Source organism: Papaver somniferum, unplaced genomic scaffold (genome assembly GCF_003573695.1).
Source record: "Papaver somniferum cultivar HN1 unplaced genomic scaffold, ASM357369v1 unplaced-scaffold_133, whole genome shotgun sequence".
In the NCBI taxonomy this organism is placed as follows: Eukaryota; Viridiplantae; Streptophyta; class Magnoliopsida; order Ranunculales; family Papaveraceae; genus Papaver; species Papaver somniferum.
In genome coordinates this window covers 17,460,335-17,532,423 of record NW_020622492.1, presented here as the reverse complement: position 1 = coordinate 17,532,423, position 72,089 = coordinate 17,460,335, and the positions used below count along the sequence as shown (strand labels likewise).

At 36.9% G+C, this 72,089-nt stretch overlaps 5 long non-coding RNA genes across 6 annotated transcripts in view; 2 read left to right on the top strand and 3 right to left on the bottom strand.

Moving 5' to 3' along the window:
• Positions 1–31,887: 31,887 nt before the first annotated feature.
• Positions 31,888–35,349, bottom strand: LOC113333729. Its single transcript, XR_003352277.1, has 3 exons — positions 34,661–35,349; positions 33,791–33,909; positions 31,888–32,378 (listed from the first exon to the last, which is right to left on the bottom strand). It is a non-coding gene; the product is annotated as an uncharacterized LOC113333729 (long non-coding RNA).
• Positions 35,350–36,122: 773 nt separating this feature from the next.
• Positions 36,123–37,983, top strand: LOC113333464. Its single transcript, XR_003352019.1, has 4 exons — positions 36,123–36,402; positions 37,228–37,424; positions 37,605–37,771; positions 37,866–37,983. It is a non-coding gene; the product is annotated as an uncharacterized LOC113333464 (long non-coding RNA).
• Positions 37,984–37,998: 15 nt separating this feature from the next.
• Positions 37,999–40,334, top strand: LOC113333463. Of its 2 annotated transcripts, none has more exons than XR_003352017.1 (5): positions 37,999–38,751; positions 39,054–39,154; positions 39,286–39,397; positions 39,524–39,818; positions 40,058–40,334. It is a non-coding gene; the product is annotated as an uncharacterized LOC113333463 (long non-coding RNA). The 2 variants fall into 2 exon arrangements; XR_003352018.1 differs by having other exon boundaries at positions 39,286–39,447.
• A 12,962-nt stretch (positions 40,335–53,296) lies between these two features.
• Positions 53,297–54,719, bottom strand: LOC113333516. Its single transcript, XR_003352098.1, has 2 exons — positions 54,273–54,719; positions 53,297–53,609 (listed from the first exon to the last, which is right to left on the bottom strand). It is a non-coding gene; the product is annotated as an uncharacterized LOC113333516 (long non-coding RNA).
• Positions 54,720–69,755: 15,036 nt separating this feature from the next.
• LOC113333781 overlaps positions 69,756–72,089 on the bottom strand; it is a 2,847-nt gene continuing 513 nt past the window's right edge. The window contains exons 1-3 of the long non-coding RNA XR_003352357.1: positions 71,566–72,089; positions 70,266–71,128; positions 69,756–70,137 (exon numbers count right to left, since the gene is read on the bottom strand). The exon at positions 71,566–72,089 is cut by the window's right edge and continues 513 nt beyond it. This is a non-coding gene — a long non-coding RNA (uncharacterized LOC113333781). The remainder of the gene's footprint in view (positions 70,138–70,265; positions 71,129–71,565) is intronic.

The following is a 72,089-nucleotide window of genomic DNA, read 5'->3' as shown; positions in this document are numbered from 1 at the left end:
TTATCCTGAGCATATTTTCTCGTGGAAGATGTGATTCTGCTGCATTCGCTGGTAAGGTGGTGACTGCGTTTAAGCTTCGAAATACGAAGGAGGCTTCAGTCCCCAGGTGTGGTTTACATGCTTATATCCGGTATGGTCGGTGAGTTTACCATGACAAGGATATCACCATCTTGCATCCGTAGTGGTGACTCTATTACTTCTTCCATGTGAAACTAAAACATGGAGAAGTACGGATTACCCTTGTACCAATTGTTGTTATGGTGAAGTTCTGGCTGGTATCGAAAAATGAGCAGTAACAGTTCTTGGCAACAGATGTGATCAGAAGATACTACACCACGTGGGAACCAAAATAGGTCAGCTGGAATTGTATGGGTGTCCATGGAAGCAAAGGGATCGGCTGTATGAGTAAGCGAGTAAATTGTCCATGACCACGAGGTTTGGCGAGATGGATCAAAACGCGGTTATAACTGCGATCCTTGGCTGGCTGTGATCATGATCCTTGACAGTGAGGAGTGTGGTGGCTACATGAACGAACTTTGGAAGGAAGGAGTGTGGCGTTGAAGCGGCTTCGGCTCTTGGAGAGGACGTTGAAGCTTATAGAGCAAAACGCCGAAGCTTCGGCTTCGGATCCTGGAGCAGTTTATGGAGAGGATGTTGAAGCGGAGCGACTTCTGGCTCTTGAAGCGGAGTGGATTCCCAAGAGAATGTTGAAGCGGTTTCCAGAGCGAAACATTGAAGCGGAGCGGCTTCTGGCTCTGGAAGCGGAGGCGGCTTCCCGAGAGAATATTGAAGCGGCTCCTGTAGAAAACTCCAGTGAGGGTGTCATTAACCCTTGACTTCGAGAAAACGAATTGATACGATATGGCATGGGAAGACGTCACAAATGGTGTTGGTCCGCAAGTAGCGTTTTTCTCCTTATGGGAAAGAATGCGCTTCTTCTGTTCGATTCTTCCTTGCACCTCTCAGAGCCTTGACGGCTACAATGTTGAAGTCGAAGGCCACGTCAATCAGCGTGCTATCAAACTCGACATCTTTCAAGTGAACAGTGGTTAGGAGTCTCCAATATCGTCTATCAATCGTGCTTCCTAGGAGAGGTTGGGGTTCGGGAATGGCTTTCCTGGCTGGAAACAGCCGCTTTCCTGATGCAGTGCGGTTGAGGGCTGCGAGTATGTCTTGACGATGCGCCTTGTAGAAATACAAAATCTCACAAAAATGGTTTATCATGGACTGCATGATTTGGATGGAGTCCCAAGAAATTATGCATCTACTGATGGGAAGAGGGTCTCTGTGACCCCAAGAGGGTTGCTGATTTTCTTTGCCTCGATTTTGGAGAAGTCGTTCCTGATCTCTACGTGTGATAAAATTGGATTGTTGATTTTTCTACTGGGCGTTTAGGAGCAACGCAAGCCTCTTCATATATAAAGGCACGTCCTGCTGAAGTGCTTGCGCCAGATGTTAAAAGTATTCTTTGTCGGTTCCATCTGGGGTTGACATGACTCTTGTGGTAACCGTTCCGCTAGTGTCTTGAGGAAACTAGGTATCTCTTTCTAAGTTGTAGCCATGTCTGTCTGAGCCTTACGAGAACCTTTTTTCTTTCCATCAAATCAACAGTGGTAAGAGGAGATGGGCTTCTGCTGTCTCCTCCAGTCTTCCGTCCTGATGGTGGAGTAGCAGCAGTTCTGGTGACGGTTGGAGTTGTCACACTTGGAGAAACGTTGGGAGTGGCAGCAGCGACATTGGTTCTGATGATCGGCGGCGTAACACCTGAAGGAACGTTTTCCGCGCCGCTGGTGTTGGAAGGTGGCGTATTAACCCTACTGGAAGGAACGTTAACACCGGGAATAATTTCAGTGCCAGTGTTCTCAGGGTTTGTTGTTGATCCGGACCATTTCCGAGGATGTAATCTCGAGTTGGGAGTTCCACCGGGACATTTACATAAACTTTGAGTTCAACGCTCCCTGGTTCGTTGAGGGTTTCAACGAGATACAAAAGTTGCAAATTGAGGCGACCGAAGGCTCCTCCGTGGAAGTCATCAATCAAAATGAAGCGGATATCGGAAGGTTTCCCAAAAAGTTGAAGCTGAAACAGGCGGCTCTCAAAAGTGCGAAGGAGGTCTTCTCTAAGAAGATCAAGCCATTGATGAATGATTTTCTTTGAACATCTTCTGTCTTCTGGACCTCTTTTGCTTAGTTTTTTTTTTTTTTTGAAAGGCAAACGAAATGCCTAGTTTATGGTTTGGTTTTCTAGTTTTTGGATTGGTAGATGATTGTTATCTATGAGGGTTTTGGCTTATTCTTTGGAATGAATTTTTGGAATAATGCCGTTTTGATTATGAATGTTAGTAGCATTAATATTCTAGGAGAGTCATGGAACCGTGAATGTTGTATGACGGTAGAAAGTATGGGATGAGTTTTTTGGGGATAACATGGCTGTCGGTTTCCAATGTGAAACCCTGAAGTAGTAGATTGTGTACTCTGTCTAATAAGACTTACTCTCTTTTAGAGTCTCCCAAAAAATGGATCTTCCGGGCGTATGTCTGAGCTTCATGAGAGACATCGTTGTGTCCGTGTTAAGTCCCTAGTCATTCCTCATTGTGCGATAACTGACAACTGAGCCATTGAACCCCACGCGATCGTTTGCTTCTACCATCTTGATGTCTGGGTTGAAGAATGAAACTTGGAATTGGAAATTGATATTATAACCGAGAGATTAATCTCCCACTGTGGTGGCCAATTGATTGTGGGTGAAAACCGTTTCTGCTGATTTCGGTAATTTCGTGCGAGTGCGGATGAGAAACAAATTTAAACCCTAAACAATGTACTGCACGGGAGTACTTTTGATTCGAGAGATCAATCTGTACAATCCTGGCCTAAACCAAGAAATGGCCGTTCCAGGCTTGCTTCCTCACAAAGTGAAGGATAAGGGTTGGTCTTAGGGAGGGAAGCGAAGAAAGTGTTGAGGCCAGAATAGTTGATTCTGAAAGCGTGGGTGTTTTGCGAATTGTATCCGAAAGTTGAACTAGCGAGCTGAATGGAAAGCTACCAGGTGATTTGTGGATGTGTATTGTTCTCCTGACCAAAATTATTTTTTGGTGGAAATAGGTGAAACCTATTTATACAAGTCGTAATGAAACGTACCCTGGACTCGTAAAAAGTGGAAACGGTTGAGTAATGGAAGAAAGTGGTAACGGGTAACACCTGGAATTGATGTTTCCATAATGAAGAAAACGTTTCACCATTATTTCTTATATTTACTAACCGCCTCACTCTTATGACACTTTCTTGTAACGGGTGTATTGCACGGCGCACGTTGTAAACCGCCAGACCAATACCCTGATGAGTATCCCCCAGTTTGTGACATGTTTTGATTTCTCGAGTGTTTTCTTGGAAAACGTATAGAAGGTTTCTACGTGTGGCATGGTGTCATGCCAGTAGCCGCGACATAGCGACATGCTAGCAGCTGTGGCATGGTGGCATGCCAGTAGTCGTGGCATAGCGACGTGCTAGCAGCTGTGGCATGGTGGCATGCCAGTAGACGTGGCATTGCGACGTGCTAGCAGCTGTGGCATGGTGGCGTGCCAATAGCTGTGACATAGCGACGTGCTAGAAACTGTGGCATGGTGGCGTGTCACGTGCCAGTAGCCGTGGCATAGCGACGTGCTAGCAGCTGTGGCATGGTTGCGTGCCAGTAGCCGTGGCATAACGACGTGCTAGCATCTGTGGCATGGTGGTGTTCCAGTAGTCGTGGCATAACGACGTGCTAGCAACTGTGGCATGGTGGCGTCCATTAGCCGTGGCATAGCGACGTGCTAGCAGTTGTGGCATGGTGGCGTGCCAGTAGCCGTGGCATAGCGACGTGCTAGCATCTGTGGCATGGTGGCTTGCAAGTAGGCGTGGCATAGCGACGTGCTAGCAGTTGTGGCATGGTGTCGTGCTAATAGTTGTGACATAGCGACGTGCTAGCAGTTGTGGCATGATGGCATGTCACGTGCCAGTAGACATGGCAGAGCGACGTGCTAGCAGCTGTGGCATGGTGGCGTCCCAGTAGCCGTGGCATAACGACGTACTAACATCTGTGGCATGGTGGCGTTCCAGTAGCCGTTGCATAACGACGTGCTAGCAACTGTGGCATGGTGGCATCCAGTAGCCGTGGCATAGCGACATGCTAGCAGCTGTGGCATGGTGGCATGCCAGTAGCCGTGGCATAGCGACGTGATAGCAACTGTGGCATGGTGGCGTGTCCGTAGTCGTGGCATCGCGACGTGCTAGCAGCTGTGGTATGGTGCCGTGGCATAGCGACGTGCTGGCAGCTGCGGCATGGTGGCGTGTCAGTAGCCGTGGCATAGCGACGTGCTAGCAGCTGTGGCATATTGGCATGCCAGTAGCCGTGGCATAGCGGCGTGTTAACAGCTGTGGCATAGCGGCGTGCTAGCAGCTGTGGAATGGTGGCATGCCAGTAGCCTGGCATAGCGACGTGCTAGCAGCTGTGGCATGGTGGCATGCCAGTAGCCTGATAGACACATTTTTGTGTCAGATTTGTCTCGATTCTATATATTGTTAGGGCTCATTTTTGTACTTATTATGGTTTTTTATTTATTTGTAGGTATTTTTGGCTAATAAAAATTTTTGGAAAAAATTGGCTCGAAAAGTTGTCGGAAAGCACCCGGAGGACATTTGCTATTCGGACTCTCACTTTGGATAAGGGGTAACCTAATTACTAAGGGGCATCCCATTTCCAGGCATCTGCTAATCGCACCCCTACTCTGGATAAGTGGCAACCATCTTCAACATTCAAAAACCAGAAAATTGGCGGGAAAATAGTGCAGTTAAAGAACAGTTTTGGTGATCGTGATTTGGAGGAGTTTGAGGTCGATTAAACCTCTGATTTTCATAGGATAGACTCCTTATGGGTCTAGGAATCTGATATGGGTGTTTAAATCGATTAGAATGGGCTCAAACGACGGATTTTTCTCACAAAAAAAAATATGGAAAGTCACGTGTGTGACCTGTTTTAGGGAATTTTAGAGTGATTAAAACGCTGTAAACCTTCCCAAAGATTTGTATCTATCTAAGGAAGAGTTTAGAATAAAAAGGAAAGCTCAGAAACGCGTAGAGATCCTAAAATAAGAAATTATCGCAACTTGGCCTGAAGATAAGGAAAGAGATTTTGGGAGATTTGGGAGAGATTTAATCGGTATTTTTGATATAAATAGATGTCTTGGGTCATATAAAAGGGGTGTCGAGTGTTTGGGAACCTAAGGAGAGCCAGAGAAGAAGAAATCAGAGATTTACCAAACTCTGTTTCTGCTGCTGCTGTTGTTGAAGAAGAAGAACAGCTGAAGAACATTGACCCTCGGTAGACAGTCGCAGAAAAGTGTCGTTGTTTAACAGCTGAAGACATTAAGTTTTTCAGGGTAGTCTTAAATCAGCGACAAAGCAACAGTTTTTCTGTAACAGTTCCATTGTAACAGTTGTTTTGCAACACCAATACACTGTTGCAAGTAGTCTGTGTTATTACTTTTCACTCTTTTAATCATCTTTTGAGCAACAAACACATATTTTGAGATCATGATTAATATGAGGAGCTAAACCCCATTGCTGAGGCGATAGAGGAAGCTATTTTTCCAACAAAAAGTGGTATATTCTATTTTATCTTTTTATTTGCAATAATTATATGATTATTTTCCTTGAAATATTATTGAATATGATTTTTATTTGAGTGATTGTGATCTATTTTGATGGAGTATGCTCAGTTTTAAGACTTTTGACGCTTCATACTTGGTATTTACAATTATTACTTTTGAAAATCTACTTGTTGCAATATTTTAGAATCAAATTAAACAAGAAAATTGCATAAATATAAGTATTGGTTTAATCACTTTGAAATTGGAAAATAGTGGAATCTTAGCCTCAATGTTTCTTTTAGTATTGATATCATCTTTGATTGAGTTTGCTATAATTTTTAGTGAGTTTTCTATTTAATATTAGGATTTAAGTCTAATTAATATCCTTCACAAGTCTGAGAATCGAACCACTTTTACCACTATCTACAAATCATATCAATTTTTGGCGCCGCCACTTGTTTTTAGGGTTTTAGATTTTATTATTATTATTATTTTTTTTTATTTTTGTCTTTTTTATGTTTTTGGGTATTTATCTTGTGTCTACAGGTTCTGGATCATAAAGAAAATTGAGCCAAGGAGTTTGGTGATTTCATAAAGACTTGGAGCTAAAGATTAAAGCAAAAAGAACAGAAAAGAAGACAATTTTATTTAATTTTATTTTTTTAAACAGTTTTAGTTTAGGGTTTGTTTGTTTTATTTAAAAAAAAAAACTGTATTGGGGTTTATTATTTTTGTAATTTTTCTTTATTTTTTTGGACTTTTGGACTTTTGGACTTTGGGACATTATTTTTTTTTATAACCCTACGGAAGGGTACTTTAAATATAAACTGTTTGCAGAGAAGGAGGACAATTACGATATTGTATCTGCACCTTGGGTTCGTACACTAGACATCGGAGTGAGTGGCCCGAGTCGACTACAACCGATTCATCCCCCGTCTGGAACGGGAGGTAAGATTCTAAACACTCGTGAGTCCCCTGTCAGCGAGTTACTGGACTCCTTCGTATGCATATATGTTGAGGACTGAATACGGACATTTATTTTTCTAGTAAAGGGCAAGGCCTGGCCATACAAGATAAGGGTTCGGATTTCATCACCGTTCTCTTCTTGCCCGCATTAGGAACACGTAACCTACGCGAACCTAAGCCTAAAATTTTGACTAGAATGAGACCGATAGGGTAACGAGCTTAACAGGAAAGTCATTCAAAAAATATTGGTTACTCTTTTAAGCATACTTCGAAGTTCGTGACGGTTTCTGTAAGTTGAATGCGTGACTGCGCCGCCTTGTAATACCGGTGAGGCCTTGGGTATCAAAGCTCCACCGATCTTTCCTCACCTCTATTCAACTTACGTTAACTCGGATTGAGTCCAGAGGGGTTTGCTTAAATTGTAACGAATTCCCGTTCGAAGGAATAGAAGATGGTCTAGAAACAATCTAAGTGGAGCCATCATGCTTTTTGTTTGCTAGAAATCAATAGGTTTAATTTGGTTGAGTCGTCCTTGATCTGTGTTTGCTTACCCTTCCAATTTAGAAAATTCTATTGTATGCTTGAACGTAAAAGAGACGCACTAGGTAGATTTGTTAAAGAGAAACCTAGTAGTTCGAAGCTCTCGATTACCTTAATCTAGAAAGTACGGCTTTTGAAGAGTCCGTTTTTGAACGTTATTTGACTGAGGGGAGAATCCATGTTGCTCCGATAGCGCCAGAAATGGAAACTTTGAAAGCTTTGTTGAATCCAACTAGGACTACCCGTCCTTCGTGTATTAAGTTAGCTGAAACGGAGGCACCCTATGAACTGAAACCTGGGACCTTACAGATGTTCCCAATCTTTTTAGGGAAAGAAAATGAAAACCCTTATTACCATGTTAGGGATTTTGAGGAAATTTGTAGTACCCTAAGAATTAGAGGCTTAGATGATGATGCTTTGAAACTTAGGTTATCCCATTTTTCCTGAAAGATAAGGCCAAGTCGTGGCTGTATAGTTTGGACTCCGAGTCGATTGAGACATATGAACAACTTACATCTGCCTTTTTCAATAAGTTTTTCACAACAAGAGGGAGAATCTTTATATAGGTATTTGGAAAGGTTCAATGATTTATTATCCCAGTGTCCTCATCATGGTTTAGAAAAGGTTAGGCTAGTTCATATCCTTTATGAGGGTTTAGATTATTCTACAACGACCATGGTTGAGTCTCTATGCACTGGTGGATTTGAAAACCAAACTGTTGATGCGGCGATGGAATTTTTTAATGAAATCGCCGAAAAAACCCAGCAATAGGAAAATAGTAGGGCAACCCAGAAAACCATTCTTTTAAGTAGAGAAAACGTTAATAGGGTAGAAGGAGGCTATGAATCAGATGCCAAAATTGCTGCTATAGCAAAAAGGTTAGAAGCCTTAGAAGTGGGCCAGACTAGTGGTAGAGTGAAGCCTTTTTGGGAAGGCCAGAATATTGAAGAGAAGGCCAATTCTCTTTATAATAACACTAGATTTGATAACCGTCAAAATATTGACCCATATTCAGAAACCTATAATCCTGGTTGGAGAAACCATCCGAACCTTTCATGGTCTAAGGGCCAAAATCAAGGTCAGTTTAGTAATTCTAATGCTCCCCCAGGTTTCGGTTATACTAAGAGTCCTTCAGGACTAGCTCAGTTTCAGAATCATTCAAATAAGAAAATCCTAAGTTTAGAGGAATCTCTCGCCTTGTTAACTCAGCAAACTGCAAAATTCCTGTTATCCGTAGAACAGAGTCTACAAGCTAGTAACATGATAGGACAAGAAAATAGTCAGGCTATTTCCGAGTCAAAAACCCAGGTTGGTCTGATAAGTGATTCATTGAGAGAAAAAGGTAAGTTTCCTAGTCAAACACAATCCAACCCTAGAGGAGTTCATGAATTAGGTGCAAAACCATCGAATCAATTGAATGCTGTTAGAACCCTTAGAAGTGGTAGAGTTGTAGACAATAAGGTAACCATGCTCGATAGTGAACATACTGTAGTTCACCCCTCAGGATCTCACCTCTCAGGACCAGTAGCTGAAGAGACTGATAAAGTTTCTAATGATGTGAATTCGGTTCCTGAAAGGTCTGAGTTTAGACCTAGAGCCCCATTTCCTCAGCTATTAGTACCAACAAAGAAGGAATCGAACTTTAATGACATAGTGGAGGTTTTTAAGCAAGTTACCATAAACCTTCCCTTATTAGATGCAATCAGGAAAATTCCTGCTTATGCCAAGTTCCTTAAGGATATGTGTACGCGAAAGCGAAAACTTAGCGTCCATAAGAAAGCCTTTTTAGCTAGTCACGTAAGTTCAATCATTCAGAACACCACAACTCCAAAGTACAAAGACCCAGGTTCTCCTACCATTGCTTGCACAATAGGTAACTTCCGGGTAGAAAAAGCTTTACTTGACTTAGGAGCCAGTGTGAACTTACTGCCATTCCATGTATACTTACAGCTAGGACTTGGTGAAATGAAACCTACTCAGATGACACTGCAGTTAGCTGATAGGTCTGTTAAAATCCCTCGAGGTGTTATCGAGGATGTTCTTATTGAGGTCGACAAGTTTATTTATCCAGTGGATTTCGTGGTCCTAGATACCCAACCTGTCCCTGACCCAGAGAACCAGATACCTGTGATTTTAGGTCGCCCATTTTTAGCTACGTCTAATGCGATCATTAACTGTCGAAATGGTGTGATGAGTTTATCTTTTGGTAATATGACTATGGAGATGAACATTTTTAATGTCAGTAAGCAACCTCATGAGCTAGATGACACATGTGTTGAGGAGGTGAACATGATAGAAGCCTTAGTTCAGGAGTCATTACCAAACATCTTGTCTGAAGACCCATTAGAAAGTTGTCTATCCCATTTTGGTTTAGATTTTGACGACGATAGCACTATTGAACAGGTGAATGCTCTATTAGATTCTACCCCTGTGTTAGACACTGATAGATGGAAAGCTAGGTTCGAACCGTTACCAGTTTCTGAGACTACCCTAATTCCTTCTTTAGAAGAGCCCCCAAAGTTGGACCTTAAACCACTACCCGATACTCTAAAGTATGTGTTTTTAGGCCCATCTGAGACTTTACCTGTGATTGTAGCTTCCAATTTGGATAGTGATCAGGAAAGTAGGCTAGTAAATGTACTTCAAGACAATAAGGAAGCTTTAGGGTGGACTATAGCAGACATTAAGGGTATAAGTCCTACTGTGTGTATGCATCAGATTCATTTAGAGGAAGACTCCAAACCTTCTAGGGAGATGCAACGTCGACTGAACCCTAACATGAAAGAGGTAGTTCGAAAAGAGGTGCTTAAGTTGTTAGATGCGGGTATTATTTACCCAATTTCAGACAGTAAGTGGGTCAGCCCTGTTCAGGTTGTCCCCAAGAAATCAGGTATCACTGTAGTCCAGAATGATAATAATGAATTAATCCCAACCCGAGTGACCAAGGGATGGCGTGTGTGTATTGACTATAGGAAATTGAACAAGGTCACAAGGAAGGATCACTTTCCCCTTCCTTTTATCGACCAATGCTAGAGAGATTAGCTGGACATAGTCACTATGCTTCTTAGATGGCTACTCCGGTTATAATCAGATCGTTATTTCCCCAGAAGACCAAGAGAAAACCACTTTACCTGTCCCTTTGGTACCTTTGCGTATAGACGCATGCCTTTCGGGCTATGTAATGCCCCTGCAACTTTTCAGCGTTGTATGATGAGCATATTTTCTGATATGGTAGAACGGTTCTTAGAGGTCTTTATGGATGATTTTTCAGTGTTTGGTTCATCTTTCGATGAGTGCTTGCATCATTTGACATTAGTGTTGACTAGGTGTAAGGAAAAAAATTTAGTGCTTAATTGGGAAAAATGCCATTTCATGGTTAAATCAGGAATTGTATTAGGGCACATCGTCTCTTCAAAGGGTATAGAGGTAGACAAAGCCAAAGTTGACCTTATTAAGACTTTACAGGTCCCAAAAACCGTAAAAGATATTAGGTCATTCCTAGGGCATGCAGGTTTTTACCGTCGATTCATTAAGGATTTTAGCTTGATTTCTAGACCTCTTTGCAATTTGCTTGCAAAAGATGTTAAGTTTGTCTTTGATGATGCTTGTTTAGAGGCTTTTGAGAAGCTTAAAACTTTACTCACTACTCCGCCCCGATAGTCCAGGCACCTAACTGGAACCTACCCTTTGAGATTATGTGTGATTCTTCAGATTATGCTATAGGCGTCGTTTTAGGACAACGAGAAAACAAATTACTTCATGTGATTTATTATGCTAGCAAAACTCTGAATGATGCCCAAATGAACTACACAACTACCGAGAAGGAACTTTTAGCCATCGTGTTTGCCTTGGATAAGTTTAGGTCCTACCTATTAGGTTCTAAGATCATAATCTATACAGATCATGCTGCTTTGAAATACCTTTTATCTAAGAAGGATACCAAACCTAGATTGATTAGATGGATCCTATTGTTACAGGAATTTTCCCCAGACATTAGAGACAAAAAGGGTGCAGAAAATGTAGTAGCAGATCACTTGTCTAGGCTAGTTGTTAGTTCCCCTAGTGATTCCCTTCCTATAAGGGATAGCTTTCCTGATGAACAATTGTTCTCTGTTTCCCAATCACCTTGGTATGCAAATATAGTGAATTATCTTGTTACTACTGGTCGAACCCCTCAACATTGGGGTAAGCAAGATCGTTCTAGGTTTTTAGCCGAGGTTAAGCATTTCTTTTGGGACGATCCTTATCTGTTTAAGTATTGTCCGGACCAGATTATTAGGATGTGTATCTGAGAGTGACCAGTCTAGTATTATCTCCTTTTTCATGAACATGCATGTGGGGGTCATTTTAGTGCTAAGAAGACTGCTGCTAAGATTTTGCAGTGTGGATTTTACTGGCCTTCGTTGTTTAAAGATTCCCATAGTCATTGTGTTTCTTGTGAGCGTTGCCAGAAGTTAGGAACCATTTCCCGTAGAAATATGATGCCTTTGAACCCTATTTTAGTGATTGAGGTCTTTGATGTGTGGGGCATTGATTTTATGGGTCCATTTCCTATTTCGTTTGGTTATCTTTACATACTTGTTGCTGTAGACTATGTGTCTAAGTGGGTTGAGGCGGTTCCGTGTAGAACGAATGACCACAGGGTCGTAGTCCAGTTTTTGAAAGAGAATATACTTACACGTTTTGGTACGCCGCGAGCTATAATTAGTGATGGAGGTTCACACTTTTGTAATAGACCGTTTTCTCTTTTAATGAAACAATACGGTATTACCCATAAAGTAGCAACCCCATATCACCCTCAGACTAGTGGTCAGGTAGAGGTTTCCAATAGGGAAATTAAACGTATTCTAGAGAAAACAGTTAATCCAAATAGGAAAGACTGGTCGTCGAGGCTTACTGATGCCTTATGGGCTTACCGTACTGCGTTTAAGACACCCATTGGAATGTCACCTTATCGTTTAGTGTTTGGAAGGCATGTCACCTGCCTGTTGAGTTAGAGCATCGAGCCTATTGGGCTATTAAGAACTTAAACTTTTCACTTGACAAGGCAGGAGCTCAAAGAAAGCTCCAGCTCAATGAGTTGGACGAGATTCGTAGAGATGCATACGATAGTGCTAAGGAGTATAAGAACAAAATGAAACTTGTGCATGATAGGAATATTTTACGAAAGTCATTTTCTCCAGGTCAAAAAGTTCTTCTGTATGACACTCGTTTGCATCTATTCCCCGGGAAGTTGCGCTCTCGGTGGACCGGTCCTTTTGTGGTCCGTACTGTTTTTCCTCATGGCGCTGTTGAGATTGAGACACCAGATGGTAGTAGTTCTTCGAAGGTTAACGGTCAGCGATTGAAGCCCTTTTTAGAGCCTTTTCCTACAGGTGATGTTGAGGAGGTCCCTCTGGAGGACCCTGTTTACCTTGATTGACCATCGAGGCGATTTTGTATGTTGTATAATATTTTTGTAGGTTTTTGGTTACACTTCACCCAGGTACTATCTTTCCGACTTCTCTCTTTACTATTTCCTCATGTTACTTATATTTTTGGTACTGTTCTTTGATTAGAAACATTGAGGACAATGTTAGATTTAAGTTTGGGGGTGGGGTAGAACTTTTTGTTACCTTTTCGTTGCAATAATAAACTCCAGAGCCTAGAAATTTATCCCTATTAAGGATGGCACTAACCAATCTAAGTGGATGGAAGCATTTTGGTTGTAGGAGTTGAGGAACCAATCTGACTAGATGGCAACATCTAAAGAGTCTATTCATAAAAGCACAGAGCTCAGGTGTTAGAAATAACATGATAGTTTCACCATATCTCGTTGAGTCCTTTTCACTTCTGTTTTTATTTTTTTTGTTTTTAAACTATGTTTCTCTAAGTGATTAGGTGGGGCTCACGATTCAAGTTGTTACCAATGCTAGGGTGAATTAGAGTGATTGAGATACAAAAAAAAAAAAAAAAAAAAAGAGAGACCAGACCATCTGGAATAAATTCAATAAAGTCGACCACTGGAACCCTTGTATATGCCAGTTGTGTTGACCTAGAGTTAGGATTATCAATCAGTGGTTCCCTTGTATATGCCAGTGTGTTGATATTAGTCAGACTAGTATCTCAGTCCATTAGGATAGGTTCATTTTGGCGGAGGCCTTCAGACAGATATGAGAAACACCGTTCACCTAGTAAACATCAAAACCATCTATGTTTTTCTATATCCATCTTCTTGATCTATCCATGTGATTAGTTTCTACTCCGGATATTGATGTCCATAGTGCGACTATCTGAGTAGAGCTCTGTCACTTCATATGAATTTTAGTATGCTTGAGTGCAAACTCGTGTACAACAATTGGAATTTCGCATCAGGGTACTTCCTCCTGTAGTCAATAAGTATGCCAACCAAGGAGATTCTTTAGTGCCTTCCAAGGTTCTGTGTAGATAGCTAGGGTCTGGAGTAAAAGGTTTTGTGGGTATACCTCTGGTAAGCCCTCCGGAGACAACACTCACGCCACTAGGGACACCTAGGGGTTTAAAGGCTTATTGCATACGCTAAATGCAATCGACGATGCCTGCGACAGTGAGTTAGGATTTTATTTCTATTTTTTTTGCTCGAGGACTAGCAAATAATAGGTTTGGGGGTATTTGATAGACACATTTTTGTGTCCGATTTGTCTCGATTCTATATATTGTTAGGGCTCATTTTTGTACTTATTATGGTGTTTTATTTATTTGTAGGTATTTTTGGCTAATAAACATTTTTGGAAAAAATTGGCTCGAAAAGTTGTCGGAAAGCACCCGGAGGACATTTGCTATTCGGACTCTCACTTTGGATAAGGGGTAACCTAATTACTAAGGGGCATCCCATTTCCAGGCATTGCTAATCGCACCCCTACTCTGGATAAGGGGCAACCATCTTCAACATTCAAAAACCAGGTTTTGGCGGGAAAAGTGCAGTTAAAGAACAGTTTTGGCAATCGTGATTTGGAGGAGTTTGAGGTCGATTAAACCTCTGATTTTCATAGGATAGACTCCTTATGGGTCTAGGAATCTGATATGGGTGTTTAAATCGATTAGAATGGGCTCAATCGACGGATTTTTCTCACAACAAAAATATGGAAAGTCACGTGTGTGACCTGTTTTAGGGAATTTTAGAGAGATTAAAACGCTGTAAACCTTCCCAAAGATTTGTATCTATCTAAGGAAGAGTTTAGAATAAAAAGGAAAGCTCAGAAACGCGTAGAAATCCTAAAAAAGAAATTGTCGCAACTTGGCCGTGAAGAGAAGGAAAGAGATTTTGGAAGATTTGGGAGAGATTTAATCGGTATTTTGATATAAATAGATGTCTTGGGTCATATAGAAGGGGTGTCGAGATGTTTGGAACCTAAGGAGAGCCAGAGAAGAAGAAATCAGATCTTTACCAAACTCTGTTTTTGTTGCTGCTGCTGTTGAAGAAGAAGAACAGCTGAAGAACATTGACCATCGGTAGACAGTCGCAGAAAAGTGTCGATGTTTAACAACTGAAGACATTAAGCTGTTCAGGGCAGTCTTAAATCAGCGACAAAGCAACAGTTTTTCCGTAACAGTTCCATTGTAACAGCTGTTTTGCAACACCAATACACTGTTGCAAACAGTCTGTGTTATTACTTTTCACTCTCTTAATCATCTTTTGAGCAACAAACACATATTTTGAGATCATGATTAATATGAGGAGCTAAACCCCATTGCTGAGGCGATAGAGGAAGTTATTTTTCCAACAAAAAGTGGTATATTCTATTTTATCTTTTTATTTGCAATAATTATATGATTATTTGCCTTGAAATATTATTGAATATGATTTTTATTTGAGTGATTGTGATCTATTTTGATGGAGTATGTTCAGTTTTAAGACTTTTGATGCTTCATACTTGGTATTTACAATTATTACTTTTGAAAATCTAGTTGTTGCAATATTTTAGAATCAAATTAAACAAGAAAAATGCATAAATATAAGTATTGGTTTAATCACTTTGAACTTGGAAAATAGTGGAATCTTAGCCTCAGTGTTTCTTTTAGTATTGATATCATCTTTGATTGAGTTTGCTATAATTTTTAGTGAGTTTTCTATTTTAATATTAGGATTTAAGTCTAATTAATATCCTTCACAAGTCTGAGAATCGAACTACTTTTACCACTATCTGCAAATCACATCATAGTCGTGGCATAGCAACGTGCTAGTAGGTGTGGCATGGTGGTATGCAAGTAGCCGTGGCATAGCGACGTGCTAGTAGGTGTGGCATGGTGGTATGCCAGTAGCCGTGGCATAGCGACGTGCTAGTAGGTGTGGCATGGTGGTATGTCAGTAGACGTGGCATAGCGATGTGCTAGTAGATGTGGCATAGCGATATGCTAGCAGCTGTGGTGTGACGAACCGAAAAATTACGCCTTTGGCGCGTTACCCCGCAGGCCGTAATCTCCCCGCTGCGCCATGATGAAGCCACGATCCAGGCCTCCAAGCTAGGCAAATACACGTTCAATTTCCCTTGCAAGCATGCTCGCGGAGCATGATGCAGCTAAATTAGCTTCCACACAGTTACGAAACTTACCCTTTGTCCGTTAAAAGGTTTAAGGCCATACGGCCAATGTTGATGCATATTGCGTGCATCACTGGCTTTGCCTCAACGTAGGGAAATCATCACTGAATTTCATATCTAGCTGACCAACTGTCATATCGTCGAGTCTTGTCCAGGCATAAGCCTTGAACTTTGGCATAGGCCGCACCAAGCCCTTGTCATTCCCTACGTTACCTCACTTACCAACTCTTTATGACTTGATAGGAAGTATGAGCATCCACTTTCTGGCATGCAACTAGCCTCATCAAGTCTGGCCACAATCATCTCTTGCATCGAGCTACCGAGATTAGATGATATGAGGGGACAACGTGCTGGACCGGCAATGCTACAACTCATTCCGGATGCCTACGTACCCTTCCCTACTCTAAAGGGATCAAGCACAGACCGTAGTTCATCCACGAAGGGACATAAGCTTAACCAACTCGTTTGCAAGGCTGTAGCCTAGCATAAATTGTAATAGCCTGGTCCGTAGGCCATTCTGTTAAGATGAACAATTGTTATGCATCATCGGGTCAGCGACATGTCATGGTGATGCTTAAGCATCAAATGCCCTCTTCGCAAGGCTACGCAACTATAAATGAGCCTTAGGCATCATTTATACTCTTCCGGCTAAGCTATGAAGCTTACTTGGTGCATAGTCCGCATATGCACCTTCAACCAAGTACCCCTATATATGTCTTAATGGAATTTATACAAGTATGTTTATGGGAACAAAATGACATGCCTGCTTCACTGTTCATCGTAATGATTGCGTTACTTTGCAATGATTGCGTTACTTCGCAATGATTGCGCACAATGATTGAGCAACACTCCTTTGGCCAGCCCTCTCTGGCTGATGCACAATGATTGTGCACTACTCGTTCTACCAGCCCTCTATGTCCTGATGCACAATGATTGTGCGATATTGGCTCTAGGCCAATAACTTTCGTAATGCGCAATGAGTACGATGCAAGTTCAAGGCCACCTAACCAACTGGCCTAATGCATCATGATGATGCAACATTGACCCTTGGCCATATGCCAAACATAATGCGCCATTTTGGCGCGACATTTGCCTTAAGCCAATATACCGCGTACCACGCAACAGAAGCTTTAGATGAAGCTTCATCTCAGGCCGTGGTGCATCTTTTAGCATGCGCCATGCTAAAAATACGGGGTGTTACACTCTTCACCCCTTCAAAGAATTTCGTCCCCGAAATTCAAAACCAAAAACTATTGTGGACAATCTCTTCGGTTTGGATTTCCTGAGAAAAAGTCTGATACCAGATGCTCAGAAATAACAGGTTTCTTCAAGTTGTCATGAACAACAATTTATACCTTCTGAGCACATGTCCCATACCATCTTCCCAGGAATCCAAAAGTGCCCACAACAATACCATGGATCGCAATTGGCCAGTATCAAGAGGATATCTCGACCAGGTATCCTAGATGGCATCCCATAATACCACCCAGGAATTCATAAGGTTCACAAGTTTAAAGATGTCGTCGAAATGACAATATTTTAGCACAGTACTGTGTGGAACAGTTTACAGTTGCCTACCGTCCCTGACGGTCATCAAGGTTGCCGCTTGTAAGTGGGATGCTAGCCGGGCCTGACAACGCACATCGTTGGACAGTTTCCAACGTGTGGGGATGATCAGTCACATTGTATACCCACCGTCCCAGACGGTCTTCCAGATTTCCACTCGTAAGTGGGGTGCCACTTAGGCTAGGAAAACTCATAGCACTCATCCAAGCTCAACTCGAATTGCAAAGTAACTGGCAGTTCCAGTCACAAATTCTTTCCGCGCAAAAGTTGGCCTACTCTCCAACTTCAAATTTCCATTAAATAAAAATACTCACCAATGAGTCCAGTCCACACAAGTCCCTAGAGTTTTCTCGGAACTTGCTCTGATGCCAACTGTGACGGACCGGAAAATTATGCCTTTGGCGCATTGCCCCGTAGGCCATAATATCCCTGATGCGCCATGATGAAGACACGATCTGGGCCTCAAAGCTAGGAAAATGCATATTCAATTTCCCTTGCAAGCATACTCGTGGAGCATGATGCATCTAACTTAGCTTCCACACCGTTCCCAAACTTACCCTTTGTCCGTCAAAGGGTTTAAGGCCATAAGGACAATGTTGATGCATATTGCGCGCATCACTGGCTTTGCCTCAACGTAGGGAAATCATCACTGGATTTCCTATCTAGCTGACCAACCGTCATATCGTCGAGTCTTGTCCAGGCATAAGCCTTGAACTTTGCCGTAGGCCGCACCAAGCGCTTGCCATTCCCTATGTTACCACACTTACCAACTCTTTATGACTTGATAGGAAGTATGAGCATCCACTTTCTGGCATGCAACTAGCCTCATCAAGTATGGCCACAATCATCTCTTGCGTCGAGCTACCGAGCTTAGATGATATGAGGGGCCAACGTGCTGGACCGGGAATGCTACAACTTATTGCGGCTGACTACGTACCCTTCCCTACTCTAAAGGGATCAAGTACAGACCGTATTTCATCCACGAAGGGACAGAATCTTAACCAACTCGTTTGCAAGGCCGTATCCTAGAAAAAAATGGTAATATCCTGATCTGTAGGCCATTCCGTCAAGATGCACAATTGTTATGCATCATCGGGTCAGGGACATGGCATGATGATGCCTAAGAATCAAATGCCCTCTTCGCTAGGCTACGCCGCTATAAATGAGCCTTAGGCATCATTTATACTCTTCCGCATAAGTTATGAAGCTTAATTGATGCATAGTCCGCATATGCACCTTCAACCAAGTACCCCTCCCTATATATGTCTTAATGGAATTTCTATAAGTATGTTTAGGGGACCAAAATGACATGCCTGCTTCACTTACTATGTACCCTTCCCTACTCTAAAGGGATCAAGTACAGACTGTATTTCATCCACGAAGGGACAAAATCTTAACCAACTCGTTTGCAAGGTCGTAGCCTAGAAAAAATGGTAATATCCTGGTCCGTAGGCCATTCCGTCAAGATGTACAATTGTTATGCATCAACGGGTCAGGGACATGGCATGGTGATGCCTAAGCATCAAATGCCCTCTTCGCTAGGATACGCCGCTATAAATGAGCCTTAGGCATCATTTATACTCTTCCGGATAAGTTATGAAGCTTAATTGGTGCATAGTCCGCATATGCACCTTCAACCAAGTACCCCTCCCTATATATGTCTTAATGGAATTTCTACAAGTATGTTTAGGGGACCAAAATGACATGCCTGCTTCACTGTTCATCGCAATGATTGTATTACTTCGCAATGATTTCGCGCAATAATTGAGCAACACTCCTTTGGCCATCCCTCTCTGGCTGATGCACAATGATTGTGCGCTACTCGTTCTGCCAGCCCTTTATGTCCTGATGCACAATGATTGTGCGATATTGGCTCCAGGCTAATAAATTTCTTAATGCGCAATGATTACGCTGCAAGCTCAAAGTCACCTACCCAACTGGCCTAATGCATCACGATGATGCAACATTGACCCTTGGCCAAATGCTAAACATAATGCGTCATTTTAGCGCAACATTTGTCGTAAGCCAATCTACCGTGTACCACGCAACAGAAGCTTTAGATGAAGCTTCATCTCAGGACATGGTGCATCTTTTAGCATGCACCATGCTAAAAACACAGGGTGTTACATGTGGCATAGCGACGTGCTAGCAGTTGTGTCATGGTGGCATGGCCAACATGCTCGCGCATATTTTAGGCGCGGCCAAATTATGGGTTTTGGCATTGCGACCGGAGTTGCCACAAGTTTGGTGGAAAACTTGTACGGCTGAGATTTGCATCTTAGGAGGAAGGGCGGTCGTTGATCGTGGATACCTTTCACTGGTGGTCGGAGGTGTGGTAGCGTGACTGGCATGGCTTGCGCATGCTTTTGGAACGATGACCAAAGAATTCGGCGTCGTAGCGAGTTTAGGGTTTGGCGTAACAAACCAAGGGACCAACGGACTTGGCGTTGTGGCCAAAAGTCGCCACAACTATTGCGGTTTGGTGGCGAGTTTGTACGAATGAGATTTGCATCTCAAATGGAAAGATGGCCATTGGTCATGGCCGCATCTTGTTTGCATAGCGGTATTGGCAACGTGCTGGTGGTATGCCAGTAGCCGCGCTATAGCAATATGCCAGTTGCGGCGTGTCCAAAGTTAGCATCGTGGAAGGATTTGGTTGCGTCTTGCCTGGATTAGTGTTTGGGTGTGTTGAAACCCTAATTAGTGCGTGCGGCGTGTTTTAGGAAGCTAGTACGTTTTTGGAAGATAGATTAGTATTAGCGACCTCTTTTGAGACCGTGGTAAGTTTGGAGCAACCTGATTGGTGGATGGAAAGGGGGCCGACAAGAAACATGGGGCCTTCCTTCCATGGAATGCGCGTGGAAAATTTAGGGCGACCTTATTGGTCGATGGTAAGTGGGGCCGGAAATCTAGGGCGCGGTCACACTTCCAGCGCGTTGTGGCGGATTTAAAGCAACCTGATTGGTCGATAGAAAGGGGGAGGCAAGCAACATGGGGACGGCCTTGTTTGGAATACGCGTGGCGCATTTAGGGAGACCTGATTGGTCGATGGGAAGTGGGGTCGGCAAGCTAGGGCGCGGCCACACTTCCAGCGCACTGCGGCTGATCTAAAGCGACCTGATTGGTTGATGGAAAGGGGGCCGGCAAACAATATGGGGCCGGACTTGTTTGGAATGCATGTGGCACATTTAGGGAGACCTGATTGGTCGATGGGAAGTTAGGCCGGCAAGCTAAGGCGCGACCACACTTTCAGCGCGTTGTGGCGGATTTAAAGCGACCTGATTGGTCGATAGAAAGGGGGTCGGAAAGCAACATGGGGTCGGCCTTGTTTGGAATGTGCGTGGCGCATTTAGGGAGACCTGATTGGTCGGTGGGAAGTGGGCCGGTCAAGCTAGGGCGCGCCACACTTCCAGCGCGCTGTGGCGAATTTGGTTTCCTAGCTTGGCTAGGCGTGGTTTCGACCAACGGGGTCTAGTATATGGCGCGAGGCGCAAAACTCTAATTTGCAATTTAGTTGGGTTTATGAGTTCTTTGCAAGTTATCACAATGATTAGATGGATTTTCGTATGTTTTCACAAAAATCTTTACCTACAGAATGCAGTATGCTTTCTGTCTGAGCCTTTCGTGCAATGGCCTTAATTTTGGTACTTGGAGGTTTCATGCTACTCAGCTGCGAGTGAACATAAATCCGTCATGCCATACCGATTTAAGGGTTCTGCTGAGAAACATAGCACAGGAAAGTACTCAGCGAGTCTAGTATTGGCGAGGCGCCAGAAAAGGTATATTGAGCGGCTCAATAAATGTGTCGGTGGAGAGGTTAGTACTCGCAACACCGTTTCTTTGCAGATTGACATCACATCTGATGCAAGGTTTTACCATTTTAACCCTAAGCTAAAAACCACCATCAACAGTATGATCCACGGACAGCCTTCGTAATTGTCTTTGGCTGTTGAGAATGTGTATAAATACATTCGAACCAAAGATAAGCTTCAGCTTTGCCCCTGTATACTCGTACTTAAATATGTACGAGCCAAGGGCAGCCTTTGTTATTGTCTTTGGTTGTTGAGAATATATATGTATACATTCGAGCCAAAGATAAGCTTCGTATTTGCCCTTGGATGTTCGTACTTAGGTATGTACGAGCCAAAGGCAGCCTTCATAATTGTCTTTGGTTGTTGACAATGTGTATAAATACATTCGACCCAAAGATAAGCTCAATCTTTGCCCCTATATACTCGTACTTATATATGTACGATCCAAAGGCAGCCTTCGTTATTGTCTTTGGCTGTTGAGAATGTATATGTATACATTCGATCCAAAGATAAGCTTCGTATTTGCCCTTGGATGTTTGTACTTAGGTATGTACGATCCAAAGGCAGCCTACGTAATTGTCTTTGGCTATTGACAATGTGTATAAATACATTCAAGCCAAAGATAAGCTCCATCTTTGCCCATGTATACTCGTACTTAGATATGTACGAGCCAAGGGAAACCTTCGTTATTGTCTTTGGATGTGGAGAATGTATATGTATACATTCGAGCTAAAGATAAGCTTCGTATTTGGCATTGCATGTTCGTACTAAGGTATGTACGAGCCAAAGGCAGCCTTCATAGTTGTCTTTGGCTGTTGAGAATGTGTATAAATACATTCGATCCAAAGATAAGCTTTGTATTTGCCCTTGGCTGCTCGTACTTAGATATGTACGAGCCAAAGGAAGTCTTCGTTATAGCCAAAGATAAGATCCATCTTTTCCCCTAGATGCACGTACTTAGGTACGTACGATCCAACGACAACCTTCGTAATTGTATTTGTTTGTTGAGAATGTATATAAATACATTCGAGCCAAAGGTAAGTTTCATATTTGCGCTTGGCTGCTCGTACTTAGATATGTACGAGCTAAAGGAAGTCTTCGTTAGAGCCAAAGATAAGCTCCATATTTTCCCCTGGATGCACGTACTTAGGTACGTATGATCCAAGGACAGCCTTCGTAATTGTCTTTGGTTGTTGAGAATGTGTATAAATACATTCGAGCCAAAGATAAGCTTCGTATTTGCCCTTGGCTGCTCGTACTTAGATATGTACGAGCCAAAGGCAATCTTTGTTAGAGACAAAGATAAGCTCCATCTTTTCCCCTGGATGCACGTACTTTGGTACGTATGATCTAAGGACAACCTTTATAATTGTCTTTGGCTATTGAGAATGTATATAAATACATTCGAGCTAAAGATAAGCTTCATATTTGCCCCTCGCAGTTCGTACTTAGGTATGTACGAACCAAGGACAATCTTTCTAATAGTCTTTGGCTGTTGAGAATGTATATAAATACATTCGAGCCAAAGATAAGCTTTATTTTCGCTCCAAGGATTCGTAATTCTGACCTTCGTATTTCCATTTCCTGGGGGGAAATAGAAAAAGGGGGTAGGGTACGTTCCTAGTAGCCTCCATTACGGAAAGAAGAAAAATAAAATTTTAGTATATAACTTAACAGAGATATGTTTGTTGATCTCGTATTTAATAGAACTTTCTAGTGGTTGGAACTTAGTTCCTAAATGAACCTCAGATTCAAAAATGACAGAGATTACTGCAAGTTGAGTAAAAGAAGGTGTCTGCTAAAGGAAACGACCCTCAGTTCAAAAATGACCTTAGGGATTTTACTCCGAAAACTTTTTACTGAGATTCCCTGGAAAACAGAGGCATTCAGATCCAACAAAGGTTTGCTCAGATATTAAAAAATGACAGAAAATATTTCAAGTTGAGTAAAAGAAGGTGTCTGCGACAGAAAACGACCCTCAGATCATAAATACCCTTAAGGATTTTATTCCAAAACTTTTACTGAGATTCCTTCGAAAACGGAGGTGTCTAGATCCAGAGAAGGTTTGCTCATCAAGCAAATAATAATAAAATAATATCTTTTTGAGATTTGAAAAGTGTTTTTAATGGTGTTTCATAACCACTTTTTGTAGATCCGTAAGATTTCAAGCTTTTTTCAAGGTTTAATACACTAAAAACTTGTCCAAGAGTGATAAATCTTTACTAGAAAGTAAGATCCAACTCTCTTATTTTTAGATCCGATCTTCCAACGAAGATCTAAAGGAAACAGATGATGAAATAGCAAAAATAACGAAAATCGAGAGATTTTCGGTCCAGCTCATTTCTAGCGCCAAACTGTGACTACTCATTTTCCCGTAGCCTACGTAATATGAGCAGCTCAGAGGATCATATACTAAGTAGTATGGATACCTCAGTTGAACTGATACTGCTGAGTAAATAAAAGGTATGTTCGAAATAAGATCTACTCATAAGATCATATACTAAGTAAATAAAGATACCTTGCAAGAGCAGATGCTAAGAAAACAATGATAAAGAGATATCTCAGATGAATAGAGACAACTCAGAGAACATAGATAACTCATAAAACAGAGATAACTCTGAGAACAGAGATAACTCAGTAAGTAAATCTCTAAGAGAGAAGAAAATGTAAGTGCATCTAAGTCATCAACACACAAGATATTACGTGGTTTGGTTAATCTTAACCTACGTCCACAGGTAAAGATGATAAGTTTATTGATGATCTTGGTACAAATGGGTGGAAGAACTCCATTAAAGATAGTATGATCCTAAAGTAAAGAGAGAGAGAGCCTTTCCCTAATTTATATCCAACCCAATTGTCCCCCTTCTCTTGAGATGAGGATGGGTATTTATAGCTCCACATGCATCATGGATATCTTTGGTGTCTTATGTTCCATCGAGATCTGATGGTCCTTGGTCAATCTAGTACCTTCGTCGGCCGCCCACCATCTTCAATCAGACGATGCCACCTTAGCCTGCCTACGCGCCATCGTGAACTGTGAAACATCCGTACAAGTTGTACCTTCGTTGGCCGCATACCTTCGCCAGTCAGAGGATGCCACGTACTCTAAGCCTACGTGGTTGACAACTGCGCCTTCGTACCAAAAGCTGTGCATACTGCACAACTACCTCTGACAGACAGACACACCCATGTGCCTATACTACACCCTATTGCTTAACTTTTAAGCAATCTTGGTAGTGATTTGGTGTACTCCTTTGTAGCGTAGTTTGCTACTCTCACCTTTGATATTACGCCGCACGTTGATGGAGATAACTTCATAACTTAGCATCCTAAGGAGAGATGTGGTGTATGTTGTTGTAACATAATAAGTCGCTCCACCTTTAATATTGTGCCACGTGGCATAATAGATTTTTGGTATCTACAAAGAATATGTTTGATATGAAAGTGCTCACATGACTAACCATTTGGTTAACTACTGTTGAACCAACTAAATGTACATGTTTGGGTACGGTTACACAAACCTAAAAACGTGCATTTCATTTGTGTGTAACAAGCTAAGTTTCGATCTAACTGTTGAAAGATATTAGACTGAGTATAATCAGGTTTTCATCTAACGGTGAATATTGAATGCTTTGTTACCAAGGTAACTTAGAATGCAAACCCTGATTTGAAAGACTATATAAGGGAGAACTCTAGCAACTGGAAAATCTAATCCCCACACCTCCTGTGTGATACTAGTTGTATAAGCTAGAGTCGATTCTCCTTTAAACTTAGGTTTCTATTGGGACCATGTAGGTTAACGACTTGAAGACTTCATTGGGATTGTGAAGCCAGAACGACACTACTTTCTCGTAGTTATGTGATCTGATCTTGCTGTTTCTATCGTACTAAGTACAATCGTAAAGATTGGCTTGAGATTGATTTTTCCGATAGGAAAGATGTAAAAGAAGTCACAAACATCTTCGTCTCATCATTTGTGATCCCGCAATATCTTCTTTCGCTAGTCGATTAAGATTATTGTGAGGTGATTGATAATTCTAGGCTGTTCTTCGGGAATATAAGTCCGGGTTATCAATTGGTTCTTGTTCACCTTGATTTATCAAAAGACGGAACAAAAACTCGGAGATATTTCTGTGAGAGACAGGTTTATCTATTACCGTAGAATTTTCTGTGTGATACAATCTTCGAATTTGGGTCGTAGCAACTCTTAGTTGTGGGTGAGATCAACTAAGGGAATCAAGTGCATAGTATCCTGCTGGGATCAGATACGTAAGGAGCGCAACTGTACCTTGGATCAGTGTGAGATTGATTGGGGTTCAACTACAGTCCAGATCGAAGTTAGTTTGTAGTAGGCTAGGATCTGTAGTGGCTTAATATAGTGTGTGTTGAATCGAGGAAGAGAGATATAACTCTTTGATATACTTTTATTAAGATTGAGTCTGACTGTCTAGTTGATTATCTTAAAAGTATATTGGAGTTAGTCCATACATATTGCTAATCGAAATATTGGGTGTGGTTGTTGTACCCCCTCTTTTTCAATTGGTATCAGAGCAGGCAAACACGATAAACCTAATAAGTTTGTGTTTGTTTGGTCCTTAAAAATTGCCCTATGGGAAATTTATTTAGTAAACTTTCTCTTGGCATCTGTAACGCACGCCAAAAATTCTTAAAGATTGTTCAAAGATTATTATGGACAAAACCTCTGGTTTCTCATAATAGTCTCATTACACTAAGAACTTGGAAAACTTAGATGATGAGAAACAATCTAAAAAAAAATTAGAAAGAAGGGAAGATTGAGAAAACGTTCGTTACGCTCAAAGATATGAAATCTCACTAGATTAACTCTTAATCTCTTTGAGAAATACTATCATAATGGATCAATTGGCAACGATCTATTTAGAGCTTTCGAAAACATTTTTAAATTCTTAGAAAAACTTAATTCTTTTAAGTTTAAGAATCGACCCGATAAAAGTTCTATACATGTAAAACTATGGAATAATGATGTACGTACTAAACACTCTGTCAACACAAGTAGATCCAATGCGGGTTCTCATGTTTTTGATACATGGTCGACGAATCGAAAGAATCTTCTTTTTAGTCATATAAAAAGGAAGATAGAAATCTCTGACAACCCTGATTATCATCATTACTTTGATTATATCACTGGGACTGCTCGCAAATATCAACCAGAAATGTTGCATGAGGATCTCTCTGTACATCATGCCTCTTGGTAACAAGCCTAGCACTACCCCATGTGTATATATCTTGAGATGGGGCAAGAAATGGTTCGATTTGTGTACAGTTGGGTCAAAATGATATCCTTCTTGGATTTTCGAATAAGCTTTCTACTGCATCCGGTTCTTCTCACAAATTGTGTTTTCACGGGATGCACAACCTTGATGTGCGAACAGCAAATAAAATCCCACATTAGTTTTGTGGGTCGCGGTTCATAAACGGGTCCAAGCCCATTAGTGAGCTTATAAAGAAGACATACGTGTACCTTCTTCTTCCTCCCATCAGTCCGCATACTTGAACTTTCTAGGGTTCATGATATTCCTCCATTAAATCTTCATTGGAGGAAAATAAGACAAAGGGGTGGTCAAAGTTCATTCCAAGTAAGTGATTTCCTCTTGTTTCTTTCCAATTTCTAGATCTCATGATGAATTTCAAGGTTTCAAAAAGAACTTCAAAAATTTTGGGTTCCTCTAGCATGAATCTTCCTTTAGACCAAAATTCTATTAGAATTAGATTTGTCAATGATTCTTGTGCTAATTCTTTTGAAAGGATTTCATCTATGGGTTTTATTTTAGAAAAGAAATTGGATTCATCTCGTGGACATAAAGAGGATTTAGTTTGCTTTGAAAAATTCAATCTTGGAAAGATCTTTGATGGTATTGGTCAAGGATTTGATACTCTCACAAGAATTTTTTATGCTAACATTCATGATGTTGATCTCGAAAAAATGGAATTCAAAACCATGATAAATAGAGGAAGATTTCTTGTTAATAGAGAATTGATTTCGAATATTACCAAAATTCTGTTGGGAAATGTTCGTCTACCTAGGCCAAGTGATGAACGACCATCGCATGAAAATATCTCTATTGGTGTTTGTGGTAAGAAGGTTGCTTGGAATCAAGGGAAATTTCCTACCAATGTTCTTAGTGTGGCCTTGATGGCTTTCGGAAAACTTGGTATCTCTAATCTTTATCCCTCCAAAATTGAGAACTCTCGATGGAGTCGCGAGTTTGCGGAATTGGTTTATTTCCTTGAATTAGGTGTTCCGAGTCTCGATATTTGTAGTTTCATCATCTTTCAAATGACTTCGATTACTTCACCCAACAAGAAGTTAGATTACCCTTGCTTGATTAGTCAAATTTACCGTGAACGTGGTTTTGATTCAATTGGCAATTCTCTTGGGGTTCCCAAACTCGTTCGTCCATGTACTTTCAAACGTATAAGGGAAAATGTGTTCAAAAGACAAAGAGATGACTCCCTTGATGGTTTTTGTGATCCTACCACCTTGAGTCTTCTTCAAAAAATTCACAAGGGTGTGTGTAAGGTTAATTCAAGGGTTAAGTGCGTGCAAGAATAATTGTCATTGGTTGCAACTAAGTTTCCCGAGCTCAAGGAGAATTGAACATGATTCAAGCATCTTGGAGTGTTTCCGATGATGAGATGATGAGTAAGTTGTGATTTTACTTGTCTAGTAAATCTTCTGATGAGAATTTTATTTCTTGTTTTGTTTAGAAAGAATAACTAGAGTTTGGAATAGCCATTATTGTGATTACACATAGCTATGTCCAATGTTTTCATCTTCATGTTTTTAGGTTTATTTGTTTAAATTCTAAAAAATTGTTTGGAAGATGATTTTTGCAGTATTATTCTTTATGGTTTCATATATTGCAATTCTTTATGGAATATGTGTGTTTGCGTCCGTGAACTATGATTGTCCCATACTTTGTCAAAAGTTAAGTCTTTCATATGTCGATATGCATGTATTGTTAAAAGAATGAATGAACTTTTGACATTACAAAAGTTTGAAGCCTATTATGTCATTATGCAAATATTGATGGAAGATAGGATGAACTTTTGTTTACGAGGATTATGTCTATTGTATGTCATTGTGCAAATAGTGATGGAAAATAGAATGAATCCTTGTTTATTCCGCATTATTGATCTTCCCTGATCCATATTTTATGTATATACTGTGCGGCTCCGTAAGTTCTCTTATGTTGAGCATTTCCGATTAAATTAATCATGGGTTTTCTTGTGGTTAATTTAATTGAGTATTATTTGGATTCAAATTCATATTTGTATGTGATTTGTCATTTCCAAATAAGTCATTCTTTTCTCGTGAAAGTAAGGTCGCTCTTGTTGTTATTTCGGGAATGACATTTTATGGGGGAGAGTTCTTAATTGAACTTGTGCTTAATTGCCAAATCTTTGTGGGGAGTGCGGCAGTGGAATATTATAGGGGTTATCTTGTATTTTTATAAACTCCTCGATGAAAGCATTTAGCTTCGGTTATATGATTGCATCTAAAAAGTTGATATGTACTTGATTTTGGTCATGAAATGTCTCTATGGAAATTTCATTAAGATCCCACTATTTTTCGTGCCTTTGCCAATTTTATTGACAAAAAGGAGAAGAATTAATGTGTAGTTCACACTACAAATACATATGGTTTTCGGATCATTATGTAAGGGGGAGTGGTTTCCATGTGAGATGGAGTATTGACTAAGAGGGAGTGATACATATCACCATAGTATTGTTGTCGAATTTGTGATGCAACTGAACTTTGATGCTGTGTAATAATGCTATGACACTGTGTAACAATGATTGAGAATTCTTGTTTTCTCATTTTTATGGATACGGATTTTCAACAACGATGATACTAAACTTACAACCTTTGGAATCATTGGAGTACTTGGAAGTGACGAAGATTTCGAGTAATGTTTGATAACCAAGAAGATAAGGCATGTGGAAGAGAATCTACAAAAGTTTATTTATCTATTTTTGTATTCCATATGTATTGATAGTTTTGTCACTAAAATTGGCAAAGGGGGAGAATGTTAGAGCACTGCTCGGTCAAACTCGCATGCATTGCTATCTCAAGCATGTTTTTCAATGTTAGTGATCAAAACTATAAGTCTTGATTTCTAGTCTACTATTAGCTAAGTCTCGGACTAGGATAGAAAGTGTAGTTGTGCTCAAGACTCCATGGCGATCATCATACAAAGACGAAGAACTAATCAAGGAACTTGTGGAACTTCATCGACTAAAAGGTATGTGGAGACTTGAACTTATCTATCACTCAAAAGTCTATCTACTCTATCTCCTATCTTGAGACAAAAGTCGTTTTTCTATATAGACTATGATTATACACATTTGCTATTTCGAGCCGAGTTTATCTCGCTTATTTATTTCTCGAAATATGTGTTGGTCAGCTTTCGCTTTGGCCAAGTTCATATTTTACTAGTGACGAAAGTCATGATAAGTTTCAATCACTTGAAAATGGCTTTGACGAAAAATAGTTTGTGAATAACAACTATATAACGTCCTTTAAGAATGTTTCAATGATTGAAATGAGAGTTTAGATTACATAACCATGGAAGGTTATAAACATTGTGTGGTAACACATATGTGTGTAAGTCCTTATTCCTTGAACCAAAGTATGCGTACTTTGCTACTCAGGAAAGCCGGAATTAAAGTCCGCGTACCAAGTCCGCATACTGTCGGAAGTTCTCATCCCGAGAAATTCTGCTTGAGTTTTTAAACTAAAAACAAACTTATTCCGGGTACTTAAGTTCGCGTACCATCTCACATACTTAAGTTGGTTATTTTCTAAAAACGATTATTTGTGAACTTAAACTTATATGAACTAAGGAATGCATAATTGCAAACCGTGGCTATAAAATTCATGAATCGATTTGAGTGAACCAAATCGTTTTTATTTCAATTGTGTCTATTAAAAAGATCTAAGCAATTGAACAAGTCTCTAACTAGTTCATTTGAGTCATTTGAACTAGTTATGGTAAAGAAAAATATGGTTGATATGAAAGTGCTCATATGACTAACCATTTGGTTAACTACTGTTGAACCAACTAAATGTACATGTTTGGGTGCGGTTACACAAACTTAAAAACGTGCATTTCATTTGTGTGTAACAAGCTAAGTTTCGATCTAACGATTGAAAGATATTAGCTTGAACCTAATCAGGTTTTCATCTAACGGTGAATATTGAATGCTTTGTTACCAAGGTAACTTAGAATGCAAACCCTGATTTGAAAGACTATATAAGGGAGAACTCTAGCAACTGGAAAACCTAATCTCCAAACATGATGTGTGATACTAGTTGTATAATCTAGAGTCGATTCTCCTTTAACCTTAAGTTTCTATCGAGACCCTGTAGGTTAACGACTTGAAGACTTCATTGGGATTGTGAAGCCAGAACGATACTACTTCCTCGTAGTTGTGTGATCTGATCTTGTTGTTTCTATCGTACTAAGTACAATCGTAAAGATTGGCTTGAGATTGATTTCTCCGATAGGCAAGATATAAAAGAAGTCACAAACATCTTCGTCTCATCGTTTGTGATTCCGCAATATCTTCTTTCGCTAGCCGATTAAGACTATTGTGAGGTGATTGATAATTCTAGGCTGTTCTTCGGGAACATAAGTCTGGCTTATCAATTGGTTCTTGCTCACCTTGATTTATCAAAAGACGGAACAAAAACTTGTAGGTATTTCTGTGGAAGAAAGATTTATCTATTATCGTAGACTTTTCTGTGTGATACAGATTTGTTTATTAAAGTCTTCGACTTTGGATCGTAGCAACTCTTAGTTGTGGGTGAGATCAGCTAAGGGAATATAGTGTGTAGTATCCTGCTGGGATCAGAGATGTAAGGAGCGCAGCTGTACCTTGGATCAGTGTGAGATTGATTGGAGTTCAACTACAGTCCAGGCCGAAGTTAGTTTGTAGTAGGCTAGTGTCTGTAGCGACTTAATACAGTGTGTGTTCAATCTGGACTAGGTCCCTGGGTTTTTATGCATTTGCGGTTTCCTCGTTAACAAAACTTCTGGTGTCTGTGTTATTTCTTTTCCGGATTATATTTTGTTATGTAATTGAAATATCACAGGTTGTGCGTTTGAATCGATCAATTGGGAAATCCAACCTTTGGTTGTTGATTGTAATTGATTGATCCTTGAATATTGGTCATTGGTACCGTTCAAGTGATTTCTATTGTATTCAGTTAGACTCGTAGAATTCTATTTGCTTGAGTAAGTATTGAATCGAGAAAGAGAGATATAACTCTTTGATATACTTTTATTAAGATTGAGTCTGACTGTCTAGTTGATTCTCTTAGAAGTATATTGGAGTTATCCATACAGATTCCTAATCAAAATATTGGGTGTAGTTGTTGTACCCCCGCTTTTTTAGCTGTAATGACCAACGAGCGTCATTATGACCATCGAGAGATGAACTTTCTATCGTTTGCTATAAAGTCTGCTGCGTATACCTAAGTGGTAAATTTTGACACTTTGACACATACGGTTGCCATTTTCTCATACTCATAATAGGTTCAAAAATGACAAGTTATATGATTTTGCATGTGCATAGGAATAGGCCACAATGAACCTTTAATGGTATAACATTTGTCGTTTGATAATGTTCTTTGTTGAACCCCGAGGCGCGATCATCTAGCTATTAAATCAAACCTCTTGTAAACTACAACCTAAAAACCAGTGTAACGACCGGTATACCAATTTTCTATGGTGTGGGAACCAAACCACAAAATACTAGCACTTGACCCTGTATAGACTTTATAAATACACGTTGTTGTTTTTTTGGTAAACAACAAGCTTTATATACAAACTAAACGGCTCTGACAACACGGGGCAAAGCCATCCACATATGATCATCATGAAGAGTTTACAAAATACAAGGAGGGGGATGGGCAATCCACTCCTGAGAAACAGAAGGAACTAAAGCTTTCTTGGACAAAACATCAACCACCATATTCTCCTTACGAAGATTGTACACAAAAATAACTACTTGAAAGGAGTTAACCAGTTGAAGAATGTTAAGTTGAAGACCTCTCAAGTACCAAGGAGGAGAAACATCATATTTACAAAAAGAAATAGTTTAAGTAGTCACTTTCCACCACAAGATGAGAAATATTCATCTTAATAGCAAGAAGAGGTCCATTATGAATTGCCCAAATCTCAGTTGTAGTAGAAGAATTCAGTCACAAGTGATGAGAAAAGCCAGCAACAAAAAGACCAACATTATCACGAGTTATACCTCCAGCACCTGCAAAAGAAGAATTTAAAGTTGGAGCCCCATCACAGATAAGCTTATGTAAGGGAAAAGAAGGTGCCTGCCAATTAAGGAAAACAACTTCCTTTCGTAAGTTCAAATTCATCTTTGAAAGTTCAACAATAACCCAATGTTCATGAGCTTGAGAATAAGCCAAAGAAAGTATCCGACTAGCATCAAAAGATTGATGGTCGAAAACTAATTTATTTCTAGTAGTCCTGATATTCCAAAGAATATAAGGATAGAAAATTGACCAAGACAGCTCATCATTAGTAAAATAAGAAGAAGTAGTAGCAACTAAACATGACAAAAAAAATATGCATTGAATGTAAGTTCATATTCCAAGAATCCTGTAATTTCATCCAAACCTGAGTCGTCAAAGGACAATCAACAAGCAGATGATCGAAAGTCTCATCATGAAAATGACAAAGAAGACATTCAGGGTTTATATCTAAACCAGTATGTGATAAGTAAGCTCTAACTGGGAGATTTTTGTCTGCTAACAACCACAAGAACAGTTTGAGAACAGGGAAAATGCCAAAGTTTTTTCCATAAAGGATCAAAAGAGGAAACATTATCATTGAGATGAGAATAAACAGACTTAAAAGTTGGTAAACCTGACTTTGAAGCATGCCAAACCATTCTATCAGGGATGGAAGGACAAGTTATCACATGAATCGACTTGATAAGAGACAAAATATAATAAGGAAGAAAGCCAGCAACACAAGACACATCTCGTTGATCAGTACCTAAATTAATAAGGTCTACTTTCAAATTAAAATCAAAAGGGGAATCAGGACTCAAAAAAGAAGCCAAAGGTAAATCTTTTTCCCACATATCATGCCAGAAACTCACTGTTAACCCATTACCAATCTGCCATCCAATGACCTCCTTGAGAATAACCTTAACTTTCAAAATGCTAGACCAGAAAAATGAATGTCTACCCTTAGAATCAACATACCAAAAAGAACAAGAATAAAAGTATTTAACTCTAAGTAGGAGACCCAAAGGAGAATCCAGGTTGTATTGTATTCTCTATGCCATTTTAGCCATGAAAGCTAAATTATTAGAAGATAAATTGCGAATACCCAAACCACCCATTGTAGAATGATGGAAAATAGTATCCCAAGCAACAAAATGTCTTTTTTGGCGGCCATTTATGTCCTCCCAAAGAAAGTCTCTACGCATTTTATCAATAGCCTTAGTAACTCCTATTGGTAACCTAATAGTAAAGATTAAATTATTGGCAATAGGATCAATAGAAGCCTTGATCAAAGTATTGTGGCCAGCAAAATGTAAAGATCTTTTTTTCCAGCCCGAGAAGCGTTGAGCAATTCTATCTAACACATCCTTAAAAGTTTGAATGTTAATTCTTGTCCAAAGAATAGGAGTACCTAAATACTTACATGGATTAGGAGAAACTTTAACATTCAATTTTTTTGCAAACCGCCTAGCATCATGAAGTGAGATATTCGAAGAGAACATAATACTAGACTTTTGGAAATTAATCTTTTGATCAGTCCAGCTACAAAAAAGAAAAAGAAAAGCTTATAGATTAACAAAATTAGAATGAGTAGCTTTTAGGAAGATGATATTATAATCATCATAGAAACTATGAGTAATCATTGGAACCCCCTATAAGATTTAAAACCAGAAAGAGATTTATTTAGAAATAACAACATCAATGAGTAAAGAAATAAACTAAACAAATACGGAGACAGAGAATCTCCCTGGCGAAGGCCACAAGAGGGTATAAAGGAGGAAGATGGGAAACCATTTACAAGGATTTGAAAAGACGAAGTCGTAACGCAAGACATAACCCAATGAATAAACTTGTCATGAAAACCAAAATTCTGCAAAGCAAGAGCTAAAATATTCCAACTAATCAGGTCATAGGCCTTTTCAAAATCTAATTTTAAAGAAAACCAACCACTCTTTCCTTTCTTGTGTTTGAAGGAATGGGACGATTCATTAGTAATAAGAACATAATCAAAGACAGTCCTACTCTTAACAAAGACTGATTGAGAATTATAAATGAGAACATTAAACAAAGGAGATAATCTAGAAGATAAAATCTTAGTTATTATCTTATAACAAAAATTACACAGGATGATTGGACGAAATTGCTAGGACGAAGTCGGATTATCCAACTTAGGAATTAAAGCCAAGTAAGTTTTATTAAGAATATGAGGCATAAGACCATCCAAAAAAAAAAGACTTAACTAAATTAGAAACATCTGACCCAACAATATGCCAGTACTTAACAAAAAACTTACCCTGTAACCCATCAACGCCAGGACACTTCAAAGGACCCATAGCATGAAGAGCGGTAGTGATTTCTAAATCAGTAATAGGAACAACAAGATCTGAATTAGAAGCATCTGAAACATGGGTTTTAACAATAAAGTTCAACATATAAAGAGAACAAGATGAAGAACCAGAAGAAGTAAACAAATTTTTGAAAAAGTCCACAAGAACATTAGAAACTTCTTCTTGACCAGTAACCCAAGAACTATTATCATGCTTAATGCACTGAATATGATTCCTGTATCTGTGAACAAGGGTGGAAATATGAAAAAAGTGGGTATTCAAATTACCAGCTTTGATCCACTAAACTCTAGATTTTTTATGCCAAAATATTTCCTCAAGATGTAAAGCATCCAAATATAACTTAAGACAATAGCCAAATCATTATTATTGAAAACAGAAGGCACAAGATCAAATTGTTGACGGGCAAAAGCTAAGTTACATTTAGCAGTTTGAATATTAACTCTAAGTTGACCAAAAACAATTTTATTCCATTTGACAACATGCTTTTGTAAAGAGCTAAATTTATCAAAAATAGATGGATTGGCAATATAAGCATATAAGGAAGACCAACACCGTTAAACAACATGACCAAATCTAGGATCCTCAAGCCACATAGCTTCTAAACGAAAAGGTATAACAATAAATTTAGATTTTGAAGGATTAAAATCTATTAACAAAGCTCTATGATCCGAATTAAAATAAGAAAGAGTAGTTACCTGGACTGCAGAAAATTGAACTTGAAAAGGACCATTCACAGCCACCTTGTCTATTCTTTAATGTTATGTCTACCAACTTGATGGTTATTCCATGAAAATCTCAGACCAGGAGAAGCCAAGTCAATTAAACCACATTTATTGAAGACTGAAGTTAATTCTTGATATTGAGAAATAAACATTGGATTTCCACTAATTTTGTCAGTACTGTGTAAAAAGGAGTTAAAATCCCATACGGCCATCCAACTACAACCAGACAACGAAGAGACTGCCTCAAGCTCAGCTGATAACCTTTGACGAATCACATGGTTTGGACTCCCATAAATTGATGAAAACAGCGAAGGCATAGACAAAGGCGAATTAACCATAGAAACTATTGCATGAATAGACCAGCACTACACCAAATCCTGGTTTTAGCAACGCTTCATTTTCGGAGGTGCGCAACGTATATAGTCGTTGCGCAGTTAATAACGTTAATATCGTTGCGCACCAAATTATCCGTTGCACAAATTATCTATTTCATTTACCAAAATAAACTAGTGGTGCAACGTATGGTCAACGCCTACAACCGTTGTACACCCTATGGTCTTTTTGTAATATATAGTAAGCTTATGGGGTTTTAGTAGTTTTTTTATTTATTAATTTTCTGATACATTAACTTTTATTTCATTTAATCTCATAACTCGGATTTTATTCTCTCTCCAAGAAACAGAAATTTTTCTCTCGGTCTCCTTTCAAAGCCCCTCTTTTTATAAACAAGAACAACTACGAAATCTGCTTTTATTTCAACCGAAAATCAAGACCGTTTCTACTAAAACCTGGTATCCTAATCAAAACCCATCTATCAGAAACCTAAATCTACGTTATGAGAACTTGAACTTTTTTAGCAACCCTAGAATATCTTGTTCCTGAAATCCAAAAAACCCCTCAATCTAATAGTCGAATATGCTTCTATTGACCAAAAATTGATTGATTCTTACCTAATTTATCATCAGGTACAAACCCCAATTCTAGTTTTGTTTATTTTTGATGATGTTGTCTGATTTTGACCTAGTTTTGTGAATAGTATCTCACAGAATTAATGGTTTTATCTTGGTAGCATTAATTTTGGTAAAGATTTTGCAATTTTGTGTATGTTATTTATGTTTTTAGGTTGCTTCAAAGCATGTGTATACTTTAATTTCATTTTTGTGAATTCTTAGGTTTAATTTAGTTTATTTTGTTGAAGTTGTTTTAGATTTCATGTAGTTGTAAATGTTAATCTCCCAATGCTCTTGTTTTTCTACAATGTTTGACTGGTGTTAGGTTTCTGTTTTGTCTAATGATGGTCATAGACTAAAAAAATGTTAGATAATAGGTATGAGAAAGGTGGTCATTCTTCCCCTTTGCTTAACATAGTCTTCAGTTTTTCTTCTAATCATTCAAGCATCGCGTTTAGAAAGTAAAAAAATATTTTCCCTACTTACAATCAAGCTTGGCCTTTTATGAAAAGGGGCAATTGAATCTTGATTGGCGTTTTATGAAAAGGGGCAATTGAATTAATATCTTAAAATGCAATGTTTTATTCGTAAAAGGTGAAACTATGAAAGTGAATTCTCTCAACACAAGCTTGCTTTTTATGATGGAAGCACATTATTGATGATTAGCATTGTTAGTACAAGTTCTGTATTTGTTCCTATCCATTTTATTGTGGGCCTCTCCAGATACAAATATTGTTACTTTTTATGTGTATATGAGCATTATATAAGCATTCGCTTTCCAATGCAGCATGTATTTTCCTATCATCCTTTGTACTGATTGTTGGATTCCTCTCTTTGCAGGGTTATGTCATTTACCGTGTACGTGTAAGACGTGGTGGTTGCAAGAGGCCAGTTCCAAAGGGTATTGTCTACGGGAATCCAAAGAACCAAGGTATTACCCAACTAGAATTCCGGAGGAACAAGAGGTCAGTTGCTGAGGAACGCGTTGGACGTAAATTGGGTGGTCCAAAGTTCTTAACTCTTACTGGATTAATGAGGTTTGTTCTACTTGTAATAATTTTACTGCTTCATTTCTGTTCCTTCTGTAAATGACCCAAGGCTAACATTTATGAAGTTAAGAGATGGACTTAACAATATATCCATCTTAAGCATTGCTGTTGGGCTTCCGGTTAGTTACCCCTTTTCATTCTCTTTTGTCAAATGTCTTTCATATTCAGGGAAGCACAGTTTCTTGAGAAGTCTATTTGCTTGGGTTTTCACTATCTGTGATTGTGTTTGTTGGCCATATTTTGAGACATGGAACGCGGGGGTTCTAGGTCCAGTCATCTTGAGTGATCTCAATGAGGGAAGAAGAGATTTATCGTGGCAAAAATGGTTGTACAAGGTTCGTCTTCTGATCATATCTTTTTCAAAGTCCCATTAACATTATCCATGAGAAAGAATTAGTCATTGTCCGATTGTCGTTTACGTGCTTCTAGATTGGGTTAGAAGGCGAAGCTTTGGCTCTTCATTCCCCGGGTGGGAGTTCCACACTTTTGAATGGGTAGAAGCATCTTTAGCAGCTCAGAAACAACATTTAACATGGAACAAGGTTAGGAATCTACAAAAATCGTTGGAATCTGTTTAATTTTCTTGAAACTTTAAGGTGGCATTTTGTGGTATGTTTCAAAGCCTTGTAAGTTTTCAACTACTGTATCTTGTTCTCCTAACATATTATCGTACTGCGAGATTTCTGGACTGACAATCTATGAGCTGCAATTTCCATCATCTACTGTATCTTGTTCTCGGAAGAGACATACGTGATTCAGGTTCCTTAATATCAACATAAAAATCTAACTTCTACAGAGTTTTCTTTGGCTAAAAGTCGAAGCATGAGACTACTACTAATAGGTATATTTCGGTGATACAATACTCTGGATGCTGGGCCAAACCATCTAAGCTGCGGGGAGCTGTTAGAAAGTTCCTGGAGGTATGTTTTCTGATAGGAGGTTTTCATATTTCTGTACTCTGTCCACAATTTCAAATTGTTAACTGTGCTTTCATCTGTTGTTGGACTCGAATGTGAACACTAAGAAGGGGGAATCGATTTTTGAGATTATGTGTTGGATGTTTGATGGCAGTTTGGATACATCACTATCTATAACTGATTCAAAAACATGGTTCTCCCTTGAACATCCAACAGTATGCACTCGTAGGAAAATACACGTTCATCAGAAAAAAGATTTTAGTACTTGTTTTTCTTTCTTGCTTACCGTTGCTATCTGATGATTTCGTTTTTTGATGTGGAAAGCGGAGATCCTCAAAGCTACCTTATCTAGTTTGGCCAAATCAAAGATTGTGAAAGCTCTAGCTGTTGTTTATCAGGTTCGGTGCTTTATCTCCTATTATGCAAGAAGTCTTAGTATGTTAATTATTTATGCTATACGTGACCAATATGGAGATCTGGGCATGTTTACTTTTGTTGCTGCATAACATTAAGTATATTTCGCTTTTAACATACTGTAATTGTACCCTTCCTTATCTTTGGATTTTTTTCCTGGATTTTTTTCTGCTGGGCTAGTTGACTCATTTCGTTTTCGTTCTCCCTTATATATTGTGTTCCAGAAGCTCGCTTCTATTGCTTATTTATTTCCTGACGCGTAAGTTCCATTGTGTGTTCATATTAGATCCTGCTGGATTTGCAATACTATTTGAAGCTTGCTTCCCAGTTCTCAAGCAGGAATGGAGTATATACGAGTTAACGAGTTATAACCTTCCAGAGGAGGAGGTAGAATGTAGTATTATAGCCAAATTCAGATTTTGGTGACTTACTGTTACTGAGTTCAATTTGAGAGATTTCCTGACTTGCAAAACCTCCTGTTACTCACATTTTCATCTCACGTGGCATCTTATTGACAGTTTACTGTGGAGAAGCTTGTTGTTGCAGCGATATTTTGGTCCGGCTTAATTGGTTTGCATTTTTTGGAAGTAACTGCGGTCATTTGTTTCGGCGGTCCAGCTGAATAACACGGTCAGTTGCTGCTTCATATTTGATCAATGATGTTCTTTTACAGAGTGCACGTGAGTATCGTCTTGGCTGGTGTTAGTTGTTGCATTGTGTAGAGTCCCTCATTCACGATATTTATCTTACTTGCAGGCTCAAGATGACAGTGGAGAGTTGATATCTACTCTTCACGAGTTGTTTCTCTTCTTTGCAACATCTCGACTGTCACACACATTTTGCGGAGACAGTTCTAATCACTTACGGAAAAATCCAACATCTCTGCAGTCAGCTTTTTGTCAAATTTACTGAAGAAGGTTCTCATTTTTTATCATGTCTGACGATCGACGGAGTTACTTTTTTCTTCTTTGCATTGATTCGACGGCATTAGTTGCTGAAGTTTTAGTTCTTATGACTTTCTACCTATGTTTATATTATATTTCCTAAACAGGTAATATCTTTCATGTTCTACTTATGTTCATATGATTTTTGTGTTCTGTTGATTCATCGCACTAGATTACTTATATGTTCGTCACTCCTTTAAACACAAACATTCATACCATTTATGAGTATATAGTAATGATGTGGTTTCTTCTGTTCAATTGTTTTTAAATTTAGTACGTTTATCGTCCCAAGTATCTTTGACTCGTATCAGTTTGAGTATTTATATATGTATTTTCCTCTTTTCAGGTGCCGCTGCAATAGAAGTTTGGGCTGGCTTCCTGCATCAGGATCAACTGTGCAACAAATTCAGAAAATTGGTATGTTAAATCAGTCATAAATCAGCTCCGCGACTCTGAGATTATCTTCAAGTTATATGTGGTATTAGTTCATCTCATTTACTTTTACAAGTTCAAGAAAGTATTTAAATGTATGTCGATCTTTGATCTTTTGCAGAGAGTATAAGTTGTATGTAATCCATGTTGGAAAATAGAATACTGTAAGAATTTGTTGTTGGATTCAATGGAGCGGGTGCCCAGTTTTGTGATATTGGAATTTTAATTTTAAAATAAAAAATTGCATTTTTTTTATTTCTCAGTAAAACTTTTGCAACGTCTATTAAGGATGCTATAATTATTTTTCCGTTGCACAAATTAGAATATACGTTGCACAAATTGGAAAATAAAACGTTGCACCAACTATTGTCCAACGTCTATAAGCGTTGCTCAATATAATTTGAGCAACAAGAATGCGCAACGCCGTTTCTCCAACGCTTATTACCGTTGCACAAGTTCTGCACAACGTTATAAACGTCACAAAAAGGCTGTGTTGGTGTGTAGTATAGCGAGAAGTTGAAGTGCAAGTAATATCTACAATTGCAGGATTCCAAAGCAACCATAAACCACCAGAAAAATAAACAGGATCTACAACAAAAGCTTTAACAAAACCTAATTTCTTTACAATCTCAGTAGCTCTATCCTCAAAAGCCCTAGTCGCTACAATAACTACCATAGTAGGCTTATGATCTCTAATAATATCTCTAGCTACTTGAACAAAAGTAGGTCTGCAAGTACCACGACTATTCCAAAATAGGATCTTCATTTGAAAGTTGGGTACAGGGAACAGATTGGGATAGCAAGTATGAATCAAATGATCCAACAGTCTGTGCTGAGTGAGGATCAATTTTTGTTCTTGAACCATTGGAGGTTCCTGAAAAACAGGAAGAAGTCTGATGTAGCGCCCCCTAAGCTAGCAGCTGACTAATCCAAGAGATTAGCTAAATAAAGAAGAACCACGAATCTAATTCAAACACTTAAACATTCAATTAAGAAATATGCTACAAAACTTATCCCAAAACTAACCCCGCTCAGAATACATATACATAAACTTCTCTCAAATGATACATATACAATAGTCAACTGGTTTACAGATACAATAAACAACATAATAAAAATATCAGAAGTTAACTAATTAACGGAGTCAACACTTGTGGTTTCGCTGCGCAACTCTGATCTGTCTCTGAAAACTGAAAGTGGGAATAATTAACATTTAACTTCTAAGTAATCATAAACAAGATTAAGAAAAAAACAATAATGTTTTCTCAGACATTAAATTGTGACCAAGTCACTGAGATATACAAACACGAATACGGACAAGCTCTTTCTTCAAACAATGTAAAATATGGTTGTGCAATTCCGAACTCGCAAATCCACACCTAATCGTAAATATAAATGTCGACAATTCCAAACTCACAAACTGTCGACCAATATATCATAAAAGCTCTAGGTATAAATGTGAAGGAGCGTATCCTATATACCACACGTGGAAATTCTTATTTCCCATAACAATTCATATTGACCACAACACATTACAGGTCCTTTCCAAACCATGGAAAGATTAACAGAATCAACATAATTATCGTAAAACAAGTTAAACAATGCATAGAACGCACAAACAGAAACACATGAGTTTGTTAAACATAAACTTTTGTAAAGGAAAACAATAATGGTGACCAAAGAGTCAAATGTATTCCCACCTCTTTTGATGAAAATCCACGCCTACCTCGAGATCCACGATCCACTGGTTCATCCTTTGAATCGATCGTTGTTAAATAGACTAACTATTAATCACACAAAAATTTTAAGAATCTAGCCAAAAGGCTCACACAAGAATCATACAAGTCTTTATAATGATTCTAGGCCCATTTAAGGTTTTCCATCTTTTATTTATCTATCTTTAACATAGCTAAGGTTTACTAATTTAATTAGGTTGATTTTATGGTCCATAACTAAGCCTTTTGAATATCTAAGACTCTGCTGAAGGAACCAAAGGTCAACTCATACCACAAGAGGTCCAAAACATCTAATTAAAGAAATTGTCCCTAAGCCCCAGTCCACTAAACTAAGGTCCGATATATATGAGTCAACTAACGGTCACTAACTGTCAACATGTCAACAAACAGTCAACGTCAGTCAAAGGTCGGCGTCCAGGGTCAATGGTCAAGGTCAAGTCAATTGTCTAACTCGGTCAACTGAGTCTACTCAGGTCAAACACAGGGAATTCAATGAGTCACAACGATTCAACTCAGTCAGACTAACTGAGTCAGCTAAACATTCTAGTCAGACCTTTGTCTGACAGGTCAATACAAGGCCTAAACTTAAACTATTACAGCTTCAGTTCCTACCACATATACTTCTTCTTTATCATTTAAACTTCAATTCAAAAATGTAAACAAACTTCAAACTTCAATTACAATTACAAACTAGGCTTACCTGCAATTGCAGTTCCAAGCGTTCACAGGAACACTATCTAAAATTCTATCATCACTATCAAACTAAGCTCAATCTCACATCAATCCACCCATATAAACCCTTTCACTGTAACCACACAACATAGTTCAATTCATTTATCATCAGTTTCATTCCCAACTGCAGCTATCTTTAACTGTACCTCATATCAACCACCAGTTCAAATAGACTAAGTCTCTCCCAATATCATGACCACTGACTCAATCACGGTTAAAGCTTCTCATATACCATAACCTACTGAACATCACCACAACTACTTTAGTCATGAAGTTACAATTCCAGCACCTACCAACTCTTCTGCAAAAAAGATCAACCTCAGTTGCATAATCAAATAACCTCCAGCACATGCATTTCCAGATCTCAACTGTTTCTCCATGAACACCAACACCATCAACTCATACTCCCAATTACATCTGCAATTACTTGTACTAAATCATAATCACCAGCAACTCTAATTCAGGAAATTCTTTAACATTCAGTACACCAAAATACTTGCAATACCCACTTAAGGTTTAGTTCATACACTTCAATTCTATTCCATAACCCCCATTCATCTTCAGAGACGACACCACCATTTCCAATTACCACTACCAGTTCAAGCATACACAACCTAGTCCACTGTACCTGTAATTCAATTATACTGCCACTTCAATTGACATCATACTCAATCCAATAACCATAGTTACTCATACCCATCTCTTGAAATCACTAATTCATACAAACCATAAAAATAACAGCATCAACACCTTCCTTAAACTCAATTCCTCAATTCAGATACACATAATTTCAGCCCAAGTAATTCTGCATATCAATTACCCATTCTAAAACAATCTCAATTCTTGCATCTCAATCTAAATCCAACTAACAATCACACAAATTCAACATAGAAAACAAATAGCTTTATTATATTCAATGGGAAGAACAATTACCTCAAAAAGTGACTTCAGCCTCTTCTCCTCCAATTGTGATTCAACCCATGAACCTTAAATTCAGAGACCAATTCTCACAAATATTATATCTGCTTCAAATTCATTCACCACCAGGTCATCTCCTCTGATTTATTTTCCTCGACTTCATGAGTTCAATAAATCCCAGCAACACTTTTAAACTCTTCTTCTAAATGTTCTTTGAAACTATCATGAACCCCAATTCATTTCCCAATCTTCGCTTCTTTGATTCAAACATATCTTCAATTTCTTCCTTAAACAACTTCAATCTAACAAACCCATCAACTGACTCCATTTAATTCTTCTTAATCATCACCTAATTGAACTCAAATTCGATTATCTGGGAAACCCTAATTTAATTACTGAGAAACCCTAACTCTTGATTCATCTATCAGAACGACTCTACCGCTTCAATTAAACATCAACCCAATTGTTCTTCATCTGCAAACCACTCGATTTGCATCTTAATTCGCAACAACATAAAGTCTAGACATAAATCTCTAATTTATGTTTTTCTGATTTAACACCACTCTCATCTCTTCACCAACGGCAGTGGCATCCTCTTGTTCATCTTCTCTAAATCATCGATTGTATCCCTCTCTCAAACCAACTCTCAAACACTCGCTGAGAAAGAAGAACAGTGGAAGAAAGAAAACAGAAGAAGAAGGAGAAGAAATAAGAGCTTCTCCAATGGAATGTATGTGAGGGGAAAAGTATTAATCCACATAGGATGCACAACCATATTTATAAAAAATTATCTCCAGCCCATTGATGTGGGGATGAGGTGGCAAAAAAATGTTAGACATCCTCTAGGTGAACCTCTAGTTTTAGACATTCACTTAGAGGATGTCTTCCCATCCTAGTCACACTTTGACTAATAAAAATCAATGAGAACAATAATGAAAATAATTTTAACCAATTATATGCCTACAAATAAGTAAAGAAAGATGAAACAATCTAATGGGTTGGAGATAAAATTTATTTTTTCCTAATATTTAGGATTTTATATCTAGAGGATGTCTTAAAAATGGTGCCACATATGAAACATCCACGTTCACCATTGGAGAAGCTCTAAGAATAAAAATGAAGAAGAAGGTGATTTACGAGCTTATCTACTCGGTTGGGATAAGACTGGAAAAATTGCTAAAGGAAGCCATCCAAACGATAAGGGAAGCCAAAACGTGTCAGTGTTGCATCAAAAGCGTTTTCCTGAAATGACGATTTTACCCTTCGTACGAAACTGACGATATCATCTTCTTCCGGTATTCGAATGACACGTTCGACTAGTCCATTCTGCGTAACTTTTCGAGAGATGTTGAACGGTACTAGTTTCGTATCCCGATTGTTATTGGATTAATTTCTATTAATTTAGTATCTACGCTAACTAATCAAGTCATTAGCGGCTAATTCGTCAATTGACTGGGTCTAATAGCGTTGACGAGCTTGAGGGTCCTTACATTCTCCCCACCTTATACATTTTCGTCCTCGAAAATCAAACCATCCTTATGGTCTTCAAAAGCTCCCCACCTTATAGAATAACCGCATCTCTTATCTAAGCGCAAACAACATAAACAAAGCACAACCCTATATAGCTCTATAACTAAAATCTAAAATTTGTAGCTCTAAGTTCAATTACATTGAGTTAAGTTCTATCAAATAAGGAAGTCTAAGTTTCTTACACTAATTTTTATCTTATAAAATACTTGTCTCTAATTACAAAGGAGATTCCTACGAATTTATTTCTAAGTGAATTTATATCTATCTGTTTCCTAAAGAATAATACTAAGCTTCTATGATCGGTCATCTCTGAATGTAGTTGCCATGTCAAGGTTGGCCAGTCCCAACAATGCCTTCCTACGACCAGAGAGAACACAACCTTCACTATTCCCCAGTGCTGGATTAACTAAGTATTAAATTATAAGTATTAATTAATCTCTAAACTTTTAGCATAACTGGTATAAGTTTGATAAATTTAATTCGTAAAATATATAAATAATTTACATACTTTTAAGCAATTTAATCATCAAAATTTATTTTACCAATATAGGTAATCCCAATTCGATTTTACGTCAATTTATAATATTTCATAATTTTAACTTTACGGTAATACCACACATAGATTTTCCGAATATTATCTATTATAAATTTACGACCATCCTAATTATTGGAATACTATTGTCAACTGTATTATTATTCTCATTATTCTTAAGTTGCTAGTCCAGTTAGTACATTAAGCCTTAATCTTCTAAATATAATTCTACATTCATGAATAGGTTGATATAACCGATTTTATCATTCAAATTGAATCCATATACTATATCTTGTTAAATTTTGGCGTTGGTAATTTAATATGATCTACATTTGAGTCTGCATAAAATTATAATATATCTTAATAGTCTTTAGATTTGCTATTAGTGTAAAGTATCCTATTAATAATGAATTTATTTTCTTTGAATTATAATCTTACACTAAACATCCGAATACTATTATTATTACTTCAAATATATTTGTTTCATTTTAAAGATTTACAGGATCGACTAGAGATAATTCGGTACAAGATTACTAATTTAAGTCTTTCTATTTATGCATTATATCCGCACCTTCTTACGTCTAATGCCTAATAAGTTTATATTAACTATCTAGTTTAACCGCAAAACATATAATTTGTAATTAGTTTACTTTACATAACTTAGCCATATATCCATACCTATTTAATCACAATTTATTATTTTTATCGTTAATATCCTTATTGAAATTTTAGTTAAATTAAGTTAATATGTTACTAATTGATAAATGTTAACATTACTTTATTAAAATTATTATTATTTTTTTTTTGTAATTACTATTATATATTTTTATTATTAACATTGATGATCGAACTAATATTCTAACTACTCTTTCAATTATTATTGAGTCCCAAAAATATTATTAACATTTATGTGATTATAAATTATTGACCCTACGTATAAGTCAAGGTGCTTAACAAGTTTATTTCTGACTTCCAAGATTTATAAATAATACTAATCTCACTATTTATTTTATTTTTTAAGTATTAGAATATCTACGTGTTCATACTTTTTAGATTAATTATTCTCAATTCCTTATTAGCTAAATCTATTGGTGTATCCTACTATTTTTACTTCATTACACAAACAAACACCAAACAAGCAAATAAATCAATCAAATAAATCTTTTAATTATTGATAGCTTTTAGTGATTAAGATTTATCTCACAAACCCAACCAAATTCTAAACTAATCTATTTCACTAACTGGCACTGGCTATTTCTACCTTTTTCCATGTAAGATCTAATAGTGAGCTCTGATACCAATACTGTAGCTCCCCCTAAGCTAGTAGCTGACTAATCCAAGAGATTAGCTAAATAAAGAGGCGCCACGAATCTAATTCAAACACTTAAACATTCAATTAAGAAATATGCTACAAAACTTATCCCAAAACTAACCCCGCTCAGAATATATATACATGAACTTCTCTCAAATGATACATATACAATAGTCAATGGTTTACAGATACAATAAACAACATAATAAATAGCAGAAGTTAACTAATTAACGGAGTCAACACTTGTGGCTTTCGCTGCGCAACTCTGATCTGTCTCCGAAAACTGAAAGTGGGACTAATTAACATTTAACTTTTAAGTAATCATAAACAAGAATAAGAAAAAAATAATAATGTTTTCTCAGACATTAAATAGTGACCAAGTCACTGAGATACACAAACACGAATACGGACAATCTCTTTCTTCAAACAATGTATACTATGGTTGTGCAATTCCGAACTCGCAAATCCACACCTAATCGTAAATATGGATGTCGACAACTCCGAACTCGCAAACTGTTGACCAATATATCATAAAAGCTCTAGGTATACATGTGAAGGAGCGTATCCTATATACCACACGTGGAAATTCTTATTTCCCATAACAATTCATATTGACCACAACACATTACAGGTCCTTTCCAAACCATGGAAATATTAACAGAATCAACAGAATTATCGTAAACCAAGTTAAGCAATGCATAGAACGCACAAACAAAAATACATGAGTTTGTTAAACATAAACTTTAGTAAAGGAAAACAATAATGGTTACCAAGAGTCAAATATATTCCACCTCTTTTGATGACAAGCCACGCCTACCTCGAGATCCACGATCCACTGGTTCATCCTTTGAATCGATCGTTGTTAAATAGACTAACTGTTAATCACACAAAATTCTAAGAATCTAGCCAAAAGTATCACACAAGAATCATACAAGTCTTTATAATGATTCTAGGCCCATTTAAGGTTCTACATCTTTCATTTATCTATCTTTAGCATAGAAGGTTTACTAATTTAATTAGGTTGATTCCATGGTCCATAACTAAGCCTTTTGAATATCTAAGACTCTGCTGAAGGAACCAAAGGTCAACTCATACCACAAGAGGTCCAAAACATCTAATTAAAGAAATTGTCCCTAAGCCCAGTCCACTAAAAGCTAAACTAAGGTCCAATATATGAGTCAACTAACGGTCACTAACGTCAACATGTCAACAAACAGTCAACGTCAGTCAAAGGTCGGCGTCAGGGTCAATGATCAAGGTCAGGTCAATTGTCTAACTCGGTCAACTGAGTCTACTCAGGTCAAAACAGGAATTCAATGAGTCACAACGATTCAACTCAGTCAGACTAACTGAGTCAGCTAAACATTCTAGTCAGACCTTTGTCTGACAGTTCAACACAAGGCCTAAACTTAAACTATTACAGCTTCAGTTCCTACCACATATACTTCTTCTTTATCATTTAAACTTCAATTCAAAAATGTAAACAAACTTCAAACTTCAATTACAATTACAAACTAGGCTTACCTGCAATTGCAGTTCCAAGCTCTCACAGGAACACTATCTAAAATTCTATAATCACTATCAAACTAAGCTCAATCTCAGATCAATCCACCCATATAAACCCTTTCCTGTAACCACACAACATATTCAATTCATTTATCATCAGTTTCATTCCCAACTGCAGCTATCTTTAACTGTACCTCATATCACCCCCAGTTAAAAGACCAAGTCTCTCCCAATATCATGACCACTGACTCAATCACGGTTAAAGCTTCTCATATACCATAACCTACTGAACATCACCACAACTACTTTAGTCATGAAGTTACAATTCCAGTACCTACCAACTCTTCTGCAAAACAGATCAACCTCAGTTGCATAATCAAACAACCTCTAGCACATGCATTTCCAGACTCACTGTTTCTCCATGAACACCAACACCATCAACTCATACTCCCAATTGCATCTGCAATTACTTGTACTAAATTATCACCGCAACTCTAATTCAGGAAATTCTTTAACATTCAGTACACCAAACTACTTGCAATACCCACTTAAGGTTTAGTTCATACACTTCAATTCTATTCCATAACCCCCATTCATCTTCAGAGACAACACCACCATTTCCAATTACCACTACCAGTTCAAGCATACACAACCTAGTCCATTGTACCTGTAATTCAATTATAGTGCCATTTCAATTGACATCATACTCAATCCAATAACCAATTACTCATACCCATCTCTTGAAATCACTAATTCATACAAACCATAAAATAATAGCATCAACACCTTCCTTAAACTCAATTCCTCAATTCAGATACACATAATTTCAGCCCAAGTAACTCTGCATATCAATTACCCATTCTAAAACAATCTCAATTCTTGCATCTCAATCTAAATCCAACTAACAATCACACAAATTCAACATAGAAAACAAATAGCTTTACTAGATTCAATGGGAAGAACAATTACCTCAAGTGACTTCAGCCTCTTCTCCTCCAGTTATGATTCAACCCATGAACCTTAAATTCAGAGACCAATTCTCACAAATCTTATATCTGCTTCAAATTCATTCACCACCAGGTCATCTCCTCTGATTTATTTTCCTCGACTTCATGAGTTCAATAAATCCCAGCAACACTTTTAAACTCTTCTTCTAAATGTTCTTTGAAACTATCATGAACCCCAATTCATTTCCCAATCTTCGCTTCTTTGATTCAAACATATCTTCAATTTCTTCCTTAAACAACTTCAATCTAACAAACCCATCAACTGACTCCATTTAATTCTTCTTAATCATCACCTAATTGAACTCAAATTCGATTATCTGGGAAACCCTAATTTAATTACTGAGAAACCCTAACTCTTGATTCATCTATCAGAACGACTCTACCGCTTCAATTAAACATCAACCCAATTGTTCTTCATCTGCAAACCACTCGATTTGCATCTTAATTCGCAACAACATAAAGTCTAGACATAAATCTCTAATTTATGTTTTTCTGATTTAACACCACTCTCATCTCTTCACCAACGGCAGTGGCATCCTCTTGTTCATCTTCTCTAAATCATCGATTGTATCCCTCTCTCAAACCAACTCTCAAACACTCGCTGAGAAAGAAGAACAGTGGAAGAAAGAAAACAGAAGAAGAAGGAGAAGAAATAAGAGCTTCTCCAATGGAATGTATGTGAGGGGAACAGTATTAATCCACATAGGATGCACAACCATATTTATAAAAAATTCTCCACCCATTGATGTGGGGATGAGGTGGCAAAAAATGTTAGACATCCTCTAGGTGAACCTCTAGTTTTAGACATTCACTTAGAGGATGTCTTCCCATCCTAGTCACACTTTGACTAATAAAAATCAATGAGAACAATAATGAAAATAATTTTAACCAATTATATGCCTACAAATAAGTAAAGAAAGATGAAACAATCTAATGGGTTGGAGATAAAATTTATTTTTTCCTAATATTTAGGATTTATATCTAGAGGATGTCTTAAAAATGGCCACATATGAAACATCCACGTTCACCATTGGAGAAGCTCTAAGAATAAAATGAAGAAGAAGGTGATTTACGAGCTTTCTACTCGGTTGGGATAAGACTGGAAAAATTGCTAAAGGAAGCCATCCAACGATAAGGGAAGCCAAAACGTGTCAGTGTTGCATCAAAAGCGTTTTCCTGAAATGACGATTTTACCCTTCGTACGAAACTGACGATATCATCTTCTTCCGGTATTCGAATGACACGTTCGACTAGTCCATTCTGCGTACTTTTCGAGAGATGTTGAACGGTACTAGTTTCGTATCCCGATTGTTATTGGATTAATTTCTATTAATTTAGTATCTACGCTAACTAACAATCAGTCATTAGCGGCTAATTCGTCAATTGACTGGGTCTAATAGCGTTGACGAGCTTGAGGGTCCTTACATTCTCCCCACCTTATACATTTTCGTCCTCGAAAATCAAACCATCCTTATGGTCTTCAAAAGCTCCCCACCTTATAGAATAACCGCATCTCTTATCTAAGCGCAAACAACATAAACAAAGCACAACCCTATATAGCTCTATAACTAAAATCTAAAATTTGTAGCTCTAAGTTCAATTACATTGAGTTAAGTTCTATCAAATAAGGAAGTCTAAGTTTCTTACACTAATTTTTATCTTATAAAATACTTGTCTCTAATTACAAAGGAGATTCCTACGAATTTATTTCTAAGTGAATTTATATCTATCTGTTTCCTAAAGAATAATACTAAGCTTCTATGATCGGTCATCTCTGAATGTAGTTGCCATGTCAAGGTTGGCCAGTCCCAACAATGCCTTCCTACGACCAGAGAGAACACAACCTTCACTATTCCCCAGTGCTGGATTAACTAAGTATTAAATTATAAGTATTAATTAATCTCTAAACTTTTAGCATAACTGGTATAAGTTTGATAAATTTAATTCGTAAAATATATAAATAATTTACATACTTTTAAGCAATTTAATCATCAAAATTTATTTTACCAATATAGGTAATCCCAATTCGATTTTACGTCAATTTATAATATTTCATAATTTTAACTTTACGGTAATACCACACATAGATTTTCCGAATATTATCTATTATAAATTTACGACCATCCTAATTATTGGAATACTATTGTCAACTGTATTATTATTCTCATTATTCTTAAGTTGCTAGTCCAGTTAGTACATTAAGCCTTAATCTTCTAAATATTTCTACATTCATGAATAGGTTGATATAACCGATTTTATTCATTCAAATTGAATCCATATACTATATCTTGTTAAATTTTGGCGTTGGTAATTTAATATGATCTACATTTGAGTCTGCATAAAATTATAATATATCTTAATAGTCTTTAGATTTTGCTATTAGTGTAAAGTATCCTATTAATATATGAATTTATTTTCTTTGAATTATAATCTTACACTAAACATCCGAATACTATTATTATTACTTCAAATATATTTGTTTCATTTTAAAGATTTACAGGATCGACTAGAGATAATTCGGTACAAGATTACTAATTTAAGTCTTTCTATTTATGCATTATATCCGCACCTTCTTACGTCTAATGCCTAATAAGTTTATATTAACTATCTAGTTTAACCGCAAAACATATAATTTGTAATTAGTTTACTTTACATAACTTAGCCATAGATATCCATACCTATTTAATCACAATTTATTATTTTTATCGTTATATATCCTTATTGAAATTTTAGTTAAATTAAGTTTAATATGTTACTAATTGATAAATGTTAACATTACTTTATTAAAATTATTATTTTTATTATTTGTAATTACTATTATAATATTTTTATTATTAACATTGATGATCGAACTAATATTCTAACTACTCTTTCAATTATTATTGAGTCCCAAAAATTATTAACATTTATGTGATTATAAATTATTGACCCTACGTATAAGTCAAGGTGCTTAACAAGTTTATTTCTGACTTCCAAGATTTATAAATAATACTAATCTCACTATTTATTTTATTTTTTAAGTATTAGAATATCTACGTGTTCATACTTTTTAGATTAATTATTCTCAATTCCTTATTAGCTAAATCTATTGGTGTATCCTACTATTTTTACTTCATTACACAAACAAACAACCAAACAAGCAAATAAATCAATCAAATAAATCTTTTAATTATTGATAGCTTTTAGTGATTAAGATTTATCTCACAAACCCAACCAAATTCTAAACTAATCTATTTCACTAACTGGCACTGGCTATTTCTACCTTTTTCCATGTAAGATCTAATAGTGAGCTCTGATACCAATACTGTAGCTCCCCCTAAGCTAGTAGCTGACTAATCCAAGAGATTAGCTAAATAAAGAGGCGCCACGAATCTAATTCAAACACTTAAACATTCAATTAAGAAATATGCTACAAAACTTATCCCAAAACTAACCCCGCTCAGAATATATATACATGAACTTCTCTCAAATGATACATATACAATAGTCAATTGGTTTACAGATACAATAAACAACATAATAAACATAGCAGAAGTTAACTAATTAACGGAGTCAACACTTGTGGCTTTCGCTGCGCAACTCTGATCTGTCTCCGAAAACTGAAAGTGGGACTAATTAACATTTAACTTTTAAGTAATCATAAACAAGAATAAGAAAAAAATAATAATGTTTTCTCAGACATTAAATAGTGACCAAGTCACTGAGATACACAAACACGAATACGGACAATCTCTTTCTTCAAACAATGTATACTATGGTTGTGCAATTCCGAACTCGCAAATCCACACCTAATCGTAAATATGGATGTCGACAACTCCGAACTCGCAAACTGTTGACCAATATATCATAAAAGCTCTAGGTATACATGTGAAGGAGCGTATCCTATATACCACACGTGGAAATTCTTATTTCCCATAACAATTCATATTGACCACAACACATTACAGGTCCTTTCCAAACCATGGAAATATTAACAGAATCAACAGAATTATCGTAAACCAAGTTAAGCAATGCATAGAACGCACAAACAAAAATACATGAGTTTGTTAAACATAAACTTTAGTAAAGGAAAACAATAATGGTTACCAGAGAGTCAAATATATTTCCACCTCTTTTGATGACAAGCCACGCCTACCTCGAGATCCACGATCCACTGGTTCATCCTTTGAATCGATCGTTGTTAAATAGACTAACTGTTAATCACACAAGAATTCTAAGAATCTAGCCAAAGTATCACACAAGAATCATACAAGTCTTTATAATGATTCTAGGCCCATTTAAGGTTCTACATCTTTCATTTATCTATCTTTAGCATAGATAAGGTTTACTAATTTAATTAGGTTGATTCCATGGTCCATAACTAAGCCTTTTGAATATCTAAGACTCTGCTGAAGGAACCAAAGGTCAACTCATACCACAAGAGGTCCAAAACATCTAATTAAAGAAATTGTCCCTAAGCCCAAGTCCACTAAAATAGCCCATTAAACTAAGGTCCAATATATCTGAGTCAACTAACGGTCACTAACGGTCAACATGTCAACAAACAGTCAACGTCAGTCAAAGGTCGGCGTGCAGGGTCAATGATCAAGGTCAGGTCAATTGTCTAACTCGGTCAACTGAGTCTACTCAGGTCAAAACAAGGAATTCAATGAGTCACAACGATTCAACTCAGTCAGACTAACTGAGTCAGCTAAACATTCTAGTCAGACCTTTGTCTGACAGTTCAACACAAGGCCTAAACTTAAACTATTACAGCTTCAGTTCCTACCACATATACTTCTTCTTTATCATTTAAACTTCAATTCAAAAATGTAAACAAACTTCAAACTTCAATTACAATTACAAACTAGGCTTACCTGCAATTGCAGTTCCAAGCTCTCACAGGAACACTATCTAAAATTCTATAATCACTATCAAACTAAGCTCAATCTCAGATCAATCCACCCATATAAACCCTTTCCTGTAACCACACAACATATTTCAATTCATTTATCATCAGTTTCATTCCCAACTGCAGCTATCTTTAACTGTACCTCATATCACCCACCAGTTAAAATAGACCAAGTCTCTCCCAATATCATGACCACTGACTCAATCACGGTTAAAGCTTCTCATATACCATAACCTACTGAACATCACCACAACTACTTTAGTCATGAAGTTACAATTCCAGTACCTACCAACTCTTCTGCAAAACAGATCAACCTCAGTTGCATAATCAAACAACCTCTAGCACATGCATTTCCAGACCTCCACTGTTTCTCCATGAACACCAACACCATCAACGCATACTCCCAATTGCATCTGCAATTACTTGTACTAAATTATATCACCGGCAACTCTAATTCAGGAAATTCTTTAACATTCAGTACACCAAAACTTGCAATACCCACTTAAGGTTTAGTTCATACACTTCAATTCTATTCCATAACCCCCATTCATCTTCAGAGACACACCACCATTTCCAATTACCACTACCAGTTCAAGCATACACAACCTAGTCCATGTACCTGTAATTCAATTATAGTGCCATTCAATTGACATCATACTCAATCCAATAACCACAATTACTCATACCCATCTCTTGAAATCACTAATTCATACAAACCATAACAAATAGCATCAACACCTTCCTTAAACTCAATTCCTCAATTCAGATACACATAATTTCAGCCCAAGTAATCTGCATATCAATTACCCATTCTAAAACATCTCAATTCTTGCATCTCAATCTAAATCCAACTAACAATCACACAAATTCAACATAGAAAACAAATAGCTTTATAGATTCAATGGGAAGAACAATTACCTCAAAATGACTTCAGCCTCTTCTCCTCCAATTGTGATTCAACCCATGAACCTTAATTCAGAGACCAATTCTCACAATCTTATATCTGCTTCAAATTCATTCACCACCAGGTCATCTCCTCTGATTTATTTTCCTCGACTTCATGAGTTCAATAAATCCCAGCAACACTTTTAAACTCTTCTTCTAAATGTTCTTTGAAACTATCATGAACCCCAATTCATTTCCCAATCTTCGCTTCTTTGATTCAAACATATCTTCAATTTCTTCCTTAAACAACTTCAATCTAACAAACCCATCAACTGACTCCATTTAATTCTTCTTAATCATCACCTAATTGAACTCAAATTCGATTATCTGGGAAACCCTAATTTAATTACTGAGAAACCCTAACTCTTGATTCATCTATCAGAACGACTCTACCGCTTCAATTAAACATCAACCCAATTGTTCTTCATCTGCAAACCACTCGATTTGCATCTTAATTCGCAACAACATAAAGTCTAGACATAAATCTCTAATTTATGTTTTTCTGATTTAACACCACTCTCATCTCTTCACCAACGGCAGTGGCATCCTCTTGTTCATCTTCTCTAAATCATCGATTGTATCCCTCTCTCAAACCAACTCTCAAACACTCGCTGAGAAAGAAGAACAGTGGAAGAAAGAAAACAGAAGAAGAAGGAGAAGAAATAAGAGCTTCTCCAATGGAATGTATGTGGGGGAAAAGTATTAATCCACATAGGATGCACAACCATATTTATAAAAATTATCTCCAGCCCATTGATGTGGGGATGAGGTGGCAAAAAAATGTTAGACATCCTCTAGGTGAACCTCTAGTTTTAGACATTCACTTAGAGGATGTCTTCCCATCCTAGTCACACTTTGACTAATAAAAATCAATGAGAACAATAATGAAAATAATTTTAACCAATTATATGCCTACAAATAAGTAAAGAAAGATGAAACAATCTAATGGGTTGGAGATAAAATTTATTTTTTCCTAATATTTAGGATTTTATATCTAGAGGATGTCTTAAAAATGGTGCCACATATGAAACATCCACGTTCACCATTGGAGAAGCTCTAAGAATAAAAATGAAGAAGAAGGTGATTTACGAGCTTATCTACTCGGTTGGGATAAGACTGGAAAAATTGCTAAAGGAAGCCATCCAAACGATAAGGGAAGCCAAAACGTGTCAGTGTTGCATCAAAAGCGTTTTCCTGAAATGACGATTTTACCCTTCGTACGAAACTGACGATATCATCTTCTTCCGGTATTCGAATGACACGTTCGACTAGTCCATTCTGCGTAACTTTTCGAGAGATGTTGAACGGTACTAGTTTCGTATCCCGATTGTTATTGGATTAATTTCTATTAATTTAGTATCTACGCTAACTAATCAAGTCATTAGCGGCTAATTCGTCAATTGACTGGGTCTAATAGCGTTGACGAGCTTGAGGGTCCTTACATTCTCCCCACCTTATACATTTTCGTCCTCGAAAATCAAACCATCCTTATGGTCTTCAAAAGCTCCCCACCTTATAGAATAACCGCATCTCTTATCTAAGCGCAAACAACATAAACAAAGCACAACCCTATATAGCTCTATAACTAAAATCTAAAATTTGTAGCTCTAAGTTCAATTACATTGAGTTAAGTTCTATCAAATAAGGAAGTCTAAGTTTCTTACACTAATTTTTATCTTATAAAATACTTGTCTCTAATTACAAAGGAGATTCCTACGAATTTATTTCTAAGTGAATTTATATCTATCTGTTTCCTAAAGAATAATACTAAGCTTCTATGATCGGTCATCTCTGAATGTAGTTGCCATGTCAAGGTTGGCCAGTCCCAACAATGCCTTCCTACGACCAGAGAGAACACAACCTTCACTATTCCCCAGTGCTGGATTAACTAAGTATTAAATTATAAGTATTAATTAATCTCTAAACTTTTAGCATAACTGGTATAAGTTTGATAAATTTAATTCGTAAAATATATAAATAATTTACATACTTTTAAGCAATTTAATCATCAAAATTTATTTTACCAATATAGGTAATCCCAATTCGATTTTACGTCAATTTATAATATTTCATAATTTTAACTTTACGGTAATACCACACATAGATTTTCCGAATATTATCTATTATAAATTTACGACCATCCTAATTATTGGAATACTATTGTCAACTGTATTATTCTCATTATTCTTAAGTTGCTAGTCCAGTTAGTACATTAAGCCTTAATCTTCTAAATATAATTCTACATTCATGAATAGGTTGATATAACCGATTTTATTCATTCAAATTGAATCCATATACTATATCTTGTTAAATTTTGGCGTTGGTAATTTAATATGATCTACATTTGAGTCTGCATAAAATTATATAATATATCTTAATAGTCTTTAGATTTTGCTATAGTGTAAAGTATCCTATTAATATATGAATTATTTTCTTTGAATTATAATCTTACACTAACATCCGAATACTATTATTATTACTTCAAATATATTTGTTTCATTTTAAAGATTTACAGGATCGACTAGAGATAATTCGGTACAAGATTACTAATTTAAGTCTTTCTATTTATGCATTATATCCGCACCTTCTTACGTCTAATGCCTAATAAGTATATATTAACTATCTAGTTTAACCGCAAAACATATAATTTGTAATTAGTTTACTTTACATAACTTAGCCATAGATATCCATACCTATTTAATCACAATTTATTATTTTTATCGTTATATATCCTTATTGAAATTTTAGTTAAATTAAGTTAATATGTTACTAATTGATAAATGTTAACATTACTTTATTAAAATTATATATTTTTATTATTTGTAATTACTATTATAATATTTTTATTATTACATTGATGATCGAACTAATATTCTAACTACTCTTTCAATTATTATTGAGTCCCAAAATATTATTAACATTTATGTGATTATAAATTATTGACCCTACGTATAAGTCAAGGTGCTTAACAAGTTTATTTCTGACTTCCAAGATTTATAAATAATACTAATCTCACTATTTATTTTATTTTTTAAGTATTAGAATATCTACGTGTTACTTTTTAGATTAAATTCTCAATTCCTTATTAGCTAAATCTATTGGTGTATCCTACTTTTACTTCATTACACAAACAAACAACCAAACAAGCAAATAAATCAATCAAATAAATCTTTTAATTATTGATAGCTTTTAGTGATTAAGATTTATCTCACAAACCCAACCAAATTCTAAACTAATCTATTTCACTAACTGGCACTGGCTATTTCTACCTTTTTCCATGTAAGATCATAGTGAGCTCTGATACCAATACTGTAGCTCCCCCTAAGCTAGTAGCTGACTAATCCAAGAGATTAGCTAAATAAAGAGGCGCCACGAATCTAATTCAAACACTTAAACATTCAATTAAGAAATATGCTACAAAACTTATCCCAAAACTAACCCCGCTCAGAATATATATACATGAACTTCTCTCAAATGATACATATACAATAGTCAATTGGTTTACAGATACAACAACATAATAAACATAGCAGAAGTTAACTAATTAACGGAGTCAACACTTGTGGCTTTCGCTGCGCAACTCTGATCTGTCTCCGAAAACTGAAAGTGGGACTAATTACATTTAACTTTTAAGTAATCATAAACAAGAATAAGAAAAAAATAATAATGTTTTCTCAGACATTAAATAGTGACCAAGTCACTGAGATACACAAACACGAATACGGACAATCTCTTTCTTCAAACAATGTATACTATGGTTGTGCAATTCCGAACTCGCAAATCCACACCTAATCGTAAATATGGATGTCGACAACTCCGAACTCGCAAACTGTGACCAATATATCAAAAGCTCTAGGTATACATGTGAAGGAGCGTATCCTATATACCACACGTGGAAATTCTTATTTCCCATAACAATTCATATTGACCACAACACATTACAGGTCCTTTCCAAACCATGGAAATATTAACAGAATCAACAGAATTATCGTAAACCAAGTTAACAATGCATAGAACGCACAAACAAAATACATGAGTTTGTTAAACATAAACTTTAGTAAAGGAAAACAATAATGGTTACCAGAGAGTCAAATATATTCCACCTCTTTTGATGACAAGCCACGCCTACCTCGAGATCCACGATCCACTGGTTCATCCTTTGAATCGATCGTTGTTAAATAGACTAACTGTTAATCACACAAGAATTCTAAGAATCTAGCCAAAGTATCACACAAGAATCATACAAGTCTTTATAATGATTCTAGGCCCATTTAAGGTTCTACATCTTTCATTTATCTATCTTTAGCATAGATAAGGTTTACTAATTTAATTAGGTTGATTCCATGGTCCATAACTAAGCCTTTTGAATATCTAAGACTCTGCTGAAGGAACCAAAGGTCAACTCATACCACAAGAGGTCCAAAACATCTAATTAAAGAAATTGTCCCTAAGCCCAAGTCCACAAATAGCCCATTAAACTAAGGTCCAATATATCTGAGTCAACTAACGGTCACTAACGGTCAACATGTCAACAAACAGTCAACGTCAGTCAAAGGTCGGCGTGCAGGGTCAATGATCAAGGTCAGGTCAATTGTCTAACTCGGTCAACTGAGTCTACTCAGGTCAAAACAAGGAATTCAATGAGTCACAACGATTCAACTCAGTCAGACTAACTGAGTCAGCTAAACATTCTAGTCAGACCTTTGTCTGACAGTTCAACACAAGGCCTAAACTTAAACTATTACAGCTTCAGTTCCTACCACATATACTTCTTCTTTATCATTTAAACTTCAATTCAAAAATGTAAACAAACTTCAAACTTCAATTACAATTACAAACTAGGCTTACCTGCAATTGCAGTTCCAAGCTCTCACAGGAACACTATCTAAATTCTATAATCACTATCAAACTAAGCTCAATCTCAGATCAATCCACCCATATAAACCCTTTCCTGTAACCACACAACATATTTCAATTCATTTATCATCAGTTTCATTCCCAACTGCAGCTATCTTTAACTGTACCTCATATCACCCACCAGTTAAAATAGACCAAGTCTCTCCCAATATCATGACCACTGACTCAATCACGGTTAAAGCTTCTCATATACCATAACCTACTGAACATCACCACAACTACTTTAGTCATGAAGTTACAATTCCAGTACCTACCAACTCTTCTGCAAAACAGATCAACCTCAGTTGCATAATCAAACAACCTCTAGCACATGCATTTCCAGACCTCCACTGTTTCTCCATGAACACCAACACCATCAACTCATACTCCCAATTGCATCTGCAATTACTTGTACTAAATTATATTCACCGGCAACTCTAATTCAGGAAATTCTTTAACATTCAGTACACCAAACTACTTGCAATACCCACTTAAGGTTTAGTTCATACACTTCAATTCTATTCCATAACCCCCATTCATCTTCAGAGACAACACCACCATTTCCAATTACCACTACCAGTTCAAGCATACACAACCTAGTCCATTGTACCTGTAATTCAATTATAGTGCCATTTCAATTGACATCATACTCAATCCAATAACCACAATTACTCATACCCATCTCTTGAAATCACTAATTCATACAAACCATAACAATAATAGCATCAACACCTTCCTTAAACTCAATTCCTCAATTCAGATACACATAATTTCAGCCCAAGTAACTCTGCATATCAATTACCCATTCTAAAACAATCTCAATTCTTGCATCTCAATCTAAATCCAACTAACAATCACACAAATTCAACATAGAAAACAAATAGCTTTACTAGATTCAATGGGAAGAACAATTACCTCAAACAGTGACTTCAGCCTCTTCTCCTCCAGTTATGATTCAACCCATGAACCTTAAATTCAGAGACCAATTCTCACAAATCTTATATCTGCTTCAAATTCATTCACCACCAGGTCATCTCCTCTGATTTATTTTCCTCGACTTCATGAGTTCAATAAATCCCAGCAACACTTTTAAACTCTTCTTCTAAATGTTCTTTGAAACTATCATGAACCCCAATTCATTTCCCAATCTTCGCTTCTTTGATTCAAACATATCTTCAATTTCTTCCTTAAACAACTTCAATCTAACAAACCCATCAACTGACTCCATTTAATTCTTCTTAATCATCACCTAATTGAACTCAAATTCGATTATCTGGGAAACCCTAATTTAATTACTGAGAAACCCTAACTCTTGATTCATCTATCAGAACGACTCTACCGCTTCAATTAAACATCAACCCAATTGTTCTTCATCTGCAAACCACTCGATTTGCATCTTAATTCGCAACAACATAAAGTCTAGACATAAATCTCTAATTTATGTTTTTCTGATTTAACACCACTCTCATCTCTTCACCAACGGCAGTGGCATCCTCTTGTTCATCTTCTCTAAATCATCGATTGTATCCCTCTCTCAAACCAACTCTCAAACACTCGCTGAGAAAGAAGAACAGTGGAAGAAAGAAAACAGAAGAAGAAGGAGAAGAAATAAGAGCTTCTCCAATGGAATGTATGTGAGGGGAAAAGTATTAATCCACATAGGATGCACAACCATATTTATAAAAAATTATCTCCAGCCCATTGATGTGGGGATGAGGTGGCAAAAAAATGTTAGACATCCTCTAGGTGAACCTCTAGTTTTAGACATTCACTTAGAGGATGTCTTCCCATCCTAGTCACACTTTGACTAATAAAAATCAATGAGAACAATAATGAAAATAATTTTAACCAATTATATGCCTACAAATAAGTAAAGAAAGATGAAACAATCTAATGGGTTGGAGATAAAATTTATTTTTTCCTAATATTTAGGATTTTATATCTAGAGGATGTCTTAAAAATGGTGCCACATATGAAACATCCACGTTCACCATTGGAGAAGCTCTAAGAATAAAAATGAAGAAGAAGGTGATTTACGAGCTTATCTACTCGGTTGGGATAAGACTGGAAAAATTGCTAAAGGAAGCCATCCAAACGATAAGGGAAGCCAAAACGTGTCAGTGTTGCATCAAAAGCGTTTTCCTGAAATGACGATTTTACCCTTCGTACGAAACTGACGATATCATCTTCTTCCGGTATTCGAATGACACGTTCGACTAGTCCATTCTGCGTAACTTTTCGAGAGATGTTGAACGGTACTAGTTTCGTATCCCGATTGTTATTGGATTTTTCTATTAATTTAGTATCTACGCTAACTAATCAAGTCATTAGCGGCTAATTCGTCAATTGACTGGGTCTAATAGCGTTGACGAGCTTGAGGGTCCTTACATTCTCCCCACCTTATACATTTTCGTCCTCGAAAATCAAACCATCCTTATGGTCTTCAAAAGCTCCCCACCTTATAGAATAACCGCATCTCTTATCTAAGCGCAAACAACATAAACAAAGCACAACCCTATATAGCTCTATAACTAAAATCTAAAATTTGTAGCTCTAAGTTCAATTACATTGAGTTAAGTTCTATCAAATAAGGAAGTCTAAGTTTCTTACACTAATTTTTATCTTATAAAATACTTGTCTCTAATTACAAAGGAGATTCCTACGAATTTATTTCTAAGTGAATTTATATCTATCTGTTTCCTAAAGAATAATACTAAGCTTCTATGATCGGTCATCTCTGAATGTAGTTGCCATGTCAAGGTTGGCCAGTCCCAACAATGCCTTCCTACGACCAGAGAGAACACAACCTTCACTATTCCCCAGTGCTGGATTAACTAAGTATTAAATTATAAGTATTAATTAATCTCTAAACTTTTAGCATAACTGGTATAAGTTTGATAAATTTAATTCGTAAAATATATAAATAATTTACATACTTTTAAGCAATTTAATCATCAAAATTTATTTTACCAATATAGGTAATCCCAATTCGATTTTACGTCAATTTATAATATTTCATAATTTTAACTTTACGGTAATACCACACATAGATTTTCCGAATATTATCTATTATAAATTTACGACCATCCTAATTATTGGAATACTATTGTCAACTGTATTATTATTCTCATTATTCTTAAGTTGCTAGTCCAGTTAGTACATTAAGCCTTAATCTTCTAAATATAATTCTACATTCATGAATAGGTTGATATAACCGATTTTATTCATTCAAATTGAATCCATATACTATATCTTGTTAAATTTTGGCGTTGGTAATTTAATATGATCTACATTTGAGTCTGCATAAAATTATAATATATCTTAATAGTCTTTAGATTTTGCTATTAGTGTAAAGTATCCTATTAATATATGAATTTATTTTCTTTGAATTATAATCTTACACTAAACATCCGAATACTATTATTATTACTTCAAATATATTTGTTTCATTTTAAAGATTTACAGGATCGACTAGAGATAATTCGGTACAAGATTACTAATTTAAGTCTTTCTATTTATGCATTATATCCGCACCTTCTTACGTCTAATGCCTAATAAGTATTATATTAACTATCTAGTTTAACCGCAAAACATATAATTTGTAATTAGTTTACTTTACATAACTTAGCCATAGATATCCATACCTATTTAATCACAATTTATTATTTTTATCGTTATATATCCTTATTGAAATTTTAGTTAAATTAAGTTTAATATGTTACTAATTGATAAATGTTAACATTACTTTATTAAAATTATTATTATTTTTATTATTTGTAATTACTATTATAATATTTTTATTATTAACATTGATGATCGAACTAATATTCTAACTACTCTTTCAATTATTATTGAGTCCCAAAAATATTATTAACATTTATGTGATTATAAATTATTGACCCTACGTATAAGTCAAGGTGCTTAACAAGTTTATTTCTGACTTCCAAGATTTATAAATAATACTAATCTCACTATTTATTTTATTTTTTAAGTATTAGAATATCTACGTGTTCATACTTTTTAGATTAATTATTCTCAATTCCTTATTAGCTAAATCTATTGGTGTATCCTACTATTTTTACTTCATTACACAAACAAACAACCAAACAAGCAAATAAATCAATCAAATAAATCTTTTAATTATTGATAGCTTTTAGTGATTAAGATTTATCTCACAAACCCAACCAAATTCTAAACTAATCTATTTCACTAACTGGCACTGGCTATTTCTACCTTTTTCCATGTAAGATCTAATAGTGAGCTCTGATACCAATACTGTAGCTCCCCCTAAGCTAGTAGCTGACTAATCCAAGAGATTAGCTAAATAAAGAGGCGCCACGAATCTAATTCAAACACTTAAACATTCAATTAAGAAATATGCTACAAAACTTATCCCAAAACTAACCCCGCTCAGAATATATATACATGAACTTCTCTCAAATGATACATATACAATAGTCAATTGGTTTACAGATACAATAAACAACATAATAAACATAGCAGAAGTTAACTAATTAACGGAGTCAACACTTGTGGCTTTCGCTGCGCAACTCTGATCTGTCTCCGAAAACTGAAAGTGGGACTAATTAACATTTAACTTTTAAGTAATCATAAACAAGAATAAGAAAAAAATAATAATGTTTTCTCAGACATTAAATAGTGACCAAGTCACTGAGATACACAAACACGAATACGGACAATCTCTTTCTTCAAACAATGTATACTATGGTTGTGCAATTCCGAACTCGCAAATCCACACCTAATCGTAAATATGGATGTCGACAACTCCGAACTCGCAAACTGTTGACCAATATATCATAAAAGCTCTAGGTATACATGTGAAGGAGCGTATCCTATATACCACACGTGGAAATTCTTATTTCCCATAACAATTCATATTGACCACAACACATTACAGGTCCTTTCCAAACCATGGAAATATTAACAGAATCAACAGAATTATCGTAAACCAAGTTAAGCAATGCATAGAACGCACAAACAAAAATACATGAGTTTGTTAAACATAAACTTTAGTAAAGGAAAACAATAATGGTTACCAGAGAGTCAAATATATTTCCACCTCTTTTGATGACAAGCCACGCCTACCTCGAGATCCACGATCCACTGGTTCATCCTTTGAATCGATCGTTGTTAAATAGACTAACTGTTAATCACACAAGAATTCTAAGAATCTAGCCAAAGTATCACACAAGAATCATACAAGTCTTTATAATGATTCTAGGCCCATTTAAGGTTCTACATCTTTCATTTATCTATCTTTAGCATAGATAAGGTTTACTAATTTAATTAGGTTGATTCCATGGTCCATAACTAAGCCTTTTGAATATCTAAGACTCTGCTGAAGGAACCAAAGGTCAACTCATACCACAAGAGGTCCAAAACATCTAATTAAAGAAATTGTCCCTAAGCCCAAGTCCACTAAAAGCCCATTAAACTAAGGTCCAATATATCTGAGTCAACTAACGGTCACTAACGTCAACATGTCAACAAACAGTCAACGTCAGTCAAAGGTCGGCGTGCAGGGTCAATGATCAAGGTCAGGTCAATTGTCTAACTCGGTCAACTGAGTCTACTCAGGTCAAAAAAGGAATTCAATGAGTCACAACGATTCAACTCAGTCAGACTAACTGAGTCAGCTAAACATTCTAGTCAGACCTTTGTCTGACAGTTCAACACAAGGCCTAAACTTAAACTATTACAGCTTCAGTTCCTACCACATATACTTCTTCTTTATCATTTAAACTTCAATTCAAAAATGTAAACAAACTTCAAACTTCAATTACAATTACAAACTAGGCTTACCTGCAATTGCAGTTCCAAGCTCCACAGGAACACTATCTAAATTCTATAATCACTATCAAACTAAGCTCAATCTCAGATCAATCCACCATATAAACCCTTTCCTGTAACCACACAACATATTTCAATTCATTTATCATCAGTTTCATTCCCAACTGCAGCTATCTTTAACTGTACCTCATATCACCCACCAGTTAAATAGACCAGTCTCTCCCAATATCATGACCACTGACTCAATCACGGTTAAAGCTTCTCATATACCATAACCTACTGAACATCACCACAACTACTTTAGTCATGAAGTTACAATTCCAGTACCTACCAACTCTTCTGCAAAACAGATCAACCTCAGTTGCATAATCAAACAACCTCTAGCACATGCATTTCCAGACCTCCACTGTTTCTCCATGAACACCAACACCATCAACTCATACTCCCAATTGCATCTGCAATTACTTGTACTAAATTAATTCACCGGCAACTCTAATTCAGGAAATTCTTTAACATTCAGTACACCAAACTACTTGCAATACCCACTTAAGGTTTAGTTCATACACTTCAATTCTATTCCATAACCCCCATTCATCTTCAGAGACAACACCACCATTTCCAATTACCACTACCAGTTCAAGCATACACAACCTAGTCCATTGTACCTGTAATTCAATTATAGTGCCATTTCAATTGACATCATACTCAATCCAATAACCACAATTACTCATACCCATCTCTTGAAATCACTAATTCATACAAACCATAACAATAATAGCATCAACACCTTCCTTAAACTCAATTCCTCAATTCAGATACACATAATTTCAGCCCAAGTAACTCTGCATATCAATTACCCATTCTAAAACAATCTCAATTCTTGCATCTCAATCTAAATCCAACTAACAATCACACAAATTCAACATAGAAAACAAATAGCTTTACTAGATTCAATGGGAAGAACAATTACCTCAAACAGTGACTTCAGCCTCTTCTCCTCCAGTTATGATTCAACCCATGAACCTTAAATTCAGAGACCAATTCTCACAAATCTTATATCTGCTTCAAATTCATTCACCACCAGGTCATCTCCTCTGATTTATTTTCCTCGACTTCATGAGTTCAATAAATCCCAGCAACACTTTTAAACTCTTCTTCTAAATGTTCTTTGAAACTATCATGAACCCCAATTCATTTCCCAATCTTAGCTTCTCTGATTCAAACATATCTTCAATTTCTTCCTTAAACAACTTCAATCTAACAAACCCATCAACTGACTCCATTTAATTCTTCTAAATCATCACCTAATTGAACTCAAATTCTATCATTTGGGAAACCCTAATTTAATCACTGAGAAACCCTAACTCTTGATTCATCTATCAGAACGACTCTACCGCTTCAATTAAACATCAAACCAATTGTTCTTCATCTGCAAACCACTCGATTTGCATCTTAATTCGCAACAACATAAAGTCTAGACATAAATCTCTAATTTATGTTTTTCTGATTTAACACCACTATCATATCTTCACCAACGACAGCGACATCCTCTTGTTCATCTTCTCTAAATCATCGGTTGTATCCCTCTCTCAAACCAACTCTCAAACACTCTCTGAGAAAGAAGAAAAGGGGAAGAAAGAAAAGAGAATAAGAAGGAGAAGAAATAAGAATAAGAATGAAGAAGAAGGTGATGTACGAGCTTATCTACTCGGTTGGGATAAGACTGGAAAAATTTCTAAAGGAACCCATCCAAACGATAAGGGAAGCCAAAACGTGTCAGTGTTGCATCAAAAGCGTTTTCCGGAAATGATAATTTTACCCTTCGTACGAAACTGACGATATCATCTTCTTCCTGTATCCGAATGACACGTTCGAGTAGTCCATTCTGCGTAACTTTTCGAGAGTTGTTAAATGGTACTAGTTTTGTATCCCGATTGTTATTAGATTAATTTCTATTCATTTATTATCTACGCCAACTAATCGAGTCATTAGCGTCTAATTCGTCAATTGACTGGTCTAATAGCGTTGACGAGCTTGAGGGTCCTTACACCTGAATCGGTAAAACTTGTGGTCGAACATATCCAGATCCTACCATGCTATAATTTCCAACTGAAACAACATCATGTTGTTCGGAATGTGAATCATAGCTGGTGTTTCCATTAGAGGAGGGAGAAAAGTTTCCAAAATCTTGTTGTCTGGCCAAAGTCTTGAGTCGCATCTTCGGCTCGGATTCATCTCCAAAAGGTTTAAAGTATGGAGTTATTCTTGAGTAAGTTAAAGGGTAACTGATTGAAGTTCTAGCACTGGGTCCAAAGGAATTGGAATTATGTTTTCGAGCACTACAAGAGGAACTAGGTGGAGAGAATCCCGAAGAAGAAGGTGATTGTGAAGAAACAAAATTTACTCTCGTAATTGATGAAGTATTTCCAGTTGATTTCGATCTTGAGTAATATGTTGTTGCACTGCATCCTCCCCCAAGAATAAGTCTCGTCTGCGACTGTTATAAGACCGATTCAGTTCCTTCACCATCCATGAACTTAGAAAGGGTTGATTCCATTCTCCTGAGAATAGGTTTGGAAGAGGATGAGAATTCGCCATTAGAACAAACAAAATAAACAAAATAAGGGAGAGAAAAAGAAGTAGACGGAATGATAGAAGAAATAGGTAAGGAAGAAGAAAGAAAAGAAGAAGAGTCAGGATTTACAACAGATAAAGAAAAAGAATTAGAAAGAGGAATTTTGTCAGAAGCAGAAATAGTGGAATACGAAGAGATATGTTTAGAAATGTTGTTAGTCAACATGCACGTCTACATGGAAGGATGTTGTCCACCTGGGCCGATAAGAGAGGGGAGAGTATCAGACGTAGCCTGAGGTGGGTGCTGAATGGGAAACAACACAACATGAGAAGAATAATAGGTGGCATTGTTAACAGGGAAAGTACCATAACTAAACTTTAACGGATAGGATTTACCAATATTCTTATTTTTATCAAGAATGCTGAACCGACCTGGTTGAGAACGATTCGAAGGGAAAAGCAGAAAAAACTATGGATTAGACAAAGCTGGTTGATTCTGAGTTAAAGAAGAAGTTGAAGAGTGATAAAAATTCTTCATGGATTGAACTAAAGTCCACGGACCAAGCCCAGAATTAGCAACAGAAGAAGGGTTAGAATTCGAAGTAGCAAGAGAGGGAGTAGCAGGAGTAGTAGAATCATGAAGAAGAGGACAAGCAGATTGAATATGAGACAGTAAGCCACAATTGAAACAAGGTGTATCAATACCTTCATATTCCACATTTTGAAGAAGTCTACCAACACGAACAACATGCAGTAAAGGTTTGTGAAGATCTAATTCAACGCAGATGCGAGCAAATTTACCATAGACAACTTGTTCAGTAGTAAGATCAATTTTTAAAGTTTTTCCAAGTAAATTACCAATGTCAAACAAGACTTCACAGTTATAATATTCAATAGAAAGCTCAGGAAGACGAGCCCAAATTACAACATGACTGATTTTGGCAGCAGAAGGTTTAAATCTGGCCTCCATCTCTAAAGGGAAAGGAAACGACAAACTATAAACCAAGGTCCAATGAAAAGAGCTTTTTTAAAATCAGAACTTTCAGAGAAACGACAAAGGAAATAATCAAACCCTAACACCTTGTTTGTTTGCAGCTGACTCATCTGAGTCGTCTGGGTCTGAGTCATCTGGATCTGACTAAAATCACCTGACTCATCTGGATCTGACTCAGAAAATGTGTTTGTTTCATGAGTCAGACCTGACTCAACTGACTGAATTTACTTGGACAGAAAATACCCTTGTACACATTTTAGACCATGAACACTTATCATTACTTTAACATCACAACTGTTCCAATAAATTATTAAAGTCCTAAAACCATAAAGAAACAATATAACCTAAAGGAGATTAGCTATCTGATCAACTAAAGTGTTCATATGTATTTGTTCTTGTCTTCCAAATAAACGAGGTGTATTTTGTTCAGCTTCCCCATTCATTTTCCTCATCCACATGTGCCTCATTCATCTCAAATGCCTCGTTCTCATATTGTTAAACAACTATTCATCTAATGCATTGTGACGCAGAAAGTTATTTATTGATATGCAAGCGATATCGATATCTCGCTGCTCATATTGTATCCAGCAAAGGTGATCCATGAAAGAATCTAATAGAAAAGAATGAAGAGACACAAAAACCATACCATATATCAAAATATGTTAAAGCCTCTACAACAACAAAACAGAACCAAAAAGAAAAAAAAGATACAATTTCTGAGGAGTGAATATCAACTACCTGTTCTTCGCTGAAATTATTGCTAAATTCAAATTGAATTCTTTGTAATAGTTTTATTAATGACAAACTTCATTCGAAGTATTTATTTTCCATAACCCAGCTTGAATCAGAAGCTAAAATTGGATGTGAAGGTGCTTGAGCCCATCCATGTCTAAATTTATAAAGTCTGAACTCACCCTGTCCCATTAAAAGATAAGAAAATCAGGAGAGTCTGACTACATATCATTTAGTAATGTCATGAGAATAGGTGCATGTAGATATAACCTTGTTCGTGTCACCACCACATTCATTATCTTGTTCCTGCATATACCTATCCTACTCCCCGAATAGAAGAGAAAAATACACTACTAAAGTCTCAAGTATATATATATATGCACCATTGACTAAGATCTAGTGACTAAACAAGTGCACATTTAGCAAATTAATATAACTTAATCAAGCAAAGATATTAAGGTCCAAATAGATAGGATACACACAGACTAACCAATATGAATAGAAAGATAAGTTGTAATTCAGGCAGTGAACAAGAACTAAAATCTCAAGGAGTATAAACAAACAGTATTAACAAATTGATGGGTGTCAATGGATGGGTTACCTATTAGTATGCATCCAGATACTTCAATCAATATATCATCTATAAAAGCTCTTCGGGTTCAACCAAAATTTATTGGTTCCAGTCACAAATACGTTCTTATATCCGCTAATTTAACACACGTGATTTCTACAGATTATAACAACCAAGAAAAAGAGAATTACCCATACAAAAAGGAAAATTCGAAAATTCAATTGACAGCTGATAAGGCGTCTCTTCTGATTAACATAAAAGCATAACTCATCAAGGATTTTGTCTCCTGCATTTTTAACTGTACATAATGGTTGCCAACCAAATTCAAGTCAAAACACAAAAATGGGTCAATTACTTTGCTAATATCATTGTCGCTGCTCCCCTATATAATTTAGCAAACTAATCACCATACTTTAAGACTTTATACAAAAAATAAATAAATTATGTCATGGATTACTCCACATCAACAAACAAACAATCAACCATGGAAGGATAAGAAATAAACCTTACAGAAACTACCCCCACAAAACCTAATTAAACATCAAACCAAACTCTAGAAACTATAAAAACATGATAAGAAATAAGATTCAGAGAGAGGGTTTTTGTGTTCAGTTCCAATTACAATTTATACTCTCCAAAAACCCTAGAAAACAATTTCACAATAGATAGACAACCCTAGAACATTTAAAAGAGAGAAAGATGAGACGAAAAAAGAAAGAAAATTCCAACAGATACCTGTCATTTGATCTTCGACCTATGGATTTTCAAGCTCTAGATTGGTCCATCATCATCCTAGTATTGATCATCTTCAAAATTTCTCTAAGGTTTTGGGTTGTTTGGCTTTGAAGAAGGAAAAGCGAAAAACAAAGAAAAGATTTCTTTTAGAGGATCGATGGCTTTTTAGGCATTTTATTCGACTCAGAGGTTGGGGGCGTCGAGTAAGGGGTAATATCATACCTGAGTCCAGCGGCCCCGAATCAGGGGTGTCAAACGAGTCAGATAGCGAGTCAGAGATTGTAAAAAATGCAAAACAAACAGTTTAACATCTGACTCGGCGCGATTCAGGGATTGACTCAGACCTAGACGCCGAGTCAGATGCTAACAAATAAGATGTAAGTCTAGAATTTGAAGAGAACAAGATGGTGGCCAAAATTGATTTACTTTCTCTTGTAAAAAAGAAAAAAAACAACTCGTTTTTCAAAAACCTTACCAATCAAGGCTTTCTCATTAAAGGAGAAAGACTACGGCGTAAAGCAGAA